This window comes from Ambystoma mexicanum, chromosome 1q (assembly GCF_040938575.1).
Source record: "Ambystoma mexicanum isolate Mex_15411 chromosome 1q, UKY_AmexF1_1, whole genome shotgun sequence".
NCBI lineage: Eukaryota > Metazoa > Chordata > Amphibia > Caudata > Ambystomatidae > Ambystoma > Ambystoma mexicanum.
Genome location: NC_090922.1, coordinates 1,070,850,091 through 1,070,922,179, shown reverse-complemented (window position 1 = coordinate 1,070,922,179; position 72,089 = coordinate 1,070,850,091).

Below are 72,089 nucleotides of genomic sequence, written 5' to 3'. Positions count from 1 at the left end.
TGCACCCCTCAAAATACACGTACCCCGCTCGCGCAAGGCCTATTGCGTGTGATTCTCCGTGCGCACCCCTCGGAATACACATACCCCGCTAGCCCAAGCCCTATCGCGTGTGATACCTCACGCACACCCCCGAAATACACGTACCCCGCTAGCCCAAGCCCTATTGCATGTGATACTTCACGCGCACCCCAGAAATACAAGTACCCCACTCCCCAAGGCCTATCATGTGTGATTCTCCCTGCGCACCCCTCGGAATACACGTACCCCTCTCCCCAAGACCTATTGCATGTGGTTCTCCCCGCGCACCCCTCGAAATACACGTACCCCGCTAGCCCAAGCCCTTTCGTGTGTGAAACTTATCGCGCACCCCCCAAATGCACTGTCCCGGCCCTGTGGACTGGTGCAGGGTTAGCGCAGCCCTTTGCGCTGCATTGGGATTTCAATGCCTTATCCTTGCACAAGGGGCGTTCTTGGGGGCATAACTGGCGCTGCGGGATGTTCTCTGCGCCAGCACTCAAAATGGCTTGGATATTGCATGAATATGCAGTGCGCCAGAATGCTGTTTAGCGCACACGGCTGGTGCACGCCGATGCACGCCAGCTTTCTGTGCTTCTTGCGTGCGCTGCCTCTGCGCTGAAATCTATGAATTACCCTGTAAATCTTTTAAGGGTATGGAAATGCCTTGTTCTTTACAAAGTGTACTATGCATAGGAGAGAGGTTTGTAAGCGACAGGGCAAAGTACTAGATGGGGAAACATTTTGTACGTGTTAATGAAAAGCACGATGTCGAAAAATCGGGAGACCCTCAGAAGGAAATGTCAGCACTACAATAGGGAGCGCTTACTATTCTCATACGATCACATTGCAAGTAGCATTACTGTAGGCCGTACAGAGTACAGAACTCCGATATTTTTACATACAAAATTGAGGTCTGCCCTAAATAGGCATGCTTGCAACGTATGTACAGGTTATGCGGAAGACAGTAAGCAGTCGTGCGATTTGTGAATGACAAATCGGAAATCTTGCACTTTAAAGGGGGAGCATTGTTATGTGTTCCCTATGGACATTTAGCGGCATTATTTTGTCTAATTTAAATCATAAGGCTTCCACATGTTCTCTGATTAAAATATACATACCTGTACTCTATACTGATGCATCAGGACATGTATGGAGCTGTACGTAGAAATTCCCAATTCTTGCACAGTAGCTTGTGAAGTAGGTGCTTTGCAATGGTATGTGACTTGCTTTCAGAATCATCGACATTAATTTTGAAGTGCGCAATGTTGATGACGGAGTTAAAATTAGCGATGTTCTATGTGATTGGCGACCGCTGTAGAAAGGGTGGAAGGACTGGGTAAGAGTTACGTGCCGCACGAAGGCAACGCTTGTCCGCTGGTAGGGCGTGTCACATACGGGTTTCTACAGCAAATCCTGCATGGAAAGGTGACTGTAGGCATCAGCCAAACAGATGTTCACATTACTCTTTTGTGTGGAAAGACGGTGCGCACACTGAAGATGGCAGAGTTGGAGAGGGTCAGGGTTTTGATGCTTGGAGACCTTTTTGTGCAAGGCTTACAACACTATGCCGAGAATAGGCATGTGGCACACCATTTTGATGTGCGAGGAGTGGAGGTGGTGTGGAGCGCTGACACTGATGCCAATTCTGCGGCATTTCTGCAAGTTTGTAGAGACATGTGTAGAATGACCACTCCTCATGTGGTAATTTTGCAATACGGCGCTTGCCATTTGGGATACCTGACTCCACGTACTTTGTTGGCAGATTTGGCACAGTTGGTTGAAGCACTCATGGCCATCTTCCCAACAGCGAAAGTAATTTTTTCTGCTTTACTCCCGAGAGTACAATGGAACAACACTTCTGTTTTCTGTCCAGATCAAAGCATCGGGAGGTGTACCATCAATCGCGGCATGCGTGCATTCATGCTACGAGTTGGTATGTTTTGTTGCAGCCACAAAAACATTGCCCCAACCAATGCGCATTACTTTGAAGGAGATGGTGTTGCGCTATCTTCTTTGGGAAATACGATGTTCTTTTGGAACGTAAGGCTTGCTTTAGAGAAGGTTCTGTAATGTTTGCAAGAGTAAAGCAAGGACAAAAAATACAAAAAAATACATAAAATATCAGATGTCTGTACGGTATCTGACCAAAAATTCAAAAAAACGGCTCTTTTCAGAGCCTACCTTAAAGGGGAAAAAGTGGAATAGTACTTTAATGTACCGTCGTCACGCTCTGATCCTGTACATCTACACGAACATGGCGGTAGTTAGCAGCCAGCACATATCACCACCGGGGATTCAAGGGTGGAGCCGCATGTAAATGAGAATGAGCGGCGCTAGGGATTGGTCCATAAAGTTCAGTAGGTGTGTTCTGACTGACGTACTTTAATAAGACCATATTCTCCCTCACAGGAGACCACACAGCCATGGCTTTCCATGCTCGAAAACAGATTATATGGATTTTGGGAGACTCATGGATACATTGGTTGAAGGTGCATGCAGAAAGCTGCAGTTTATCTACAATTCTCAGATTTCCACATGCGGAAGTGCACTGGCATGGTGTGCGTGGCATGAGATGGCTGGATTTGGTACCTCTTTGTGTTACGTTACTGACAAAGTGTCCTCCAGTTATAATGATCATTCATTGTGGTGGAAACAATTTAGCCCATGTAACTGGAATTTCTTTGCAATTTGCAATGAAGGAAGGACTCGCAAAGCTCATGGACATGTTTCCAAATTGTTAAATACTTTTTTCCCGTATTGCCCAAAGACAAATATGGCTGAGTTCTTCTGCGTTTGGTCCACAAGTGGAGAAAGTGAGACGCAATGTGAATAAGGCTGTGTGTGCATTTTTAAGAGATGTTGGCATGTCCTCTTTCCACAATGAAAACATTTTGTTTCGCAGCACTTTCATTTTCCGCAGAGATGGAGTCCACCTCACATATGCTGGCAATCAGATTTTTCTTTGCAATGTACAAAATGCATTGCGCCCTCTTTTGCAATCACACTAACCTATCTGACAATCCGTTTTTCCCAATCCACTGTTTTTGACCCACACACACGACCGAAAGGCTCTTTTCAGAGCCGCCACTTACTCTAAACGTACACTTTATTGCGTTTGCTCCGCATGCACCCTCCCTTTTTTCCTGTATGGCTGTCCGCAAACTTTTTCAGAACTCGGCAGGGGTCTACGGCCGTCACTTCATAGTTCTATTGTTATACTGAGAAAGGCAGCTCTGAAAAGAGCATTTTCTGTAATTTATGTTGTTTTTACGTTCATTGCTTAACAGCACACGACACACTAGGAGAAGAGGCGAAAGGAGGGTAAGGAAGGGACACCAGCCACAGGGATAAAAAAGGGCAACTAAACAGAGAAAGATTTAGGGTGAGCTTTATTTAGGTAAGGAGCAGATCTTCTGGTGCTCGGTGACTGCAGCCTCCAAAGCACTTCGAAAACTTCCCCCCCTGCAGAGTACTGCGTCACAATACGTGCACACTACTGTCACCTTGGAAAGGTAAGGGTCAACAGCATTGCGAATGGCTTGTGAGGCAGCTGGAGGAAGGCGCTCCCCCACAGGAGTGTCTCTTGTGGTGGGAGGATTGGATACCGAGGGTGCTGTGGAGGAACTAAAACGACTACGCTCTTCACATGGCACCACCTTGTGAATATCCGCAGTGTGGAAAGAAGTGAGATGTCGTTTCATGGTTGTCGTACCAAAACTGTACGCTCCAAATCTCAAGCGACTCAACACCACCTCGCACTGGTTACACTTCACCAGGTTCGCACGTGCTTTTGGTACATTCCCATAAACGGAAAACAACCGCCACACCCATGACTCCCGCCGAGTGCTCCTAGTGCGGAGCTCCTCCACTTCATTCTCTTCCTCCTCTTCTTCCTCGATCTCTACATCCTCACCCATATATTTCTCTGCAGGCCCTTGGTGAGGTGGTGGTGGTGGAGGGTTTGGGGGTGGGGCAGAGGCTAATAACCCAACAGCAGCCATGGAAGCCACACCGATTAGTTTCCTTTTGGTCACTACATCAGTAAAGGCAACGCACCTCAATCTGCTATAGGTAGAAGGACAATGAAGATGCGCTCGGGGGTGTGGCCTTTTATAGGGGTGCAGGGGTGTGCCTTGTGACCATCTTCATCCCTACAAAGCGGTACACACATTTTACACAGCACGTCCTGAGGTGGCCTATTGTTTGGGATGTGTGAAATTACATTTTTACACTCTACAATAATTTGCCTTGTGTCTACAAGGTCATTTGTATTGTTGCAGAAGCACACCAACTGCGGAAATTAGTCCCCACGCTCAGCGTAGGTGCGGTCACATGATAACGTCCTCAACACATCCGCCCCAGTAATGAAAGTCCACTGCACGGCAAATGCAAGGAATCAAACGTGGGCATGCGCACAAGTGTCCAACGGACAGTGTTCGGGTTCTCAAACTACTTCAAAGTGCGACACAAGTGAGACAGACAGTCAGGAACAGGCGTGATGTTCGCAATACTTATGTTTCTACTGTGCATGTGCATGCATACTATGTTCACTGTATGGACAGTTCCTGTGTCCTTAGGACAACTCCATTTTGTTTGCCTACGAACTTGCCGGCCACCGTGCCTGTTCTATGGACGGCACCTTTTTGGCTGCGCCCGATACGGACCGCTATACTGTCCTTCACACACTCCCATTTTCCTCATTTACACCCATTCCGGACATCTGGTTTGTTCTACTAACATGTATTATCTTGTTTCCAAGCGGTACGCCAAGTTAGTATATACTTTGGACACCCCTTTCTGTTTATGTACGCACAATTTCAACAGATGGTGCAGTCACACATCACATCCGTTTTACTTGAAATTACACAGCACCCACATTCCATTTCTTGCGGATAGGTCGAACAGGCGCGCTGTTCGTGAACATTTTACGTCTTTTTAAAAAAGAATTCTACACACAAACTTCTTCTCTGCAACTACTGTACAAAAACATTTCAAACACACACACACACACACATCAATCAAAAGAAATAGCAGGGGATGCAGACACTGAAACAAATATGGGGGAATTAGGATTCAACACGGCTGGTTATGAGTAGAAGATTTGTGAGGGGAAGAAGGGATGGATATTTCATCAAAACGTCTATTTTCCTGTTCAAGGTTTTGGGGATGGTTCACTAGGGAATGGAGAAGCAGGGCATGTGCAGGTGGGGCAATGATAACAAACCTTTCCTCTCACACAGTCCTCCACAAACTCCCGTAAACAGTGAGAATTGGCGTTCAATATGTCCATTTTCTCCTCTATCCTCTTTATCCTGTCTTCTTCTGTCTCGTTTGTTGCCCTTTTGTCTTTTTTTTCATGGTCTGTTCAACAAAACAAAATACATAAATTGAATGCCTCTAAAATACTAGTCACTATTTTGCATATGCAGAGCAATGTGTACCATTATTGTCACTGTATTCAGACATTTCCCCATGCAGGAAATACTCCTCCAGCCACTCCAAAGTACTCAAAACAACAAAAAGAAATTATTGTTTATGCACCACATACCAAAAAAAACCTCACACATATAAAAAAATGATCTGCACTCATTCTTTTGCTGTAATCTCTCTTCGTCCTACTGCGTTCGTCCACTGTTGTTCCAGGCTGCCGAGTTTCTGTGAAGTGATTACGCTGGAGGCATCCTTTTTATTTTTATGGTACCATCCACTTCATTCATCCTGTCCAACCCCGTCCGCTAACAGCCCTCAGTCCGTACCTTTCCAATATCAATAGGGAGGGGGTTCTGTAAGTTCCATGTTTAATGTATGTCAAGTACGTAGATTATACTACATATCTCTCAAAATCACATGAATACAGTCTATATTCTGCTCACCAACCTCATTGCCACATTTTCATGCTTACCTTCCACCTTCCAAAAACCTACACAATTCCCTACAAAAAAAACTTTGTTAAGGGGACGTTATGGTTAAGTTGCCCTCCCAGAAACCAGTGAAATTCACTACAAAAAAAACTTTGTTGAGGGGAGTTTATGGTTAAGTTGCCCTAAGAAAAACCTGTACACTTCACTAAAAAAAACGTTCCACCTCCCCTTTATGCTTCAAATTAAAACCGAAATCCCCTGAAATTCGCCAGTTATGGTAAACTAAGCCCCCAACCTTGCCACCACCCCTGTGCACTGCTAACACTAACACCCAGACCATGAAGGATGTCATCTCAAATGTCAATGCTGACATCAATGACGACATCACTAATTTAGCCCCTTTCTTTTCCTTCCCTGCCATACATATATATGTACAATCAGTAAAAAAAAACACTAAAGAAATGTTATACTTCACAGTGCAACCAAACATCACTGCACATTCCCCCATTATAGTAAGCTAAACAACCATAACTCGCACCATCTACGTGCATTGCTAAGACTAACACCCAGGACATCAAAGATGAGATCACAAATATCATTGATGACAAAAGTGGTTTCGTTTCAGAAATTTCATCTTTATCTTCTCTTACGTTTTAGCAACACTCCTTCAAGAGAAGTCTTTCATCACAATCTCTGTCTGTCAAGGTCAAAACACAATACAACCTTATAGTCCGCTTCGTGAGCCTCTCCGGGGCCCGAGAAAAAAATGGAAGCAGCTGACCTTCACTGTGAACGAGCATAAATTCTTACTTTGCAACATTTTGTGTAAAGCCATCTGTAGAAGTTGTGGAAGCAGCTGACCTTCACTGCGAACGAGCATAAATTCTTACTTTGAAACATTCTGTGTAAAGCCATCTGTAGAAGTTGGTTTTTGCACGCCATGTTTGTATATTGTTTGCGTGATATTAAAAAAACTTTGTTAAAGGGACGTTATGGTTAAGTTGCGCTATTAAAAATCTATGAAATTCAGTGAAAAAACTTTGTTAAAGGGACGTTATGGCTCAAAGTAAAACCGAAAAACTCCTGAAATTCGCCAGTTATGGTAACATAAGTAACCATAACTCGCGCCACCCTGCACTGCTAACACTAACACCCAGGACATCAAAGATGACATCAGAAATGTCATTGATGACATAACTGATGACATCACATGGCTGGCTCTCCCTTTTTATCCTTTACTGGCATATCGAAGCCACATAGTTTTCTTCAGTAACAGTCAGGAAGTAAAAATTGAAAAGGTACTATATTTGTAGACTTAGGGTCCTGTCACATCATATGAAACATGTACATAGCGGATGATACAGGCTTGAAAGAGAGCAATCCGTTCTGTGCATGAAGATAATCATTATGGTTATCAGCACTTTCTCATAGTTTTATTTTTATTACTCTACCTTCCCTCTATATGCTCATATTTGTATACATTATACTCACTCTCTATAGAGTGAATGGGAAAAAAATGTTGCTCGCGCATACAGCCCAAACCGCTGGACGGATTTCCACCAAATTTGGACCAGGAGCAGCGGCTTGGTCCCGAAAGCGTGCTTTTGCAAATTTGGTGAAAATCCGTCCAGTAGTTTTTTAAAAAATGACCAAAAAGTAGGTCAAAAAAAATTAGTGATATCTGTGTTCAGTTTGCGGATACACTTCCCTGTTCGCTCAGCGGAAAGTGTCCTGATTGGCCAATCGTCTTGGTGATGTTCGCGGACATGCAAAGTGTTCGCTGATTGCACGGCGTGGAGCGTGAAGCACGTCAGATTTTTCGGTAGCGCCCGCCATATTGGATTCGCGGACGTCCCCGGACAGCGCGGTGAAACTTTGTTCAAAATGTGTATTTTGTAGAGTGTGTTGGTGTGTAGAAGTGTTTGGGGAGGGTGGGAGTGTATGAGATAGGATGAAAGTTGTGTTTTTTATGTGTTAGACGTTCTTTTTGTGTTCGATTTGTTTGCGGCCATCACGGGTGTTCTGATATGTTCTAAATAAACTGACTAGGGGGTGTTCTAAGGAGTCAATATGTGTCCGTTTTGTTCGCAAGCAAAGTGAAACTGTTCTAAGAACACTCGCGGTGTCCGGGGAGTGTTCGTAGGTGGTGTCCTGAGGACGCTGTCCGTATTGTTCTCTGTCAAGTTGAATGTGTTCTAAGAACACGCGCGGTGTCCTGAAATGTTTGCAAATAAACAAAATGGGGGTGTTCTGAAGACGTTTTTGAGAACACTCCCGGTGTCCTGAAATGTTTGTAGGGGTTGTTCTGAGGACGCTGTCAGTATTGTTCTCTGTCAAGTTGAATGTGTTCTAAGAACACTCGCGGTGTCCTGAAATGTTCGCAAATAAACAAAATGGGGCTGTTCTGAAGACGCTTCTAAGAACACTCGCGGTGTCCGGGGAGTGTTCGTAGGGGGTGTCCTGAGGATGCTGTCCGTATTGTTCTCTGTCAAGTTGAATGTGTCCTAAGAACACTTGCGGTGTACTGAAATGTTCGCAAAATAAACAAGATGGTGGTGTTCTGAAGAGGCTTTTCAGAACACTCGCGGTGTCCGGGGAGTGTTCGTAGGGGGTGTCCTGAGGACGCTGTTCGTATTGTTCTCTGTCAAGTTGAATGTGTCCTAAGAACACTCGCGGTGTCCTGAAATGTTCGCAAATAAACAAAATGGGGGTGTTCTGAAGACGTTTCTAAGAACACTTGCGGTGTCCGGGGAGTGTTCGTAGGGGGTGTCCTGAGGACGCTGTCCGTATTGTTCTTTGTCAAGTTGAATGTGTCCTAAGAACACTCGCGGTGTCCTGAAATAATCGCAAATAAACAAGATGGTGGTGTTCTGAAGACGCTTCTAAGAACACTCCCGGTGTCCGGGGAGTGTTCGTAGGGGGTGTCCTGAGGACGCTGTCCGTATTGTTCTTTGTCAAGTTGAATGTGTCCTAAGAACACTCGCAGTGTCCTGAAATGTTCGCAAATAAACAAGATGGTGGTGTTCTGAAGACGCTTCTAAGAACACTCCCGGTGTCCTGGAATGTTCGTAGGGGTTGTCCTTAGGACGCTGTCTGTATTGTTCGTTGTTAAGTTGAAAGTGTTGTAAGAACTATCGCGTTGTTCTGAAATGTTCGTAGGGGGTGTCCTGAAAACGGTGTCCGTATTGTTCGCTGGCAAGTTCAAAGTGTTCTAAGAACACTCACATTGTTCGCGGACATTAAAAGTTTCCCATAGATCATAGTTGAAATGTTTGACTCTATGGATGTGATATGCTGCAGTGGTTGTTGCCAGGGCATAGAGTCTTGGGTGCATGGCCATTTGGCCATGCACCCAAGATTGTATGCCCTGGCAACAACCACCGCAGCATATCACATTCATATTTGCTTATAACTTTGGGTGAAAAACAAATGTATAAGGAACAAAGGTATTAGATACTATGGATGTGATATGCTGCTATGGTTGTCCTTTTTATTGTATACATACTGTTTGGTCTAGAAATGGGAGTCCATGTTTTTCTTCTTCATTTCTGTGATAAAAGAAAATAGCATGTTAGTATTAGTATTTTGTAATGACTTATTACATTGTATAAGCAATATACTTTTATTTTTTTTCGACCCTCATATTTAGTAGAGTACAAATCAGAGTACTGTGCAATTTGCTCAGTTTCTGCATTTGTTGCTAAAATCATTGGGTCTGTGGGAGGAAAAAAAATCCATGTTGGATTAAAAAAAAAACCTTTTTCTGTTATGCTACAGTTCATTTGTTTGTTTGTTTTCAGTGTTCACTTGTTGTTTCTGGCTAATGCTTTATACTTTGCTTTGTTGTATTTTTTTTGGAGCAGTAACAGATTCTTCATTTGTTTTGATATTATAAAATTTTGGAGCAGTTAGATACCAATTGGCATATTCTAACTGTCTATTTTTTTAATATATTTTAGTGGTTTTGATTTACCTATCTGGATATTGTTAAATTTTGGGACAGTTAGATACCAATTGGCGTATTCTAACTGTGTATTTTTTGGCCTAATTTAGTGGTATTCATTTATCTGATTAGTTGTTGTAGAATCTTTGAGCTGTTAGAAAGCTTTTGGAGTATTCTAACAGTTTATATTATTTTAACACAAATTTATAATTTTGGGACAGTTAGATACCAATTGGCGTATTCTAACTGTGTATTTTTTGGTCTAATTTAGTGGTATTCATTTATCTGATTAGTTGTTGTAGAATCTTTGAGCAGTTAGATAGCTTTTGGAGTATTCTAACAGTTTATATTTTTGTAACACAAATTTACTTAAAGGTTTAAATACAGTTTATTTATCAAATTTTGGTTTTAAGAACATCAAATAAGCGTTTGTAAGATTTGCTGGTAATCTCTGCTTTAGAGTAATGGTACTATCATTACATTCAAACCATCAACATTTCTTTTTTATGTATGCAGTGTAGTGCCCTGAATTGGTTGTGGCTCCTGCGTGGTAGATTATACCTATTGTTGTGAAGGTTTTCTTACCAAGTGATATTTGACCATGTGTGAATCCAGTCAGCTTGCAGTTGTTTTTGGTACCATCTGCATTGTAACGTAGAAGCATTAGTATTACGTATTTACTATGTGTTTGTATTACTAACGTGGAGCGATTATCTGAATTGCAGGTAGAGCATAATCTACCATGGTTTGCATTTTGTACAAGTTGCTGAAATGGAATGGATTCACAATTTGGTATTGATATATATATATATGAAGCGTTCATTGGGGATTTCTTCTTGTGTCACATTGTTGCAGAGAGTGCATGTATGTTTCCACATGTATGAAATCTGAAAGATTTCATTTATAGGTATGTTTTTGTTTTCCAGTACTTGTAGTAAGTACATTAGAAATTCTTGTGGATCTTCCTGTGAGTTTATAGTGAATTTCACCATTCCAGCACAGTAGTCCAATTGTCGTCTTATTCCAAAAACACTATATGTGTTGTCAGGATTGTTTGCTGCATTTCTGTGAAGTACTAACATTTGCAAACACAATGGGTCTGTACTGTGTGAGTAAATGTTGTCAACAATTGGTGGTAATTGAAATAGAATATTGATTGCTACATTTGCATAGCAACTTACACCAACTATATTTGAGAATTTAAATGGTCCAGGTAGTTCTGTATCTAACTGCTTTTTTTGGAGTTTGTCTTACTTCTTTAAAGAAGTACCTGGTTTACTTTCTCTAATTGATTCTTTTTTGTTTGTGGTACTTGATGAAATATTAGTTTCTTTTACTCTCTTTGGAGGATTTGCAGTGACGTCCTGTTGCATTTCTGTTTGATTTAGTTTTCTTTTACAACGTTTTAGTTTTTGTGGAACAGAATATGTGTTTAGATGGGGAGTGTATAGTGAGCGAAGTCTATTATATTCTAAAATGCAAGGAATATCAGCGTTTACTTTACTTGCATCAAAGTTGATTAGAAATAGAGCGTCAAGTGTACGTAAGCGTGATAGTGCTACGTAGCTCATGCCTTCTTTAAAGACTGTGTTACCAATATCTATCATTGCTTTGTCTAGGGTAAGACCTTGTGATTTATGAATTGTGATTGCGTTTGCAAGAGTTAGAGAAAATTGTTCTCTGCGTACATACATATCTTTGAAGAGAAGGAATCTAGCTGTTGAGCGTCCTATCCGTTTTACTTCTGAAAGTTTGTCAAAGAGTATATTGACAAACTGAATTTTCTTGTCACGTGGGTATGTTTGAAAGCTAACAACTGTACCCAGTGCTCCATTAACTAGTCCTTGGTCCACGTCAAGGTTACGTTTAAGCATTACTCTGCAATTTAAGGATAATTTTAACATCTTTTCTAAGCCTGCTGTGTTTGAGATTGATTTTTCTAAATTATTTAGTCTTGTTGTGGCTTGGTCACACATGGTTAGTGTCATACCATGTACATCTAGTTTGTCTGTGGCGCGAATTTCCATTATTGGTTGCATTTCTTTACTCAGCATGATTTCATTGAATTTGAAACAGCTTGCAAGAGTTGGCATTAAGGCCATACAATTGACATTTTTGTGGGCTAATTGTTCCATAACATCTGTAGCACATGCATTATCGCCATAAAGTGCATTAATGTGCCGGGTTTTCAATGTTGCTTCTGCTTCTTTAGAAAGTATACCAACTCTCAAACTTTTTAAAATGTTGGCATAAGTTAGATCTGCAGATTGGCGCATGTTTTCTGTTAATTCTCTGTATTGGAAATGTTGCCAAAGGTTGACATTTCCAATGCTGCCAACAGTTTTACGGCAGAGTTTGTGCCCTAATGTTTTAAAAATAGGTTCACCTTTTACTGGTGTTAATTGAAGCAGATCTCCAAAAACAATAATGTGTTTTCCTGCAAAGAGCTCTTCATAGTCTGTTTTGAGTACTTCTTGTAATCTGAGGTGAATCAAAGCTAACATCAGGTTGGAGACCATGCTCACTTCATCTATTAGTAGCATTTTCATTTGTTTCAATACTCTGCGTAATTCCATTGCAGCTTTTGCAGAAAGTTTGTAATAGTCTAATTTGTTCTGGTGTTCTACTGGTAATAGTAGTAATCGGTGTAATGTAACACCACCTATGTTGTAGGCAGCTAAACCTGTGGGGGCAGTGACAACAGCTGACAGTTTGTTGTTTGTCAATTGTTGAAGGAACTTACTAATGATTTTGATTAGGAATGTTTTGCCAGAACCAGCTTCACCACTGACGTACAGTAGTATAGGTTTATAATTATGGCAGGAACATTCTTTATTTTCATGTTTTACACCATGTGCAATTTGTTTTGTTACTTCTTGAAAAATGCTACTTTGCTCATTGTTTAGTTTTGATTGTAGTATAGTTAAGTCTTCCTTATCTTCATACTGACACATGGTGTTTTCTACTTCTATCATAGCTAATTCTGCCTCATTTGTTATTAGTGGTTCTCCCAGTGGTTCTTGGCTTCCTGTTACAGAAGGTTGACTACTGTCAGGAGTATCCTTATCTAGTTGGGCTTGGAGTTCTTCTTCATGTTGCTGTTCATTGTGCAACATTGTTTTGTACTGTGTAAAGTTTACATCAGTTATAGTGCTTTCATTTGCTTTGAAAGCATCCTCATATGAGTCATAGTTATCTAGTAAATGTTCTTCTTTTCTCCATGGTTTGAAGAGTTGTAGCAGGGACATGTAATATACTTATTTATGTTGAGGAGTCTTCAATGACAATTTGATATGATTAATTAAATTTGGTTTAGTGAGTTTAACTAAGCTACCTTCACAGTCTGTCACTCTATATTTACCTTTTTTTTCATCGGGTTTCATGTTATTTTTGTATGTGTAGTTTTGGGCTATTTGGTATAGACACATGTTTTCCAAAGTATTACTTCTGTTTGGGTAGTATGTGTCCAATAAATTGTTTTTTAAAATGTCTTGGCTGTTGGGATCATGTTTGGCTATTGTTTCTATATCTTCATATGATTTTAGAACTCTTTTTCTAGATTTAGCTGGACCAAGACTTAGCCATACTATATTTTCAGATTTACCATACAATGAAGTACCAGTTAAACGATCAGCTGCTTCATAAGATCCACATTCTCGATGGGTGAGCATTTTTATGCCCAAGCTGTATAATTTCTGAGATACTGTTTTATCTGATGACAGGTCATTCCAGAGGTCTTGGAGCTCTGTCTTTTCTGCTTTAGTTAAGTATGCTGTGACATATCGTGCAACTGCAGTAGAATTGTCTGCAATGTACTGCACATCTATGTTTGCATTCCATAAGTGGGCAATGATTGCATTATAATCATTGATATATTTTTCTTTTTTATGTAATATGTATTTTTAGGTGACTTTCCTTTAACAGTATGTCTAACTGAAGACATGAGGTTGTTTACTTGACCTGTATTTGTAACTGGTCTAGGGAAACCAAATCAGCATTTGGTGTAGTATTTGCCTTTGTTTTTGTATTTGCGACGGCAATATTTTCCACATTTGTGTCTTTGAAATTGTAAAATTTGTGCACGAAGATCACTATTTGTGGCTTCTGATGGAATTTCACAAGTGACATATTTTTCAATAAGCTGTAAAACAGTGGCATCACTGTCTTGACCAAATTTAGGAGCATCTTTAATCCATAAAAGCATGTGGATATGTGGTGCTCCTCTGGCTTGGTATTCTTTTCTCCAAAAGAAGTGTTGCACTTCTCCAAGGGGAGGAACAGTTTTATTACAAATAAAATGTAGCATAGCAATGAAGCGATGGTGAAAATATCTTGAAACATTAACAGGATCCAAAGAACAAAGTTCTCCAGGTGTTAGAATATCTATGTTTGTTTTGTTTTTATTTGATATGCGTAGGAAATCATGTAAATCTTCCCATGCATATTCTGCACAACTTAATGTAACAAACCAAGTGGGTGGGCCAAGGTTTCTGATCATACAACGTACATCTCCATGACGTCGAAACCAGTACTCTTTAGTACCACGCATATTTGCTAATAGATTTGTAATATTTGATTGTAAAACCTCATCCTTTTGTTGCACTTTCTCTAATAATTGTGTAGCTGTCATATTTTGAAAGTGTGATCCTGATTTTAATATGTGTGCAACTCCGTAACATAAAGTTGCTAGTTCACTTTCAAAGAGTAGGTGGAATATGTATTCCACATTTTGTCTAAATCTGGGATCTTCAGAATACATCCGTAATGAGCGGTATTCTGAAGCTGATATTTGAATAGGTCTATCATCATACCTTCCTCCTTTGCCAGTAGGAAAGATTAGAGGAAAAGCACGTGCTTCTATACTTTTTTCCCTTATACTGATTGGCGATCCTTTTGTTTGACGCATTTGGTAAGTTTCCAGTACATCTTGTACAGTGTCATTACAGTGCAAAGGTTGAATTGTATAATGGTCTAAAGTATTTGATATTGTAGCAGGATCTAGTAGCTCAAATTGACCAGCTTCTTGTGTTTCTTGAATTATTTCAGTTGTATCTTTCAAGTTTTCTTCAATATTAATTTCTTTGTAATATTCATTATTCTCTTTAAGATATTGGAAGGCTTGTCTAACTTTATATAAATCTACCAGCTGTTGCCATATTTTTTTGTCTTTTATAGGTACTCCATTTACTAATATAATTAAAGATTGCTGCATTGGATGTTGCACTCCTAGAGTATGCACATTTTCTTTTAGATTTAATGGTAAATAAACTACTTTTCCACGAATGCCTTTTACCAATTCAGAGGGAGGTAATTTTGCTGTTTTTGGTTGAAGGCGTATTATTGCTTGAAATGGGTGTACTGTTTGAATTATGATGCTCTCATATAAATTAAGTTGTTGTAGAGGTTTTGGTACTGGGTATAATTCCAAATTATTTGTGATAGAACGTGAAGGAGTTTGGTTGTTGTCAAGTTTTGTAGTGCAATAACTGCAAAGTATTAAGGGCTCAGTTATTTCATATTTGTTTTCTGCTAGAAGGTAGAGAGCTAATTCAAACCATTTAGAATGTTCATTGTCTTCTATTTTGTATGATAGGTCCACAGTTTTTGTGTTACTTTTATAAAAAATTCTACGGCAACATACACATACATGGTTTGGTACTTCAGCTGATGTACTTTTAAATTTTAGTATTTCTTTTTTGTATGTGTTTAGCAAAAGGTTGCCATGTGTAGAATTGTTGCTTAATTGGTTTAAAGCTATTTCATTCTGTAAATGGCTTTCACTTCCAAAATATTTTTTCTGGATATAGTGAATTTCTTCAAGTAGGTCTTTTGCTGTACCATGTAGAAGGATGTTATTTAACTTTGCTAGTGCTAAAGCAGGACTTTTAGCATAGTACAGTTTATAGACTAGATTTCTTATAGTTGAATGATGTGTTGATATCCTTTTGATATCATGGAAAGTGGTTTTACAAGTAGGTCCTGTAATGCAGGCCAATGAATGTCCTTGTAGTCCTGTGTACTTGCGCACTGGACAGGTATCTATATTTTGCAGTAATTTAATTTTGATTTTGTCTTTGCTTTTTACATATTTATTGAGGAATTGGTGTAAAGATTTGAAACATTGTTTGGGAATGTTACACATTGACGTGCATGGCCATTTGTACACTAGACCTTCTGATTCAGTTGAATGGAGGGGTAATTCTAAGTTTTCAGGGCATATTTTTGTAAGGAGTACTTCTTGTTCCATTATGGTATTATTCACTTTTTCATAACCTCGACCACTGCTATTTATGGCAATTGGATTTGTTTGCTTTTGTTTGTACGCTTCTTCATTAAAATATGGTTCTGTGCTCGTAGTGTGATTCCATTCACCTCCGCAGATACTTAAGAAGTTCTTTCTGTTGACATTTTCGCTTATTGAGAAGTCTTTTTTGTAATTTAGTTATTAGTTTTGTTAGTGGTTTCATTTTGTTTAACAGTAAAATAAATACATTTCTTTTGAGAAGAATTGCACTGTCCATCAATACTTATAAGTTTAATTTCCTACGATAGGTTTTAAGCTTTGAACATGATTTCTCTCCTGTTTTTATAAGATTTTGAAGGACTTTGTGACGGTATATTTTGGCTAAAATACTTTTCTTGGTATGCTTACTTTGCACTATATTAAAATTTGAAGAAGTAGTTTTATCTGTACTGATAGCTGATTTTCTGTTAATTGTTTTTTGGTTTGTTTTACATTTTGATAGAGGAAGCGAAGTTGTTGTACTTGAAACTTCTTGTGTTTCACTAAATGATTGTATTAGCTGTTTTGTTTCAACTTTTTTTACAAACTCTGCTAGAGATGGATGCTTATGTTGGACACCTTTATTTTCATTTGCTCTAATTTTGCGTTGCTTTCTACGGAGTTGTCTTTTGGTAGGCATTCTTCAGGGTATGTTGAAAAAAATAAAGAAGATATGGGTTGGGGTGTTCTGGAATGTATGTGTGCTGTGTGCATGAGTGTTTGAGTAAGATGATAAAGATGTATGTAATGGTGTGTGATTGTGCATTGGGAACTAAAACTAGTAGGGATAGGTATTCTTGAATTTATGTGTCACTAAACTGGGGTAAAGATGAAAAAAAAAGTAAGCTAGTGGTGTGGAAAAGTACAAATAGTAAATCTAATGTATATAATTAAAACAGTTGTTTGTTCTATAATATGAAAATTGTAGTGGTTCAGTTGGCTAATTTGTGTGTCCAAAAATAGAAATTTGTGGGCCATTCTGGTTGTAAATCGCTGTTTACGACATGGACATTTTTGGACAAAATGGTACAAAATCTCTATTTTAAGAAACCAAAATAGCTGGTATTAATGTTATAGTATATTTGATTAATAATATAAATATTATGGTGATATTTTACTTACTTTTTTTTTTAAATTAACAGGTAACTTCTTAGTTTTTCTTTCTTCTTCGAATTCGGCTGCTTCTTTTCAGGAAACTGGTCTTCACTGCAACTGTAAAAGCTTCAAATTAGTAAATTTGTTTGTATATAGCACGGTTTTTAATTTAGATATTGATTTTTTAAATTGGAATCCTCAGTGCCTTCTGTAAAACCATTAAACTAATTTATTTACATAAGATACATTGCATCAGTTCAGTACATATGATATGTTCTTAATGAACAAATTGTATTGAATGACTAACTGTAGCAAAAATAAAATATCTTTACTATGTCTTGTGAAATTTATAATATATTAGTGAATAACACTATTTCTGTAAGTAAACTGTTCTAGGTAATGGCGCCTCAATGTCATGTCTAATTTAAAGTAATTAAGTAAATAAATAAATAAAAACAAAAAATATGAAATTGTATAAGTATTTTTATAAAGGTTTAAACATAGATTGTGTTTGCATGCAATTTTGTTTGAATATATGTAGTCTATATATTTCATTTAAAAAAATGTTAGTTTAACATGATTTGAGTGTGTGTGTATAAAGAAAGTAAAAAGTATAAAGGTGTATAAGTGATAGTTGATTTTAGGAAATTGAAAAAAGTACAGTAAATTCATTTTACAGATTTTACAAGGTAAAAGTCTGTTTGAAAATGTGTTCATCTACCATAGCTCTCAACTCACACGCTTTTGGCGGGTGTCACACGCCTTGTAAAGGGCAGACTCACCCGCCAAGCCTCCTGCACGCCCATTCATTCCAATGGGCGTCTCACCCGCCAAAAACAAAATCGGGTGATTTCACCCGCCTGTAAAACAAAAATGGTTGAGAGCTATGTCATCTACTATACAGAAAATATGCATACCTGAAGTTTGTGTTCATGCATATGGATATGCATGGAGCTGCAAGTAGAAATCTTGAAGACTTGTACAGTATTTGTGGTAGATGCTGCTTGCCAATGATATGACACTTGTACTCAGAGAGATTCAGAGTACATTTGCAGTGCTGATCTATGATGATGCAGTTAGATGTAGAGGTCTTGAATGTGATTGGTGCATGGTCATGTGATTTTTGAGGTACATCCAATGAGGGAATGGCAGAGAGAGTGTAGTGGAAATGGTAGAAGGGCTGTTCATGTTACGATATGTCCGCGGACATGGCGGTAGTTCCCGGACATCGGGAGTTACATCCGGGGATTTTTGGGTTCAGAAGTCATGCAAATGAGAATAAGCACTGAAAGGGATTGGTCAGGAAAGTTTGGTGGGTGTGTTGTGCCAGGAGAGATTTTCTGAGATACTCTTTTTGCTGAGAGAACAAAAGATAGCTATGGCTGTGTGTTTCAGAAAACAGATTGTTTGGATTTTAGGAGATTCGTGGATACATTGGTTGAAGGTGCATGCAGAAAGCTGTGGAGTAGCTGTAGATCTTGGATTCCCACATGTGGAAGTACACTGGTATGGAGTACGTGGAATGAAGTGGTTGGATTTGCTACCTCTCTGTGCTACTTTGGAGACAGAGCAACATCCAGACATAATTGTAATTCATTGTGGAGGGAACAGTTTAGGGCATGTGACTGGAATTTTTTTGCAATTTGCTATGAAAGAAGGACTGAGGAAGGTTATGGACATGTTTCCTAATTCTCAAGTGATATTTTCACAGATTGCGCAGAGACAAATGTGGCTTCGTTCTTCTTCATTTGGCCCACAAATGGAAAAAGCAAGGCGCAATGTTAATAAGGCTGTTTGTGGCTTTCTACCACAGGGATAAGAAAGGGCGAGGTGAGAGAGGAAGATGTATAGTGGGTTTTATTTAGGTAGTGAGCAGGTCTTCTCGTGCTCTGAGACGATAGTCTCAAAAGCACTCCGAAGTCGCTCCACCCTGCAGAGTACTGTGTCACAGTACATACATACAACTGTGACCCTCGAAAGGTAAGGGTCATCAGCATTCTGTATGGCCTGTGAGGCAGCTTGAGAAAGACGCTGTCCCACAGAGGTGGTCCTTGTGGTGACAGGATCAGAAACAGAGGATGAAGTAGAGGAAATCAACCTGCTACGTTCTTCGCAAGGTACAACCCTGCGAATAGCCCCAGAGTGAAATGACCTCAGGTGTCGCTTCATAGTAGTGATCCCAAAGCTGTAGTTACCGTGCTTCCCGCGACTGAGTATCATTTTGCACTCATTGCAGATAACATGGTTCGCACGAGCCTTACGACCATTCCCATGAATGGTAAATAACCGCCACACCCAAGACTCACGCCTAGTGCGGGTAGTAGGGATTTCCTCTACCTCATTCTCATCATCCTATTCTTCCTCCTCCGCATCCTCAGTCCTGTTCCCCTCTTCAGGCCCTTGGGGAGGTGGTGGTGGTGGAGGGGGTGGTGGTGGTGCTGAAGCAGCAGGTGGCAGCAAAAATCACTTTGTTCTGAAGAATAGCCAGAAACACAATGGGAATAAGCTCTTGGGCGTGGTCTTTTATAGAGGTGCTTGTGCGCGGTCCGTAGACATGCGCACTGTGCGCAGACAGATCGAACACAAAAAATGGATCGGAAAGTTTCAAAAGGTATATAGAAACTCAAGATTGCTATGTGGGACTTGTGGCATGGTGAGATTTTATTGAAAAATATTATGGATTAACTGAAAATGTACTTTTAAATTGTTCGGGGACACGAACAGTGTCCGCATTTCAGGACACACGATGAGCGTGGGCGCGGTCATATGATCTGTTTGCGAACTAGTCTGCGAAGGAAGCGCCTGTCCGCAGGACACCAAGTGCACAGAGATTGGTTAGCGCATGCGCATTGATGTCCTACGGACACTGTTAGGGTTCTGAAGTAATTAAAAGTGCGTCACACGTGAAACGAATATTTCAGGACACCGCGTGTGTTAGAACAGTTTAAACTTGGTAGCGAACAGTAAGGACAGATATAGTGTTCTTCAGGACACGTGTAATTTAGTTTATGTACGAACATTTCAGGACACCAATTGTGTTCTTAGAACACTTTCAATTGGGTAGCGAACACTACGAACAGTTGTGCTGTTGTTCAGGACACATCATTTTGTTTATTTACGAACATTTCAGGACACCAATTGTGTTCTTAGGACAGTTTTAAGTTGATAGCGAACATTACGGACAGATATAGTGTTCTTTAGAACACTTTAATTTTTGTTTCTTTACGAACATTTCAGGACACTACGAGTGTTCTTAGAACATTTTGAACTTGCATGAGAACATTACGGACAGATGTAGTGTCCTCAGGACAGTTACATTTTCGTTTCTTTACGAACATTTCCGAACAACCGCGGTGTCCGTGGACACCTAAATTGGTTTTATTACAAGGAACTGAAAGTAATTACAACACAATATAAAAAAGTAACTTTATTTAAGATATATAAACAATTTATGACTGAGAAGGTGGGGCAGAAACGGAAACAAAAACAGGAGAATTAGGGTTTTCAATATTAGTGGGATCAGGTGAAGAAGGGATGGAAATCTCATCAAAACGTTGTGGTCCATGGAGAGAGTTTGGGGATAAATGAATGGGATATGGTGAGGGGGGACAAGTACAGGTGGGACAATGGTATGTTGTTGGTGGTTTTAGGTGATCTTCCAAAAAGTTCTTTAAATCCATAAAATTTGCCATAAGTTGGTCCATTTTGTGGGTAATGTGTTCAAGAGTGTTATCCACCACTTCTTTTTCTTTGGAAGTTGCAATTTTTGTAGGGTCTGTAAAAAAAATGTATATGTTGAATGTATACAAATAATATTAATCAATTGGTTTATACAGTAAAGTGTGTACCATTAGGTGGACTATCTTCTAACATTTCGTCTCGTGGGAAATGGTCCTCTAGCCAGTCCAGAGTACTACACATTTCTGTGAGAAAACAAAGAAGTAATGTGTTTTTTTTTTCTAATATAGAAAGTTTATAAATATATGAGTAAAAAGAAGTGCACTTACTATGTCTGGTGAGATATGTAATCAGTAGTGTATACGTCTGGTCTTGCTGTTGGTTGTGGAGCGTCTGTGAGGTAATTATGGTGGAAGCCACTTTATCTTCTTTTGGTATATTCCATTTTAAAACATATTGTATTTACATGAATGGTTAGTGTGTTACATATATGGGTAACATTTTTTTAAGTATTACTACATATACTTTGTATGTGTGCTGCTTTGTGAATTTGTTAAATGTTCCTATGTTATGATATAACTATTACACATCATACCTCCCCAGAGTTTTTAGGTGGTGGTACTGTTCTCCGAACATGTCCGCGAACATTAAATAATTTCGCGGACATCAAGTTCATAAGAAGAGATCTAGTCAGTTCCATATGACATGTATATAAAGTCAAAGTCATTATTGTTAAGTTGTGCTACTAAAAAACTATGAAATTCAGTGAAAAAAACGTTGTTAAAGGGACGTTATGGTTAAGTTGCGCTACTGAAAACCTATGAAATTCAGTGAAAAAACTTTGTTAAATGGACGTTATGGTTAAGTTGCGCTACTAAAAACCTATGAAATTCAGTGAAAAAAACGTTGTTAAAGGGACGTTATGGTTAAGTTGCGCTACTAAAAACCTATGAAATTCAGTGAAAAAACTTTGTTAAAGGGACGTTATGGTTCCAAGTAAAACCGAAAAACCCTTGAAATTCGCCAGTTATGGTAAGCTAGGCAACCATAACTCGCGCCACCACCGTGCACTGCTAAGACTAACACCCAGGACATCAAAGATGACATCACAAATGTCATTGATGACATCACTGATGACATCACATGTCTGGCTCACTATTTTTTCTTTTGCTGACATATCTAGGCCACATGGTTTTCTTCAGTAACAGTCAGAAACTAAGAATTTTATTTTATTTGTAGACATGTCCTTCTAGTAGGTTCTTACAGTAATTCCCTTAGAGTACAGTCACATCATATGAAACATATACATATGGGAAAACACAAGCTTGAAAGACAGCAATCCTTTTTGTGCATAAAGATAATCACTAGACTTATGAGCACTTTCTGATAGTTCTGTTGTTTTTTTTTATGGCTCTACTTTCCCTGTATATGGTCATATTTGTATACATTGTACTCACACTACTTTCCTTAGGGTCCAATCACATCAAGTGATACATATACATAGGGTAAATAGCAGCTTTGAAACAGAGCAATCATTTATTTGCATGAAACTAATCAGTTAAGTTATGAATTGTTTCTGCTACTACTTGTGCTTTTTTGCTAACTTTACTTTCCCTGTAAATACCCATATTGGTATGTGTTCTTGTCTCTTTGTGTTTTGTCTATAGTAATGCAATTATGTAATACATGGGTTTTATTAGCTACTTATTACATATTTCACAGAACACAAAAATCTATTAAGAAAACAATTATCATTTCATTATTCAACATATTAACATTACGAATATCATACCTTCATCTTCTACACTGCACAAAATGTTATGTTTCTGTATGAGTAGCTTAGTATACTAGATAGAACCCCATAATAGGATGCTATTTATATCAATGCATAGTTCAATGCACTTGTTAGGGTATATTTCTTGCAATGATTCTTGACACTTTTTTCGCAACATAATAAGAATCCCTTCTACACATACTTCATGAGAAGTACATACACATGTGATGTCATCAGTGATGTCATCAATGACATTTGTGATGTCATCTTTGATGTCCTGGGTGTTAGTCTTAGCAGTGCACGGTGGTGGCGCAAGTTATGATTGTTTAGCTTACCATAACTGGCGAATTTCAAGGGTTTTTCGGTTTTACTTGGAACCATAACGTCCCTTTAACAAAGTTTTTACACTGAATTTCATAGGTTTTTAGTAGCGCAACTTAACCATAACGTCCCTTTAACAAAGTATTTTTCACTGAATATATATATCTATATATATAAATTCCCTCTCACACTAGTCAAACCATCAGTACCATGTCAGTGGGAACAAACGAAATCGCAACATTCCCAGTTAGTTGCCTATGTATATATACATATATATATATATATATATATATATATATATATATATATATATATATATATATATATATATATATATATATATATTACATGGCCACGGTAGTGGCCATGTAGTTATGGTTAAGTTGCTGTTTCCATAGGAAGAGCACTTTTTGGGTGGCTTATAACTTCGCTCTCCCTGGACGGATCCTCACCAAACTTCGCAAAAAAAGTATTTGGGTCACTCTGAATTCTTTTGCAAAGGTTGGTGAGGATTTGTCCAGGGGGGGCAAAGTTATAGGGGGGGTTCCAAAACTTTTTTTTTCCCCATAGACTGAATGGGAAAAAAAAATTGCTCGCGCCTACAGCCCAAACCGCTGGACGGATTTCCACCAAATTTGGACCAGGAGCAGCGGCTTGGTCCCGAAAGCGTGCTTTTGCAAATTTGGTGAAAAGTCGTCCAGTAGTTTTTTTTTAAAATGACCAAAAAGTAGGTAAAAAAAAATTAGTGATATCTGTGTTCGCTTTGCGGACGGACTTCCCTGTTCGCTCCGCGGACAGCACCCCGATTGGCCCATGGCCTTGCGTCATGTCCGCGGACATGCGACGTGTTCGCTGATTGGATGGCGAGGGGCGTGGAGCGCGTCAGATTTTCTGTGGCGCCCGCCATCTTGTATTCGCAGTCGACCGCGTACAGCGCAGTGAAACGTGGATAAAAAATTGTATTTAGTGCCGTGTGTTGGTGTGTAAGAGTGTTTGGGGAGGGTGGGGGAGTATGAGATAGGTTCAATGTTTTGTTTTTTTATGTGCTAGACGTTTTTGTTGCGTTCGATTTGTCTGCGGAGAACACGGCTGTTCTGACATTTTGTAAATAAACTAAATGGTGGGGTGTTTAGAGGACGGAGTATGTGTCATTTTTGTTCGCAAAGAAAAGGTCAAAATGAGCTATGAACACTCGCGGTGTACTTAATTGTTCGTAAATACACAAACTGGGGGTGTCCTCAGGACGTTGTCCGTATTGTAATCTGTCTAGTTGAATGTGTTCTAAGAACACTCGCAGTGTCCCGAAATGGTTGCAATTACACAAAATGGGGGTGTTCTGAGAACGTTGTTTGTATTGTTCGTTGTCAGGTTGAAAGTGTTTTAAGAGCACTCCTTTTGTCCGCTAATAGTACAATTTCCTAGGGGCGTCAACCGACTTTTTGTCCACTAAAGAAACGATAAATCCGGCTGGTGTGCGCCGACATTATGTGATAATCCTATGACTGGCGCTATTGACCTGGCTGACTTGCTTTTGCGACACTAAATCATATCTCCCGCCCCTAAGCCTGATATTATCAAAGCATTCATATTCCCCGCCTCTCTCCATGACGTTACAGGGTGTGTAATCAAACGCGCCCAGTCGTCTCCAGTACTACGTGACTTTACACAGAACCCGGAAGACAACACACATTATGTCACAACACAGTGCGCCACATTTCAGAATATGAAATTGTGATTTAAAAGCAAACAGCAAGATTGTAAATGTTGTAAAGTACATTTATTTGACATCAAATGTTTAGAGAATATTCAGCAATTTGAATTTGTCTTTGTTGTCGATCCGCAAAAGTTCATGTTGAGACACGCGATGTTCCTTTGCGGTACAGAGAGTGTTAGATCAGCTTACAACTCAGTGCGCCACAATTCGGAATATGAAACTGTGGTTTAAAAGTAAACAGCAGGATTGTACATTTGGTAAAGTACATTTATTTCACATGAAATGTTTAGTGAATATTCATCGATTTGCTATTGTCTCTGCTGTCGATCAGCAAAAGTGTATTTGGAGCCAGGCGTTGTTGCTTTGCGGTAGATAGGCTGTTGGTTTATGATAAAAGCAGTAAATGGTCGCTCTGATAATCGGAAGGTTGCTCCAACAACGAGCCATTAGACCACCCTATTGGTTGGTATGTTGTTTGTAGCCGCTAGTACTGCGTAAGGGCATATTGGTCCTTGGCGATTGTCCCATAAAATGGTGAGGGTCATGAAGTTGCATATTTGGACCTGCACCTGACAGTTGAAGACCCCATCCGCTGGAGTCTGTAAATCGTGACATAGGCAAAATGGAGCCACATACCTGTTTTAAAAAACATAAATTAGTTTCACCAGCCGATCTTCATTAAAAATCATCATTTTATTTATTAGGGCTTGAAAATCTTTGCTATCGAAGATAGTGCAACAGAGTATGTTAATAATAAAATAATAATATTTTCCCATTCATATAGCACTAAGAACCGTGAGGTATCTAAGCAGTGCTTATTATTAACCACGGTGTGTGGTGCTCATTTATCGACCACGGAAGTATGAAAGGCTGAGTTTGGCCTTGCCGGGATTCAAACTTGCGTTAGCAAGCTGTGCACGGATGTCAAAGCGAGCGCTGTACTCGCTGTGCCACTTGACAGGCTACAGTGAAGTGGCACAGCAAGTAGAGCGCTTGACCGCCTATAGCCCTGTTAAATTATTTCTATTAACCCACCCTGTGTCGTCTGCCTTTTTCAGAGCCCTCTAAACGACAGGGGATCAATTCGGCGGTGATAGTGCGCGGTAGAAAACATTATGCCACTTTCAACAAACAAGTTCAACTTGAGCGGTCTTTAATGCTATTGTAATTATATTTGGTATAAAGTAATCTAAAGGGTTACTTACAGTACAATTACAATTTCCATTGTCTACGAGTGGTGCAGTCCCAAAATACGACTCCGCGTGTGCCAACGATCTTTCGCATAGTGATATAATATATAAAAGTGGTTTCGTTTCAGAAATGTTATCTTTATCTTCTCTTACGTTTTAGCAACACTCCTTCAAGAGAAGTCTTTCATCATAATCTCTGTCTGTCAAGGTCAAAACACAATACAACCTTATAGTCCGCTTCGTGAGCCTCTCCGGGGCCTGAGAAAAAAATGGAAGCAGCTGACATTCACTGTGAACGAGCATAAATTCTTACTTTGCAACATTCTGTGTAAAGCCATCTGTAGAAGTTGTGGAAGCAGCTGACCTTCACTGTGAACGAGCATAAATTCTTACTTTGCAACATTCTGTGTAAAGCCATCTGTAGAAGTTGGTTTTTGCACACCATGTTTGTATATTGTTTGCGTGATATTAAAAAAAGTTTGTTTAAAGGACGTTATGGTTCTAAGTACAGCCGAAAGACCCCTGAAAATCGCAAGTTATGGTAAGCTTTGAAAAATAACTAGCGCCACCACCGTGCACTGCTAAGACTAACACCCAGGACATCAAAGATGACATTGCAAATGTCATTGATGAAATCACTGATGACATCACGTGTGTATGTACTTTTCATGGAATTTGTGTACTAGGGATTTTTATTATAATGTTGCGAAAAAAGTGTCAAGGATATTGCAATAAATATCATACCGTTATTAGTGCTTTGAACGATGCATTGATATAAATAGCATTGTATTATGGGATTCTATCTAGTATACTAAGCTACTAATGGAGAAACATAGCATTATGTGCAGAGTACAAGATGAAAGTATAATATGTGTATTGTTAATATGTTGAATAATGAAATAATAATTGTCCTGAAATGTTCGAAAAATCACAAAATGGGGTTGTTCTGAGGACGTTTTTCGTATTGTGTGATTGCTTAGCTGTATGCAATGAGGGAATGGCACAGAGAGTAAAGTGGACGCCGCCCGCGGACAACGTGGCTGTTCGTGGACAGGGCGTGCTACATCCGGGTTTTTCCAGGAAATCCAACATGGAAAGAAGACTGTACGGATCAGCCAATCAGATGTCGAGGTTGTGGATTTGTGTTGAAAGAGACTGTGTGTGGTGAAGATGGCAGAAGTGGAGAAAGTCAGGATGTTGGTGCTCGGAGATATGTTTGTGCATGGTTTACAGCAGTACGCTGAATGCAGGCACGTTGCAAAGAACTTTGATGTGAAAGGAGTGGAGGTGGTGTGGAGCAGTGTGACTGATTTCAATGTACAGGGAATTGTACAAGTTTGTGAGGATATGGCCACGATGAACAGTCCGCATGTGGTAGTTTTGCAGTATGGTGCTTTCCATTTGGGCAACGTCAGTGCCCCTACTTTGTTGGCTGATTTGGAACGCTTGGTTCAAGCAGTAATAAAGATCCTTCCAAATGCAAAAGTAATTTTTCTGGATTACTACCTAGGGCAATATGGGACAATAGTTCAGTTTTTTGTCCTCAGCAAAATATTGCTAGGTGTGTCATCAACCGAGGCATGTGTGCATTCATGCTTAGAGCTGGTATGTTCTTCTGTAACAATGAGAATATTGATGCCAGTAATGCTGTTAATTTTAAAGAAGATGGCATTTCTTTATCTTTTACGGGAAATGCCTTTCTATTTTGGAATGTAAGGGTTGCTTTGGAGAAGGTTATGTGAAGATTTTAGGAGTAAAGTAAGAAAAAAAACATGGAAAAAAAATACAAAATAACAGGTGTCTGTCAAGCATCTGTAAAAAAAAAAAAAAGGCTTCAAAGGGGAAATGGGGCACACTATTTAAATTTACATTCACCACGCTCAGATTTTCGATGTGTCAGCGGACATGGCGGTAGTCTGCGGACATGAAAATCACTACGAGGGGGTTAGTATGTTCTATGTTACATGTATATGAAGTCAGGGATATTATGGTTAAGTTGTGCACTAAAAACCTATGAAATTCAGTGAAAAAACTTTGTTAAAGGGACGTTATGGTTAAGTTGCGCTACTAAAAACCTATGAAATTCAGTGAAAAAACTTTGTTAAAGGGACGTTATGGCTCAAAGTAAAACCGAAAAACCCCTGAAATTCGGCAGTTATGGTAACATAAGCAACCATAACTCGCGCCACCGTGCACTGCTAACACTAACACCCAGGACATCAAAGATGACATCACAAATGTCATTGATGACATCACTGATGACATCACATGGCTGGCTCTCCCTTTTTATCCTTTACTGACATATCGAAGCCACATAGTTTTCTTCAGTAACAGTCAGGAAGTAAAAATTGAAAAGGTACTATATTTGTAGACTTAGGGTCCAGTCACATCATATGAAACATATACATAGCGGAAGATACAGGCTTGAAAGAGAGCAATCCTTTCTGTGCATGAAGATAATCATTATGGTTATCAGCACTTTCTCATAGTTTTATTTTTATTACTCTACCTTCCTTCTATATGCTCATATTTGTATACATTATACTCACTCTCCATAGAGTGAATGGGAAAAAAATTTTGCTCGCGCCTACAGCCCAAACCGCTGGACGGATTTCCACCAAATTTGGACCAGGAGCAGCGGCTTGGTCCCGAAAGCGTGCTTTTGCAAATTTGGTGAAAATCCGTCCAGTAGTTTTTTAAAAAATGACCAAAAAGTAGGTCAAAAAAAATTAGTGATATCTGTGTTCGGTTTGCAGACACCCTTCCCTGTTCGCTCCGCGGAAAGTGTCCTGATTGGCCAATCGTCTTGCGTGATGTTCGCGGACATGCAAAGTGTTCGCTGATTGGACGGCGTGGAGCGTGAAGCGCGTCAGATTTTTCGGTAGCGCCCGCCATCTTGGATTTGCGGACGTCCCCGGACAGCGCGTGTATTTTGTAGAGTGTGTTGGTGTGTAGGAGTGTTTGGGGAGGGTGGGAGTGTATGAGATAGGATGAAAGTTGTGTTTTTTATGTGTTAGACGTTCTTTTTGTGTTCGATTTGTTTGCGGCCATCACGGGTGTTCTGAAATGTTCTAAGTAAACTGACTAGGGGGTGTTCTAAGGAGTCAATATGTGTCCGTTTTGTTCGCAAGCAAAGTGAAACTGTTCTAAGAACACTCGCGGTGTCCGGGGAGTGTTCGTAGGGGGTGTCCTGAGGACATTGTCCGTATTGTTCTCTGTCAAGTTGAATGTGTTCTAAGAACACGCGCGGTGTCCTGAAATGTTCGCAAATAAACAAAATGGGGGTGTTCTGAAGATGTTTTTGAGAACACTCCCGGTGTCCTGAAATTTTTGTAGGGGGTGTTCTGAGGACGCTGTCCGTATTGTTCTCTGTCAAGTTGAATGTGTTCTAAGAACACTCGCGGTGTCCTGAAATGTTCGCAAATAAACAAAATGGGGGTGTTCTGAAGACGCTTCTAAGAACACTCGCGGTGTCCGGGGAGTGTTCGTAGGGGGTGTCCTGAGGACGCTGTTCGTATTGTTCTCTGTCAAGTTGAATGTGTCCTAAGAACACTCGCGGTGTCCTGAAATGTTCGCAAATAAACAAAATGGGGGTGTTCTGAAGACGTTTCTAAAAACACTCGCGGTGTCCGGGGAGTGTTCGTAGGGGGTGTCCTGAGGACGCTGTCCGTATTGTTCTCTGTCAAGTTGAATGTGTCCTAAGAACACTCGCGGTGTACTGAAATGTTGGCAAATGAACAAGATGGTGGTGTTCTGAAGATGCTTCTAAGAACACTCGCAGTGTCCGGGGAGTGTTCGTAGGGGGTGTCCTGAGGACGCTGTCCGTATTGTTCTTTGTCAAGTTGAATGTGTCGTAAGAACACTCGCGGTGTCCTGAAATGTTCGCAAATAAACAAGATGGTGGTGTTCTGAAGACGCTTCTAAGAACACTCCTGGTGTCCGGGGAGTGTTCGTAGGGGGTGTCCTGAGGACGCTGTCTGTATTGTTCTTTGTCAAGTTGAATGTGTCCTAAGAACACTCGCAGTGTCCTGAAATGTTCGCAAATAAACAAGATGGTGGTGTTCTGAAGACGCTTCTAAGAACACTCCCGGTGTCCTGGAATGTTCGTAGGGGGTGTCCTTAGGACGCTGTCCGTATTGTTTGTTGTTAAATTGAAAGTGTTCTAAGAACTATTGCGTTGTTCTGAAATGTTCGTAGGGGGTGTCCTGAAAACGGTGTCCGTATTGTTCGCTGGCAAGTTCAAAGTGTTCTAAGAACACTCACATTGTTCGCGGACATTAAAAGTTTCCCATAGATCATAGTTGAAATGTTTGACTCTATGGATGTGATATGCTGCGGTGGTTGTTGCCAGGGCATAGAGTCTTGGGTGCATGGCCATTTGGCCATGCACCCAACACTCTATGCCCTGGCAACAACCACCGCAGCATATCACATTCATATTTGCTTATAACTTTGGGTGAAAAACAAATGTATAAGGAACAAAGGTATTAGATACTATGGATGTGATATGCTGCTATGGTTGTCCTTATTATTGTATACTTACTGTTTGGTCTAGTAATGGAAGTCCATATTTTTCTTCTTCATTTCTGTGATAAAAGAAAATAGCATGTTAGTATTAGTTTTTTGTAATGACTTATTACATTGTATAAGCAATATACTTTTATTTTTTTTTCGACCCTCATATTTAGTAGAGTACAAATCAGAGTACTGTGCAATTTGCTCAGTTTCTGTATTTGTTGCTAAAATCATTGGGTCTGTGGGAGAAAAAAAAATCCATGTTGGATTAAAAAAAAAAAATCCTTTTTCTGTTATGCTACAGTTTATTTGTTTGTTTGTTTTCAGTGTTCACTGGCTAATGCTTTATACTTTGCTTTGTTGTATTTTTTTTGGAGCAGTAACAGATTCTTCATTTGTTTTGATATTATAAAATTTTGGAGCAGTTAGATACCAATTGGCGTATTCTAACTGTCTATTTTTTTAATATATTTTAGTGGTTTTGATTTATCTATTTGGATATTGTTAAATTTTGGGACAGTTAGATACCAATTGGTGTATTCTAACTGTGTATTTTTTGGCCTAATTTCGTGGTATTCATTTATCTGATTAGTTGTTGTAGAATCTTTGAGCTGTTAGATAGCTTTTGGAGTATTCTAACAGTTTATATTATTTTAACACAAATGTATAATTTTGGGACAGTTAGATACCAATTGGCGAATTCTAACTGTGTATTTTTTGGTCTAATTTAGTGGTATTCATTTATCTGATTAGTTGTTGTAGAATCTTTGAGCAGTTAGATAGCTTTTGGAGTATTCTAACAGTTTATATTTTTTTTAACACAAATTTAGTTAAAGGTTTAAATACAGTTTATTTATCAAATTTTGGTTTTAAGAACATTAAATAAGCGTTTGTAAGATTCGCTGGTAATCTCTGCTTTAGAGTAATGGTACTATCATTACATTCAAACCATCCACATTTCTTTTTTATATATGCCGTGTAGTGCCCTGAATTGGTTGTGCCTCCTGCGTTGTAGATTATACCTATTGTTGTGAAGGTTTTCTTACCAAGTGATATTTGACCATGTCTGAATCCAGTCAGCTTGCAGTTGTTTTTGGTACCATCTGCATTGTAACGTAGAAGCATTAGTATTACGTGTTTACTATGTGTTTGTATTACTAACGTGGAGCGATTATCTGAATTGCAGGTAGAGCATAACCTACCATGGTTTGCATTTTGTACAAGTTGCTGAAATGGAATGGATTCACAATTTGGTATTGATATATATATGAAGCGTTCATTGGGGATTTCTTCTTGTGTCACATTGTTGCAGAGAGTGCATGTATGTTTCCACACGTATGAAATCTGAAAGATTTCATTTATAGGTATGTTTTTGTTTTCCAGTACTTGTAGTAAGTACATTAGAAATTCCTGTGGATCTTCCTGTGAGTTTATAGTGAATTTTACCATTCCAGCACAGTAGTCCAATTGTCGTCTTATTCCAAAAACACTATATGTGTTGTCAGGATTGTTTGCTGCATTTCTGTGAAGTACTAACATTTGCAAACACAATGGGTTTGTACTGTGTAAGTAAATGTTGTCAACAATTGGTGGTAATTGAAATAGAATATTCATTGCTACATTTGCATAGCAACTTACACCAACTATATTTGAGAATTTAAATGGTTCAGGTAGTTCTGTATCTAACTGATTTTTTTGGAGTATGTCTTCCTTCTTTAAAGAAGTATCTGGTTTACTTTCTCTAATTGATTCTTTTTTGTTTGTGGTACTTGATGAAGTATTATTTTCTTTTACTCTCTTTGGAGGATTTGCAGTGACGTCCTGTTGCATTTCTGTTTGATTTAGTTTTCTTTTACAACGTTTTAGTTTTTGTGGAACAGAATATGTGTTTAGATGGGGAGTGTATAGTGAGCAAAGTCTATTATATTCTAAAATGCAAGGAATATCAGCGTTTACTTTACTTGCATCAGAGTTGATTAGAAATAGACCGTCAAGTGTACGTAAGCGTGATAGTGCTACGTAGCTCATGCCTTCTTTAAAGACTGTTACCAATATCTATCATTGCTTTGTCTAGGGTAAGACCTTGTGATTTATGAATCGTGACGGCGTATGCAAGAGTTAGAGAAAATTGTTCTCTGCGTACATACATATCTTTGAAGAGAAGGAATCTAGCTGTTGAGCGTCCTATCCGTTTAACTTCTGAAAGTTTGTCAAAGAGTATATTGACAAACTGAATTTTGTTGTCACGTGGGTATGTTTGAAAGCCAACAACTGTACCCAGTGCTCCATTAACTAGTCCTTGGTCCACGTCAAGGTTACGTTTAAGCATTACTATGCAATTTAAGGATAATTTTAACATCTTTTCTAAGCCTGCTGTGTTTGAGATTGATTTTTCTAAATTATTTAGTCTTGTTGTGGCTTGGTCACACATGGGTAGTGTCATACCATGTACATCTAGTTTGTCTGTGGCGCTAATTTCCATTATTGGGTGCATTTCTTTACTTAACATTATTTCATTGAATTTGAGACAGCTTGCAAGAGTTGGCATTAAGGCCATAAAATTGACATTTTTGTGGGCTAATTGTTCCATAACATCTGTAGCACATGCATTATCGCCATGAAGTGCATTAATGTGCCGGGTTTTCAATGTTGCTTCTGCTTCTTTAGAAAGTATACCAACTCTCAAACTTTTTAAAATGTTGGCATAAGGTAGATCTGCAGATTGGCGCATGTTTTCTGTTAATTCTCTGTATTGGAAATGTTGCCAAAGGTTGACATTTCCAATGCTGCCAACAGTTTTACGGCAGAGTTTGTGCCCTAATGTTTTAAAAATAGGTTCACCTTTTACTGGTGTTAATTGAAGCAGATCTCCAAAAACAATAATGTGTTTTCCTGCAAAGAGCTCTTCATAGTCTGTTTTGAGTACTTCTTGTAATCTGTGGTGAATCAAAGCTAACATCAGGTTGGGGACCATGCTCACTTCATCTATGAGTAGCATTTTCATTTGTTTCAATACTCTGCGTAATTCCATTGCAGCTTCTGCAGAAAGTTTGTAATAGTCTAATTTGTTCTCGTGTTCTACTGGTAATAGTAGTAATCGGTGTAATGTAACACCGTTATGTTGTAGGCAGCTAAACCTGTGGGGGCAGTGACAACAGCTGACAGTTTGTTGTTTGTCAATTGTTGAAGGAACTTACTAATGATTTTGATTAGGAATGTTTTGCCAGAACCAGCTTCACCACTGACGTACAGTAGTATAGGTTTATAATTATGGCAGGAACATTCTTTATTTTCATGTTTTACACCATGTGAAATATGTTTTGTTACTTCTTGAAAAATACTACTTTGCTCATTGTTTAGTTTTGATTGTAGTATAGTTACGTCTTCCTTATCTTCATACTGACACATGGTGTTTTCTACTTCTATCATAGCTAATTCTGCCTCATTTGTTATTAGTGGTTCTCCCAGTGGTTCTTGGCTTCCTGTTACAGAAGGTTGACTACTGTCAGGAGTATCCTTATCTAGTTGGGCTTGGAGTTGTTCTTCATGTTGCTGTTCATTGTGCAACATTGTTTTGTACTGTGTAAAGTTTACATCAGTTATAGTGCTTTCATTTGCTTTGAAAGAATCCTCATATGAGTCATAGTTATCTAGTAATTGTTCTTCTTTTCTCCATGGTTTGAAGAGTTGTAGAAGGGACATGTAATATACTTCTTTATGTTGAGGAGTCTTCAATGACAATTTGATATGATTAATTAAATTTGGTTTAGTGAGTTTAACTAAGCTGCCTTCACAGTCTGTCACTCTATATTTACCTTTTTTTTCATCAGGTTTCATATTATTTTTGTATGTGTAGTTTTGGGCTATTTGGTATAGACACATGTTTTCCAAAGTATTACTTCTGTTTGGGTAGTTGTAGTGATACACGAAATTGCAACCTTGCCAATCAGGGCTTTAGATGACAGCATTAGCCGCTGAAAGCCAATAGTGTATTCAAAGTATGTGCTAAAAATGCTGACAGTAGTCTGTTGTAGCACTTCCATTATGCAGTAGTGAGCTACAAGGAATATGACAGGCAGGGAGGGCCCCCAGCTATGTAGCTAATAGGTTTTTGGAGTGTTTGGAACATCATGGCACCTATATAGCGCTTAGATAGCCAGTCTTAAGCGCTATAAACACTAAGCTATGAGTGCATGCCTTTTAGAGCTTGCAGATGGGGTTAATACATCCCTGCTTCCCTTAGAATATTCAGCCTCACTAACGTTAGCCCTGGCTCCAAGCTAATCTTCCTTTTCTCTGGGAAGGTACTGATAAGACATTCCTCAGCCAGCGCAGATGGGAACAAGGGAGGGGGTAGGAGCGAGCAGGGAGCATCTCAGAGAGAGCTGGGTTTTTTCCATGAGCCAGTTGCACAGGGAAAGTTCTGGAACTGTGCGTCATGGTGACTGACAGCAAGAAGTTATAAAATATCCATGCACACATGGATCAGGGGGAGATCGCCTGTGGACTTGATTCGTGCAGAAACAGGTGCCCGGCATTGGCTCATACGGTGTCCTTCAGCATTGTCCTCTGAGCGGGGCTTGTTTACAGCTAGCTTATGAGGGCCCAAGGTCTCCCCAGTGCTGATTAAAGGGACGTAAGACTGTGTTTCTCTATGTTTCTCTATATTTCTCTATGTTTCTCTATGTTTATCTAAGTTCCATGTTTCACTATATTTTGCATTGCTCTAAGTGTTATGCTTTGTAATATTCTGTAACTTGAATCCCAAATGTATATGAAATTCACTGCTTAGAATAAATATGCTAAAGCTTTGAGGGTGTCATTTGTCACTAGCATGAGATCACTGCTCAGCACAATAGAACCTGTATTTTGGGCTGAATTGGGTATTTTTGCTCTCAAAGGGCTGGCCCCGAGGAAGATTTTGCCCAATATCAAGACATTTGGTGGCAGCTTTGTGGGATTGTGAAGAGCAGTGCCATGCTGACATGACAAATGGTGTGAGAGAACACAGTGTAGAGTGGGGAGCAGGCTGTCGCATTTCCTTGATGGTCTCACTGCAGCTCTGAGACTTCAAAAGGCAGCAATGTTGTGTCGGCTTGCCGTGGCCGATAGCTTGTGTGGTTAAGACTCCCTTCAGTAAATCAGTCGTGACTGACTTATTGCATGGGATTGGTGCCAGGGAGTACAAGGCAATAAACGAGCGGGAAATGGCTTTGTTTAAAGCACTCCGATGAATGGTTAAGAAAGATGTATGCTCAATTAGAAAAAGAATTTTATCATGTGGTTTCCCAGTTTAAAGTTGTAATTTGGAATGCATAATGAGACGGAGTTCTCATCTCTATTCTGTCATGAGGGCAGGAAAAATAATTGCAAGAATTTGACATGCAAATTGTGAATAGTGATTTAACCATTGACTCAGCCCCAGTGTGCTAGCGAGTGGGGGCTGTAATGTTCGGAGGCGAAGGTTCGTTTTTTTTTTTATATATGTTTTTGAAGGGTTGGCATTCCTGAATAATGAGGAAGGGGAATGAGCCATGCTTAGGAGAATGAGTAACATCTGTGCTGAGAGCCTAAAGAGTTTTTTCTTTCTTTTGGCAACTGTAAAATTCCATGTGCTAATGGGGGCAAATTCTGTTTAAAGGAAACACACTAAAATGGTTATATTGCATTTTAGGCTGTGCCATGCTTATATTGGGTGAGAGACTCACTTAAAAGGAAAGTGAGTGAATGTTATTTGGATTTTCGATTTTTGTGTACTGATTTGAAATTGCAGAATCAGTTTGCAATGGTTGGGGGGAAAAACAATTTATATTTTTCTAAATTGCCCCTGGAGTATTTTTGACTGTCCCCATGCTATGCCATGGATTTGTGCTGCTGCCTTATAAAAGTGATGTATGCTTTGGAAATAGTGACCTGTTGACTGTGATACATGGGGAAAAATGTTGTTGACACATTAAACAGCCCACAAGCAATAGAGTGTGGGTTGTTCTTGCAGAAAAAAAAAACGTGCAGGGAGCTGCACTAAATATGGCATTTTTATTTTTTAAATGCACTGAACTGAGTGGTTATAGTTTGGCAATGGTACAACAGAATGAAACATCTGTGTGTGATAAGATAGCACAAAGATTTAATGGGTTGTGAGTTCTCTTGAAAGATCGCACATTACAAGAAAAAAAAAGACGCTTTGACATTTTGCAAAATTACATGGAGTAGAAAAATGACAAGAAAAGTGCCGCTTTTGAAAACAAGAGTCTTGCTGTGTGTGCAGAGCTTGTGCCTTGAAGCTGTCTTGGGCGAGGTGCAGGAAGGCAAACAAAAGCAGAAACAGTACAAGAAAGAGTTAATCTGGATGAATTGTCTGAAACGAGTGAAGCCGCCACAGTATAAGAGTTATAGGCAAAAGAGATAAGCTGCGTGCTAATGGCGCTGCCAGGTGCACACGAAAGATAAACATGCCTGCATTCCTGAGGAAGGGGGAGCAAAAACAGAGAGCTGTTCAAAAAGTAAAGAATTTGCCCAGTAAACTGTGGTACGGAGCAAAGGCTTCATGCAGGATGGCAGACGGGCACATCACATCTGAACATTTACCTATGCATCTGTGAATGGGCCAAGAAAAGACAGCTGCCCATTCCAACAGACATTACTGTGCAAACCGCATTCCCATGTGATGTGATGTGAAGTGAAGTAAAGCGCTATTGCTGTGCAAGCTGCATTCCAATGCTCCATGTGATGTGAACTGAAGTAAAGCGCTGTGCACTGGAGAAGAAACCTCTAGGCGCTTTGAGAAGAGAAAATACACATCTGGCAAACTGCAAGCTACATTGCCAGGGGATGGAGTAACTGACAAAGACATTATGGCATTCCAGATGGAAGCAAAACTGACAAAAGTGCTTAGCCGTTTTGCAAGAGACAACATGCAGAGCGGGGCTTTGAAGTACAACATGAACACTGCACATTAGCCATGATCCAGAAGCCACACGGCTTAGTGCAAGAATGAATGATTTGTTGAAGCAACAAAAGAAACTGGCTTAGACTATCACACTCAAAGGGGTGGTTCAAAAACAGCAAACGCCCTTTGAAAAAATGACAAGTGAAAAAACCAGAGGCTTGAAAAGACACTGCTAAGAAAAGAAAGATAAATAAACAAAGCTGCTCGTACAACTGCAAGCGGTATTGGACTTAAAGACTTTACCTTTGAAAAATGGAGTGATGCCAGCAGGGCAACCTAAACCAAGATCATGGGACACTGGAAGCAAGTTGGCGCCTGGCATTGGTGATCGCTTTGGTGAAAAAAGAAAAGCATTGTGCGACCTGGGTACTTACTATATGGCTTTGTAAAAGCACAGATCAGTCTGAGGTACCATTGACCAGCTATGATTGCATTGCACAAATGAGTTTGTGATTAGGCAGTTACACCCCGTATGGTTGAGTGTAAATAAGCCCCCAGAAACATGCAGAAAGGTGATAAATAATTGCAGTAGCAATGACAAAGTGTGTAGTTACCTGATGAGACTTTTTGAAGATGGGGGTGGTATTATGGGAAGGGGTGGATAACGCTGATATTGAAGTTTTGATGAAATCCTAACATTTCTGTTTGTATTTTGCCTAGGCAAAGCACGACAAGACATTTCATAATATCAAAAATTAATATGCAGTTTGTGGGTGACACTGATCAAAGAAGGGTCAGACGCATTCTCAGAGAAAGCGAGCCACTGCGACATGCTATTTCAACTTTAACGTGCCCTGCACCGCACTCAATGCTGTAACCTGCGAATAGTGTCCAACAGAGTAATAACTTTTGCTGAACTGGCACGATGCAGACTTGGCTAATTATCAAGTATTTGATGCTACACATTTAAATGACATGTTTTGCCCTTTCTTGTTTAAAGGACTATGGACAATGAATTGTGGACTATAACATCAGGCACCACATACAGCTGTGTGACACAGCAATTGAATGCTAACACATTGAAAAATGGTTTTTAAATGCACTGTTGAGATGAATCTGAAAAAACCAAATGGTTTTACTCTTCCAACTGAATGGCTTTAACCAGAGATGTTTTGTTTTTTTTGAATATTCTACATTGCACGTAGGCAGGAGAATGATTTATGAACTGTTGGGGCAGCAGAATTATGCAAGCAGGAGCGTAATTTATTTTGAGATAAGATGAGTGCGCACATCAAAGTCACCTGTGCGTAGGTTAAGATTCTTAATTGAAGTAATGCTGCCAAGTGTATGAGCTATAATTTGAAATGGTAATCTTTGAAACACTGGATACTTTTACAGCCAGCTTAAGGCAGGTAAATGAAACCATGACTGACTTGATGTTTGATTTTATGACACAGAGTGTGACACGGTTTTTTGTTAAACCAACCAGTTTCATGTTTTTTGTGGGGACAGCTGTCTCCAGCACACTAATGCAAAGAGTCACCTTTTGATTGTACACATTTGGAATAATTCTTTGGAAAAGCGCTACAAATGAGTATCCACATGGAATTGCTAGTGTACTGGCCTGGCACATTGTCAGGCATCTTTTGTCACTGAATGGATACCATTTGTTTAATTTGTCTAATGTGATGTTTTTCTGACCAAGAACTGCAGCGAGTGTTCTCGCCAAGATCTTATGAACTATAACTTGACTAAATGAATTTTTTCCATGGTGTGATGAAACAGCCACTGCCGGATAGTAGTATGGTGTTTGTGGCTAAAGTTAATATTGTATATGGTAGATATCCCACTTGAAGAAGGGTATTCTCCAAGTCACAGAAGGTAGACACTGTGAACCTGTTAGATTTTCCAGTAGTAAGACAACATGTAAATTGTAGACTGGTAATGCACACCTTCATTATTACAGTGCTACACTTAGACATAGATTTATCATGAGGCAATGTTTCCTTAGTACTACCAAGCTGCTACAAATGGAGTCCATTTCTATGGCCCATCACTAGAGTGCGCGTAGCTAGGGAGCTAGATTCATTAATTGCAGGTGCTTTATATGCTTGTGACATAGAAACTGTGCACAATAAGCTAGCCACTATGGGTTCTGATGCCAGCTCTGCTATAGAACTTCTGGCCTAGTGGGGCCCATTGATATGCCCAGCACTGCTACAAGTATTGACAGCCAATTGAAGATGACAGAATTTTAGACATGTAGACATTTTTGTCTGCCATAGGGCAGGTCAACAAGACTGCTAAATACACACAATGCATTGTATGGCAAACATTGTTAAATCAGCAGGTGTTGGCTTTTTACTGGGTGGGGGCAACCATCCTCCACACACTGGCACGCAGAGCTACAGTTACCAGCATACATATGGATTGAATTGCTTGCTTTTTGATTGCATGAATAACACATGCCATGCTTTGATGTAAATTAGTAGAATTGTTTTTATTTAGACAACCTGGTGCCCATGGGTTCACCTTGTTCACGAAATTAGATGGTTTCTGGTTGGGTTCCACCTACCTGGGGGAAGTGTCTAGTCACACAGCCCATAGTCACGCTTGAATGCCCTGGGATCAGGGGGAGGGTAGGCCCTTAGGGTGAAAGGCTGCCAGGTTTTAGAATTGGTAACCATACATAAATGCAATAGTGCATTGTAGATTAGACTACACTGGATTGCCTTGACATTTTAACTGCATGCTGCTTTTTAACTGACAATCAGTTATACAAAATTGATTTAGGTATTTTTGTGTAGGCCAGGTTTTGGCTAGAGTAAATGTCCATGTTCACTTTGTGTAGGTATTTTTGTGTAGGCCAGGTTTTGGCTAGAGTAAATGTCCATGTTCACTTTGTGTAGGTATTTTTGTGTAGGCCAGGTTTTGGCAAGGGTATATGTCACTGTTCACTTTGTGTACATTTTTGTTTAGGTAGTGTTTTACCTTGCATGCCACGCTAACTAACCGCTATAAGATAGTTTGCTTAAACCTCTTGCAAAGCCCCAAGGTCTTTATCGCTGCACTAAATACTATATTGATAGGTATTAGTCAGCATTTTGTCGCACACACGTTGAATAGGGGTGGAATGTAGTGATACACGAAATTGCAACCTTGCCAATCAGGGCTTTAGATGACAGCATTAGCCGCTGAAAGCCAATAGTGTATTCAAAGTATGTGCTAAAAATGCTGACAGTAGTCTGTTGTAGCACTTCCATTATGCAGTAGTGAGCTACAAGGAATATGACAGGCAGGGAGGGCCCCCAGCTATGTAGCTAATAGGTTTTTGGAGTGTTTGGAACATCATGGCACCTATATAGCGCTTAGATAGCCAGTCTTAAGCGCTATAAACACTAAGCTATGAGTGCATGCCTTTTAGAGCTTGCAGATGGGGTTAATACATCCCTGCTTCCCTTAGAATATTCAGCCTCACTAACGTTAGCCCTGGCTCCAAGCTAATCTTCCTTTTCTCTGGGAAGGTACTGATAAGACATTCCTCAGCCAGCGCAGATGGGAACAAGGGAGGGGGTAGGAGCGAGCAGGGAGCATCTCAGAGAGAGCTGGGTTTTTTCCATGAGCCAGTTGCACAGGGAAAGTTCTGGAACTGTGCGTCATGGTGACTGACAGCAAGAAGTTATAAAATATCCATGCACACATGGATCAGGGGGAGATCGCCTGTGGACTTGATTCGTGCAGAAACAGGTGCCCGGCATTGGCTCATACGGTGTCCTTCAGCATTGTCCTCTGAGCGGGGCTTGTTTACAGCTAGCTTATGAGGGCCCAAGGTCTCCCCAGTGCTGATTAAAGGGACGTAAGACTGTGTTTCTCTATGTTTCTCTATATTTCTCTATGTTTCTCTATGTTTATCTAAGTTCCATGTTTCACTATATTTTGCATTGCTCTAAGTGTTATGCTTTGTAATATTCTGTAACTTGAATCCCAAATGTATATGAAATTCACTGCTTAGAATAAATATGCTAAAGCTTTGAGGGTGTCATTTGTCACTAGCATGAGATCACTGCTCAGCACAATAGAACCTGTATTTTGGGCTGAATTGGGTATTTTTGCTCTCAAAGGGCTGGCCCCGAGGAAGATTTTGCCCAATATCAAGACAGTAGTATGTGTCCAATAAATTGTTTTTTAAAATGTCTTGGCTGTTGGGATCATGTTTGGCTATTGTTTCTATATCTTCATATGATTTTAGAACTCTTTTTCTAGATTTAGCTGGACCAAGACTTAGCCATACTATATTTTCAGATTTACCATACAATGAAGTACCAGTTAAACGATCAGATGCTTCATAAGATCCACATTCTCTATGGGTGAGCATTTTTATGCCCAAGCTGTATAATTTCTGAGATACTGTTTTATCTGATGACAGGTCATTCCAGAGGTCTTGGAGCTCTGTCTTTTCTGCTTTAGTTCAGTATGCTGTGACATATCGTGCAACTGCAGTAGAATTGTCTGCAATGTACTGCACATCCATGTTTGCATTCCATAAGTGGGCAATGATTGCATTATAATCATTGATATATTTTTCTTCTTCTTTTCTTTTTATGTAATATGTATTTTTAGGTGACTTACCTTTAACACTATGTCTAACTGAAGACATGAGGTTGTTTACTTGTCCTGTATTTGTAACTGGTCTAGGGAAACCAAATCAGCATTTGGTGTAGTATTTGCCTTTGTTTTTGTATTTGCGACGACAATATTTTCCACATTTGTGTCTTTGAAATTGTAAAATTTGTGCACGAAGATCACTATTTGTGGCTTCTGATGGAATTTCACAAGTGACATATTTTTCAATAAACTGTAAAACAGTCGCATCACTGTCTTGACCAAATTTAGGAGCATCTTTAATCCATAAAAGCATGTGGATATGTGGTGCTCCTCTGGCTTGGTATTCTTTTCTCCAAAAGAAGTGTTGCATTTCTCCAAGGGGAGGAACAGTTTTATTACAAATAAAATGTAGCATAGCAATGAAGCGATGGTGAAAATATCTTGAAACATTAACAGGATCCAAAGAACAAAGTTCTCCAGGTGTTAGAATATCTATGTTTGTTTTGCTTTTATTTGATATGCGTAGGAAATCATGTAAATCTTCCCATGCATATTCTGCACAACTTAATGTAACAAACCAAGTGGGTGGGCCAAGGCTTCTGATCATACAACGTACATCTCCATGACGTCAAAACCAGTAGTCTTTAGTACCACGCATATTTGCTAATAGATTTGTAATATTTGATTGTAAAACGTCATCCTTTTGTTGCACTTTCTCTAATAATTGTGTAGCTGTCATATTTTGAAAGTGTGATCCTGATTTTAATATGTGTGCAACTCCGTAACATAAAGTTGCTAGTTCACTTTCAAAGAGTAGGTGGAATATGTATTCCACATTTTGTCTAAATCTGGGATCTTCAGAGTACATCCGTATTGAGCGGTATTCTGAAGCTGATATTTGAATAGGTCTATCATCATACCTTCCTCCTTTGCCAGTAGGAAAGAGTAGAGGAAAAGCACGTGCTTCTATACTTTTTTCCCATATACTGATTGGCGATCCTTTTGTTTGACGCATTTGGTAAGTTTCCAGTACATCTTGTACGGTGTCATTACAGTGCAAAGGATGAATTGTATAATGGTCTAAAGTATTTGATATTGTAGCAGGATCTAGTAGCTCAAATTGACCAGCTTCTTGTGTTTCTTGAATTATTTCAGTTGTATCTTTCAAGTTTTCTTCAATATTAATTTCTTTGTAATATTCATTATTCTCTTTAAGATATTGGAAGGCTTGTCTAACTTTATATAAAACTACCAGCTGTTGCCATATTTTTTTGTCCTTTGTAGGTACTCCATTTACTAATATAATTAAAGATTGCTGCATTGGACGTTGCACTCCTAGAGTATGCACATTTTCTTTTAGATTTAATGGTAAATAAACTACTTTTCTACGAATGCCTTTTACCAATTCAGAGGGAGGTAATTTTGCTGTTTTTGATTGAAGGCGTATTATTGCTTGAAATGGGTGTACTGTTTGAATTATGATGCTCTCATATACATTAAGTTGTTCTAGAGGTTTTGGTACTGGGTATAATTCCAAATTATTTGTGATAGAACGTGAAGGAGTTTGGTTGTTGTCAAGTTTTGTAGTGCAATAACTGCAAAGTATTAAGGGCTCAGTTATTTCATATTTGTTTTCTGCTACAAGGTAGAGAGCTAATTCAAACCATTTAGAATCTTCATTGTCTTCTATTTTGTATGATAGGTCCACAGTTTTTGTGTTACTTTTATAAAAAAATTCTACGGCAACATACACATACATGGTTTGGTACTTCAGCTGATGTACTTTTAAATTTTAGTATTTCTTTTTTGTATGTGTTTAGCAAAAGGTTGCCATGTGTAGAATTGTTGCTTAATTGGTTTAAAGCTATTTCATTCTGTAAATGGCTTTCACTTCCAAAATATTTTTTCTGGATATAGTGAATTTCTTCAAGTAGGTCTTTTGCTGTACCATGTAGAAGGATGTTATTTAACTTTGCTAGTGCTAAAGCAGGACTTTTAGCATAGTACAGTTTATAGACTAGATTTCTTATAGTTGAATGATGTGTTGATATCCTTTTGATATAATGGAAAGTGGTTTTACAAATAGGTCCTTTAATGCAGGCCAATGAATGTCCTTGTAGTCCTGTGTACTTGCGCACTGGACAGGTATCTATATTTTGCAGTAATTTAATTTTGATTTTGTCTTTGCTTTTTACATATTTATTGAGGAATTGTCGTAAAGATTTGAAACATTGTTTGGGAATGTTACACATTGACGTGCATGGCCATTTGTACACTAGACATTCTGATTCAGTTGAATGGAGGGGTAATTCTAAGTTTTCAGGGCATATTTTTGTAAGGAGTACTTCTTGTTCCATTATGGTATTATTCACTTTTTCATAACCTCGACCACTGCTATTTATGGCAATTGTATTTGTTTGCTTTTGTTTGTACGCTTCTTCATTAAAATATGGTTCTGTGCTCGTAGTGTGATTCCATTCACCTCCGCATATACTTAAGAAGTTCTTTCTGTTGACATTTCGCTTATTGAGAAGTCTTTTTTGTAATTTAGTTATTAGTTTTGTTAGTGGTTTCATTTTGTTTAACAGTAAAATAAATGCATTTCTTTTGAGAAGAATTGCACTGTCCATCAATGCTTCTAAGATTAATTTCCTACGATAGGTTTTAAGCTTTGAACCTGATTTCTCTCCTGTTTTTATAAGATTTTAAAGGACTTTGTGACGGTATATTTTGGCTAAAATACTTTTCTTGGTATGCTTACTTTGCACTATATTAAAATTTGAAGAAGTAGTTTTATCTGTACTGATAGCTGATTTTCTGTTAATTGTTTTTTGGTTTGATTTACATTCGATAGAGGAAGCGAAGTTGTTGTACTTGAAACTTCTTGTGTTTCACTAAATGATTGTATTAGCTGTTTTGTTTCAACTTTTTTTTACAAATTCTGCTAGAGATGGATGCTTATGTTGGACACCTTTATTTTCATTTGCTCTACTTTTGCGTTGCTTTCTACGGACTTGACTTTCGGTAGGCATTCTTTAGGGTCTGTTGAAAAAATAAAGAAGATATGGGTTGGGGTGTTCTGGAATGTATGTGTGCTGTGTGCATGAGTGTTTGAGTAAGATGATAAAGATGTATGTAATGGTGTGTGATTGTGCATTGGGAACTAAAACTAGTAGGGATAGGTATTCTTGAATTTATGTGTTACTAAACGGGGGTTCAGATGACAAAAAAAAAGTAAGCTAGTGGTGTGGAAAAGTACAAATAGTAAATCTAATGTATACAATTAAAACAGTTGTTTGTTCTATAATATGAAAATTGTAGTGGTTCAGTTGGCTAATTTGTGTGTCCAAAAATAGAAATGTGTGGGCCATTCTGGCTGTAAATCGCTGTTTAAGACATGGAAATTTTTGGACAAAATGGTACAAAATCTCTATTTTTAGAAACCAAAATAGCACGTATTAATGTTATAGTATATTTCGTTAATAATACAAATATTATGGTGAAATTTTACTTACTTTTTTTAAAAATTAACAGGTAACTTCTTAGTTTTTCTTTCTTCTTCGAATTTGTCTGCTTCTTTTCAGGAAACTGGTCTTCACTGCAATTGTAAAAGCTTCAAATTAGTAACTTTGTTTGTATATAGCAGTGTTTTTAATTTAGATATTGATTTTTTTAATTGAAATCCTCAGTGCCTTCTGTAAAACCATTAAACTAATGTATTTACATAAGATACATTGCATCAGTTCAGTACATATGATATGTTCTTAATGAACAAATTGTATTGAATGACTAACTGTAGCAAAAAAAAAATATCTTTACTATGTCTTGTGAAATTTATAATATATTAGTGAATACCACTATTTCTGTAAGTAAACTGTTCTAGGTAATAGTGCCTCAATGTCATGTCTAATTTAAAGTAATTAAGTAAATAAATAAATAAAAACAAAAAATATGAAATTGTATAAGTATTTTTATAAAGGTTTAAACATAGATTGTGTTTGCATGCAATTTTGTTTGAATATATGTAGTCTATATATTTCATTTAAAAAATGTTAGTTTAACATGATTTGAGTGTGTGTGTATAAAGAAAGTAAAAAGTATAAAGGTTTATAAGTGATAGTTGATTTTAGGAAATTGAAAAAAGTACAGTAAATTCATTTTACAGATTTTACAAGGTAAAAGTCTGTTTGAAAATGTGTTCATCTACTATACAGAAAATATGCATACCTGAAGTTTGTGTTCATGCATATGGATATGCATGGAGCTGCAAGTAGAAATCTTGAAGACTTGTACAGTATTTCTGGCAGATGCTGCTTGCCAATGATATGACACTTGTACTCAGAGAGATTCAGAGTACATTTGCAGTGCTGATCTATGATGATGCAGTTAGATGTAGAGGTCTTGAATGTGATTGGTGCATGGTCATGTGATTTTTGAGGTACATCCAATGAGGGAATGGCAGAGAGAGTGTAGTGGAAATGGTAGAAGGGCTGTTCATGTTACGATATGTCCGCGGACATGGCGGTAGTTCGCGGACATCGGGAGTTACATCCGGGGATTTTTGGGTTCAGAAGTCATGCAAATGAGAATAAGCACTGAAAGGGATTGGTCAGGAAAGTTTGGTGGGTGTGTTGTGCCAGGAGAGATTTTCTCAGATACTCTTTTTGCTGAGAGAACAAAAGATAGCTATCGCTGTGTGTTTCAGAAAACAGATTGTTTGGATTTTAGGAGATTCGTGGATACATTGGTTGAAGGTGCATGCAGAAAGCTGTGGAGTAGCTGTAGATCTTGGATTCCCACATGTGGAAGTACACTGGCATGGAGTACGTGGAATGAAGTGGTTGGACTTGCTACCTCTCTGTGCTACTTTGGAGACAGAGCAGCATCCAGACATAATTGTAATTCATTGTGGAGGGAACAGTTTAGGACATGTGACTGGATTTTTTTTGCAATTTGCTATGAAAGAAGGATTTAGGAAGGTTATGGACATGTTTCCTAATTCTCAAGTGATATTTTCACGGATTGCACAGAGACAAATGTGGCTTCGTTCTTCTTCATTTGGTCCACAAATGGAAAAAGCAAGGCGCAATGTTAATAAGGCTGTTTGTGGCTTTCTAAGAGATTTTGGCATGTCTTCTTTTCACAATGAAAATATTATGTTTTGTAGTACATACATTTTTCGCAGAGATGGAGTCCATCTTACTTATGCTGGCAATCAGATTTTTCTGAGAAATGTACAAAATGCATTGTGACCTTTTTTGGAATTACAACAACAATTTTGAAGTAGATGTTAAGCATTTACAATTTTTGACTTACAAACACCACCCAAAGGCTCTTTTCAGAGCCACCACTTCTTTCCAGAGAAAATTACAATGTTTGTGATGGAGTAGCAACCCAATTTTTTTAATGTTCGCGAACTGTCCGCGGACTTCTAAAAAATACAAAGAGCCCTGCTTCATTTATTTTCACTTCTATTTTTTAACTGGGAAAGGCGGCTCTGAAAAGAGCCTTATTTTTTTTTGATTTTTGTAATTTTGTATTTTTTTTGGTTTTTCAGACACGGCACACTAGGAGAGGAGGGTAAAAGGGGGGACACCAACCACAGGGATAAGAAAGGGCGAGCTGAGAGAGGAAGATGTAGAGTGGGTTTTATTTGGGTAGTGAGCAGGTCTTCTCGTGCTCTGAGACGATAGTCTCAAAAGCACTCCGAAGTCGCTCCCCCCTGCAGAGTACTGTGTCACAGTACATACATACAACTGTGACCCTCGAAAGGTAAAAGGTGTACTGTAGTGGAACCTTATCTACTCAGATCCCCGTCAAATGAACATAGAAAGCAATTTATGAGATTGAGGTTCAACTTACATAAGACACGAGAATTGGAAGCTAAATGCAAAATGATAACAAATGAGAGAAATGTATGCCGGTTCTGTAAGATTAATGATATATCAGAAACCTTACGACATCTGCTCACAGAATGTGTAGCTCTTAAACAAAGACAGGAGCTGTATTTTAAACCACTGCTGTATGAACATACACAAATTACATCAGAGTCCCTTTGGTGGCTAATTTACTGTGGGAGCACAACTACTTTAAGGCTTGCTACTATTGCTTACTTAAATGATTTAAAATTAGATGATAAGTAATCATGAAGCAAGATAAATTGAGGGAGAAAATCATGAATGAAGAGAATAATGAGGAAATAACCAGATAGGTATACCCTGGTAAAAATGATGTTTACCAAGAACTTGATTAAAAAATGATATTGTCCACATAACTGAAATACTAAGTACATATATACCATCAGATGCTAAATCTGCAGAGATGGGCACGAACCACCCCTCTGAATTTTGGAACCGAAGGGATATTGTAAAGAATTAAATTGTATAGGCAGCCTGAAGTAATTTTATTGATCTATAAAATGAAGTATTGAGCTAAAGGGACATGAAGTGACTTTGACCTTTCCCCTCTTTCTTTCTTTGATTAATTGCGTGCTTAAGTGTAACTATTTTAATCGTTTTAAAATCTAAAGATTATGCTATCTCTGCTTCTCTTATTCTATTCTGTAAAATCCTTTTAGCAGTATCTGCAATGGTTGTAGCGGTTACAATATCTGATTAGATGATCCTTTGTAATGTATGGTGATATTCAATTTAATTTTTATTGAATGTATGGTTGCTCATGTGTATCTTTTTATACTTTTTTACAGTTTTTTTCTCTCTGTCTAGAAATATGGAAATGTAGAATTGAGAATGTTAAAATATTGTAAAGCTGATTTAGTTCAGTTATAACAATAAAAAAAAAAAAAAAAAAGGTAAGGGTCATCAGCATTCTGTATGGCCTGTGAGGCAGCTTGAGAAAGACGCTGTCCCACAGAGGTGGTCCTTGTGGTGACAGGATCAGAAACAGAGGATGAAGTAGAGGAAATCAACCTGCTACGTTCTTCGCAAGGTACAACCCTGCGAATTGCCCCAGAGTGAAATGACCTCAGGTGCCGCTTCATAGTAGTGGTCCCAAAGCTGTAGTTACCGTGCTTCCCGCAACTGAGTATCATTTTGCACTCATTGCAGGTAACATGGTTCGCACAAGCCTTAGGACCATTCCCATGAATGGCAAATAACCGCCACACCCAAGACTCACGCCTAGTGCGGGTAGTAGGGATTTCCTCTACCTCATTCTCATCATCCTCTTCTTCCTCCTCCGCATCCTCAGTCCTGTTCCCCTCTTCAGGCCCTTGGGGAGGTGGTGGTGGTGGAGGGGGTGGTGGTGGTGCTGAAGCAGGTGCAGCACCAAGTGGCAGTTCAGTAGCCAAGGATGCCATCTCGATGATGGTGTAGTCTGCAGGTGGCAGCAAAAATCACTGTGTTCTGAAGAATAGCCAGAAACACAATGGGAATAAGCTCTTGGGCGTGGTCTTTTATAGGGGTGCTTGTGCGCGGTCCGTGGACATGCGCACTGTGCGCGGACAGATCGAACACAAAAAAAGGATCGGAAAGTTTCAAAAGGTATACAGAAACTCAAGATTGCTATGTGGGACTTGTGGCATGGTGAGATTTTATTGAAAAATATTATGGATTAACTGAAAATGTACTTTTAAATTGTTCAGGGACACGAACAGTGTCCGCATTTCAGGACACACGATGAGCGTTGGTGCGGTCATATGATCTGTTTGCGAACTAGTCTGCGAAGGAAGCGCCTGTCCGCAGGACACCAAGTGCACGGAGATTGGTTAGCGCATGCGCATTGATGTCCTACGGACACTGTTCGGGTTCTGAAGTAATTAAAAGTGCGTCACACGTGAAACGAACATTTCAGGACACTGCGTGTGTCCTTAGAACAGTTTAAACTTGGTAGCGAACAGTAAGGACAGATATAGTGTTCTTCAGGACACGTGTAATTTAGTTTATGTACGAACATTTCAGGACACCAATTGTGTTCTTAGAACAGTTTCAATTGGGTAGCGAACACTACGAACAGTTGTACTGTTGTTCGGGATACATCATTTTTGTTTATTTACGAACATTTCAGGACACCAATTGTGTTCTTAGGAAAGTTTTTAAGTTGATAGCGAACATTACAGACAGATATAGTGTTCTTTAGAACACTTTAATTTTTGTTTCTTTACGAACATTTCAGGACACCATGTGTGTTCTTAGAACAGTTTCAACTTGCTAGCGAACAGTACGAACAGGTGTGGTGTTCTTCAGGACACCTCCATTTTCGTTTATGTACGAACATTTCAGAACACTCGCACTGTCCGCGGACACTTTTATTGTTTTTAAAAAAAAAACGGAAACTATTCACACTACAATATAAAAATGTTACTTTATTTAACATATATTAATAATTTATGACAAAGAAGGTGAGTGTCATGATGCCTGCCCCCAGAGCACCGGGACAGGCCCAGCACCCCCGGAAGCAGGCATCATGCCCTCGTAAAAAACCCAGCGGCCCCTAATAGGGGCTCTTTGGATTTTGTCCTGACGCCTTTGGGGCCAGGCTCATTTTGGACATCAGTCCTGGCGCCAAAGGCACCAGGCTCATAAAAGAAGGTGTTTGGTGCACTTACCTGACGCAGACCATGCTGCATAAAGCCTCAAGCCAAATGAGGCTTAGGAGGGACTACTTTATTAAAGGAACTATTTTACTTGGGTGGGGACCGTGGAAGAATACTTACCTGGAACTTCTTCCAACGCTATTTAAACCACGCCCGGACTGCCACACGTGCTTCGCGTTGTTCTGCATCTAGCAGCTGGACGCTCACCGTGTCTGCTCCTGCATCCTGACTTCTGCCACGCCCGCCAGCATCCTGGAACACCTGCAAAGGGAGAAGAGAAGAGAATAGGAGACAGAAGAGCCCTTACCTGCTAAATCCGCATTCAGGAGACATTTCGCCGACGATCCTGAAAAGGAAGACATTCATTTTAAAAGCACATCGCATCGATCGCTGCAGCACCGCATTCCACTCACCTTTACTAGGCGCCTCATGTTCATCAGCGACCATCTGGATCCGCAACCACATTTCAGCGCCTAGGGAGAAAAAGACAAGAACAAAGGTGAGCTAGGGAAGAGAATAAGAAAACCGTAATCAGTCATCTTAAGATTTACCTGTTGGGTCTTTCCCACTTCATTTCGGGTCGGTGCCGTATCCTGGCATTTCCGGACCCCGGCCCCTAAGGGGAAAAAAGACATCAGCGTTAGGGAGCGAATGCTAAGACATTACCTGAAAGCTCATTAAAGACTTACCTGATATCTACTGGAACTGCACATTTCACTTCGGGTCGGTGCCAAATCTCCGGCATTTCCGGACCCCGGCTCCTATGGGGAAAAAAGACACAAGCATTAGTGCATTAATGCAAGGACACTAAAGGAACCTCTCATCAAACAAACTCACCTGAAGTTCTACAATCCATGATCCAGTGAAGTAACTGGATCACAACGCGCCCCTGCATCAGAAGCAGGATGGAGAGTTCATCCTTTCAAACCATAAGGTGAGCCTTAGCAGGGAACTTTCGGAGGTGGTCAAAGAAGAGCGAAGGGGGAGGTGGGAGTAAGCACACTACTCGGCAAAGAGTTAATCCCCTTTCTCCATCTGCAGAAGGATCTTCCTACGGGCCAGACAAGCCAGAGTTGGGGGTCGAGTACAGTTGGTGTTCCGAGTCCTGCGCATCACGCTAGAAGAGGTCGCAGCTATCCAGACCAGACCCGCGCCTCCGTGGGAGCCAGGAGAGCATTACAGAACGCGAAGCCTTCCTACAAATTCCCACCCAGGCGCTATGGAGACTTCTGAGACGGATCAGTTGGCCCAACTACTGGGGGCGTTACGGGCCGAGGTACATGCCGCTCGTCAAGAGACTAACGCTTTTAGGAGGGAAGTGATTGTTTCAAAGGAACTAACTGATGACCTGGCTAGGCAACTCTTACAAGGTCAAGCTGGACAAACTCCTTTACCCGGTTCCGGTGGAAACCCTGCTCCAGCGTTTCCAAGTAACCCTGTGCAGATTAATCTACCTGGAAACATGCCGCTGGCCCCGCCTGAACGTTTCGCTGGGGACCCCAAACGATTCGCCGTATTCATAAATCAATGTCGTTTACACTTCCTATGCAGACCTGGGGCCTTCCCTAATGACCAGACCAAGGTAGCCTTTGTACTGTCATATCTCAGCGGCTGTGTTGCCGATTGGTCAGTTCCACTAGTTACTCAAGATGACCCAGTTCTTCGTGATTTTCAAAGATTTCAAGCAAGCATGGAAAGGTTATTTGCTCGACACTCTCAGGGGCAGGCTCTGGATGACGAACTTCTATCCCTGCGACAGGGCAACCAAGACCTCTTATCATACATTGCAACCTTTAATAGACTAATTGTGGAAACTGGGTGGCCTGAGGATAAAAGGATCACGTTATTTTATCGAGGTTTACGCGGAGAACTTAAAGATGTCCTGACCCAAGTCGTAAATCCACCCCAAGAATGCACTGAATATATAGACTTGGTGGTTCAACTGGATCACAGGCTTCAAAACAGAAAAGCAGACCGGTCCAAGTTTGAGACCCGGGTGTTGGTCAAGACCCACGCTAACCCCAAGGGTGCTGATGTCTCTGAGCCTATGCAAATTGGAGGGGCTAAAGGACCTTTAACTCAAAAGGAACGTGAAAGGAGGCGGCAGTTAAAATTATGTCTTTATTGTGGGAACTCTGGACATTTTCTACGAGATTGCCCAGCAAAACCGCCCAAGAAGGTGGTAGGCGCCGCTGATAAAAACCATGAAGTCTCTGTTTCGGGAAACGACTCTGCCCGACAAGTGTAGGGGTCCGCTTGCCGAGCTTGAAAACTAACTCTCAGACCTCGCATTTCATTGTGCCAATGGTTCTCGTAGATCCGGAACAGCCTAAGCGGTTGCATGCAATAAAGGCATACATCGATAGTGGGGCTATAGGAAACTATGTGGATCGTGAATTGGTCTCTAGGATTAACCTCCCTCTGCGTCCTAAAACCAGCAAAGATGTCATCACCACACGATGAAACTGAAACTGCCTCTGGACTGGTAACACATTCCACTACTGAGGTGACTCTAATTGGTCCGGACGGCCTTCGGGAGGCAGTTGTGTTTGATGTAATCAAGGCTCCACAATTTCAGGTTATTCTTGGAATTCCTTAGTTAGAGACACATAATCCTCGAATTGATTGGCGAGTTAAGAGAATAACCTTCCCGGATTGTGCACACACCTGCTACCCAGAAAATCTGAAGATTAGTCTAGCATCTGTAACCTCTGCCTCCATGCAACTACCTCCGGAATACCAAGACTTTCAGGACGTCTTCCAAAAGGAACAGGCCAACACGTTACCTCCCCACAGATCGTACGATTGCCAAATCGATCTGGTGCCCGGTGCACAACCCCCTTGTAGCAGGATTTATGCCCTTACTGAACCTGAGAACCTGCATTTGAGACAATATTTGGATCAATACCTAGCCAATGGTTTTATTCGCCCGTCAAAGTCCCCAGCATCCTCGGCTTTGTTCTTCGTGCCCAAAAAAGAAGGCGACCTTAGAACTTGTATCGACTACCGCGCATTGAACCAAATAACAGTTAAAAACCGTTACCCTCTGCCTCTGATCCCTGAACTCCTTGACCAGGTGAAGGACGCTTGCGTATACACCAAGTTAGATCTCCGGGGGGCTTATCATCTGGTGCGAGTAAAGGAAGGCGACGAATGGAAAACCGCCTTCCGTACAAAATACGGATTATTCGAATACCAAGTGATGCCTTTCGGGTTGTGCAACGCGCCTGCTGCCTTCCAATTCTTCATGAACGATGTCCTTCGGGAACTCATCGATGTTTGTGTTGTCGTATATATCGATGACATTCTTGTGTACTCCTCTTCAGAAACTGATCACAGAAAGCATGTCCGGGCCGTCCTTGAGAAATTGCGTCAGCACAAACTGTTTGCTAAGCTGGAAAAGTGTGTTTTCCATACCACCGAGGTTGAGTTTCTCGGATTCATCCTGACACCTAATGGGGTCCGAATGGACTCACGGAAAGTGGAGGCCATCCTCAAATGGCCATCTCCTAGTTCGGTGAAAGGGGTCCAAAGCATGCTTGGTTTTGCCAATTTTTATCGCAGATTTATTCCGGAATTTTCACGTGTAGTACAACCCATCACTGCACTCTTGCGGAAAAATAAACGTTTCGAATGGACCAAGGAAGCTGAACAGGCCTTTCAGGAATTGAAAGCTAAATTCACGTCTGCACCTATTTTGAAGCACCCGCGTCCCGATCTCCCATACATAGTCAAAACTGACGCATCCAGTTTAGCCATGGGAGCTGTCCTGTCTCAGAGAGACCCTGAAACCAACCAACTGCATCCTGTAGCATTCTGGTCCAGAAAGTTCTCACCGCCTGAGGTAAATTATGCAATTACCGATAAGGAATTATTAGCCATTAAGTCCGCCTTTAAGGCTTGGCGGCATTATATTCTTGGCGCCAGGCACACCATTACCGTGATCACTGATCACCGAAACTTGCAATACTTAAAGAGTGCCAAGGCTCAATCGTCACGAAAGCTCCAATGGGCTTTGTTCTTTGCTGAGTTCGATTTTGTAATCACTTACCGTCCCGGCTGTAAGAATGGCAAAGCAGATGCACTATCTCGATTAGGAATGGGAGAAATAGACACTAATTCAGAACCTGTGCCGATCATTCCCGAACAAAGAATTTTGGGATTGACCTCCTTACAAACCTTTGAAGACATTCAAACACGAGTAAAACAACTCCTGGACTCTACTGCCTTGCAGGATTGGATCCAAAGAGGATCTTACTTTTCGGTCAACAATGGCCTACCTTACTTCCAAGGACGCTTATTTCTGCCAGAAAAGGAATTACAAGAACTGATTATTTCCCGTCATCATGATGCCCTGATGGAAGGACATCCTGGCATTGCCAAAACTGAGGAAAAAATTAAACGACAATTCTGGTGGCCTACCTGGCGAAAGGATATTAAATCTTTTGTGATGTCCTGTGGAGTTTGCGCCCAAAACAAAGGCCAAAAGACAAGACCCGCCGGTCTTCTTCAGCCTTTAGACATTCCACCAGCGCCTTGGCACACCTTGTCACTAGATTTTATCACGGACCTGCCCCCTTGTAATGGATACAATACCATTCTGGTTGTTGTTTTCAAAAATGGCTCATTTTATTCCGTTGAGAGGATTACCTTCAGCTTCTGTCCTTGCCAAGGAATTCCTCGAAAATATTATCCGTTTGCATGGATTCCCGTCCATATTAGTCTCCGACCGGGGAAGCCAGTTTTGTCAACTGGCACAAATTGACGTAAGACTCTCAACCAGCCACCACCCACAGACCGATGGTCAGACGGAGAGAACGAACCAGACCCTTGAACAATACCTACGGTGTATGTTGCACCAATCGGAGGGTAATTGGAAGGATTTGTTATGGGTGGCCGAATATGCATACAATAACTCGGTGCACTCTGGAACTGGACAAAGCCCCTTTTACACCCTATATGGACATCACCCTCGTACTTCAGACCTGGACTCTCCTCTGAGCCTCGAAATTCCCGCAGTGGACCATTTGCATTCCACTATAACTCAAGCCTTCAAGAATGCAACTGCCCATTTGAAACAAGCGAAAGAGAAATACAAGAAAAATGCAGATCAGCATCGTAGGGAGGCGCCTTCATACCAAATAGGAGATCAAGTATGGTTGGCTACAAAACATTTATCGCTCAAGGGACCTCGAACTTTTAATCCAAGGTATTTAGGCCCTTATTCGATCAAAGCTATCATTAATCCAGTGGCAGTCAAGCTCGAGCTGCCAACCAACATGCGGATTCATCCCGTTTTTCATGTGTCACTTTTGAAACCAGTGCAACCAGGAACCAGATTAGTAAAGCCTCCAGAACCAATTCAGATAGATGGGGAACCTGAATTCGAGGTAAAAGACATGTTGGATTCTAAAATCTCAAAATCAAAACTTTTCTATCTAATTGATTGGAAAGGGTATGGGCCTCAGTAAAGGTCTTGGGAACCCAGCGACCACGTACATGCACCTCGGCTGGTAAAAAGGTTCCATCGGAATTTCCCAAATAAACCGAAACCTCCAGAAGGAACGACCTTGGGAGGGGCCTTGGGGGGGAGTGCTGTCATGATGCCTGCCCCCAGAGCACCGGGACAGGCCCAGCACCCCCGGAAGCAGGCATAATGCCCTCGGGAAAAAACCCAGCGGCCCCTAATAGGGGCTCTTTGGACTTTGTCCTGGCGTCCTTGGCGCCAGGCTCATATTGGACATCAGTCCTGGCGCCAAAGGCGCCAGGCTCATAAAAGAAGGTGTTTGGTGCACTTACCTGACGCAGACCATGCTGCATAAAGCCTCAAGCCAAATGAGGCTTAGGAGGGACTACTTTATTAAAGGAACTATTTTACTTGGGTGGGGACCGTGGAAGAATACTTACCTGGAACTTCTTCCAAGGCTATTTAAACCACGCCCGGACTGCCACACGTGCTTCGCGTTGTTCTGCATCTAGCAGCTGGATGCTCACCGTGTCTGCTCCTGCATCCTGACTTCTGCCACGCCCGCCAGCATCCTGGAACACCTGCAAAGGGAGAAGAGAAGAGAATAGGAGACAGAAGAGCCCTTACCTGCTAAATCCGCATTCAGGAGACATTTCGCCGACGATCCTGAAAAGGAAGACATTCATTTTAAAAGCACATCGCATCGATCGCTGCAGCGCCGCATTCCACTCACCTTTACTAGGTGCCTCATGTTCATCAGCGACCATCTGGATCCGCAACCACATTTCGCGCCTAGGGAGAAAAAGACAAGAACAAAGGTGAGCTAGGGAAGAGAATAAGAAAACCGTAATCAGTCATCTTAAGACTTACCTGTTGGGTCTTTCCCACTTCATTTCGGGTCGGTGCCGCATCCTGGCATTTCCGGACCCCGGCCCCTAAGGGGAAAAAAGACATCAGCGTTAGTGAGCGAATGCTAAGACATTACCTGAACACTCATTAAAGACTTACCTGATATCTACTGGAACTGCACATTTCACTTCGGGTCGGTGCCATATCTCCGGCATTTCCGGACCCCGGCTCCTATGGGGAAAAAAGACACAAGCATTAGTGCATTAATGCAAGGACACTAAAGGAACCTCTCATCAAACAAACTCACCTGAAGTTCTACAATCCATGATCCAGTGAAGTAACTGGATCACAACGCGTCCCTGCATCAGAAGCAGGATGGAGAGTTCATCCTTTCAAACCATAAGGTGAGCCTTAGCAGGGAATTTTCGGAGGTGGTCAAAGAAGAGCGAATTTCATAGGTTTTTAGTAGCGCAACTTAACCATAATGTCCCTTTAACAAAGTTTTTTTCACTGAATTTCATAGGTTTTTAGTAGCGCAACTTAACCATAATGTCCCTTTAACAAAGTTTTTTTCACTGAATATATATATATATATATATATTCAGTAAAAAAAACTTTGTTAAAGGGACGTTATGGTTAAGTTGCGCTACTAAAAACCTATGAAATTCAGTGAAAAAAACGTTGCTAAAGGGACGTTATGGTTCCAAGTAAAACCAAAAAAAACCTGAAATTCGCCAGTTATGGTAAGCTAAGCAACCATAACTCGCGCCACTACCGTGTACTGCTAAGACTAACACCCAGGACATCAAAGATGACACCACAAATGTCATTGATGACATCACTGATAGCTTACCATAACTGGCGAATTTCAGGGGTTTTTCGGTTTTACTTGGAACCATAACGTCCCTTTAACAACGTTTTTTTCACTAAATTTCATAGGTTTTTAGTAGCGCAAATTAACCATAACGTCCCTTTAACAAAGCTTTTTACTGAATTTCATAGGTTTTTAATAGCGCAACTTAACCATAACATTCCTGTAACAAAGTTGTTTCACTGAATACAGATATATAGATAATGTAAATTTGATAAATGTTTACTAGGATGCCCTTAGTTTATACACATATAACAAAGAGCATACGGAACCCCTACCTGCGCTAGTGGGTCTGATATCCGCGTACCATGCACCTGCTCGCAGACAGACTCGGAAAACATCAACACTATCCAAAAACTCAGGTGGTATCTTACATTGTTATATCATCAAAAAAAACACTAAACCTATTAAAAAAGCAGCACATAAATAAATTACATTGAAAAATAAATAAGAAGTGAAACTGTGTATGTAAGACACTAACAGTCCAATTGCATAGCATATGCAACATAGTGGAATATACCAAAAACAATAAATATGCCTCCAATAGAATTACCTCACAGAAATAGCACAGCAAAAATCAATAGGACACCTACGCAGCAGTAACAGAAAAACTTAGCAAGAAACTAATGAGTACACTACATTTATTGTATATATTTATAAACTTTCTCTATTAGGTACACTAAAACTAATATTTAATTTTTTTACACAGAAATGTCCAGTACTTTGGAATGGCTGGAAGAAAATGTTCCTTGGGATGAAATGAGTGAAGACAGTGATACTAATGGTAGACACTACACTTCCCTATATAAGCCAATTAATAACTATTACTTTATGTGTACTTAACACATTTTTTTTTAACTGCCCAGACAGACATTAAAAATAATATACCAAGAGAGACGTTAGAAAATCCTCTGCAGCACATGGAGCTAAAAATGGATATGTTAATAAAAAATGTAATTCTTTTAAATAACTTTGTGGAAGACCATATACAAGAATACATTAAATATCACTGTCCCACATGTACCTGTTCACCCTCTCCATGTCCCAGCCAACTATCCCCAAAACCTCCCCAGAAATAAAAACATTATGATGAGACTTCAATCCCTTCCTTCCCTACCATCCATCATGTCCAAACTCCTAATTCGCCTGTATTTATTTAAGTTTCTGGTTCCCCCTCTCTTTCATAATTTGTATACTTGTTTACAATAATACAATATTAAGTGTGCTGTTAGTACATTCCTCTGTGTCTTATTTGTTTTTTAAAGGCAGTTAGGCAGTCCGCGGACAGCGCGGCTGTCCAGGATGTCCTCAATTAACCAAAATGGGGGTGTCCTAAGGACACTATACCTGTTCGTATTGTTGCCAATCAAAATGGAGATGTCCTTTGGACACACAAGATGTCTGCCTGTCCACAATTAACCAAAATGGGGGTGTCCTAAGGACACTATACCTGTTTGCACTGTCCTCAATCAAGATGGAAGTGTCCTTAGGACACACCAGATGTCTGCCTGTCCGTAATTAACCAAAATGGGGGTGTCCTATGGACATTATACCTGTTTGAATTGTCATAGTCAAAACGGGGGTGTCCGCAGAACAATAAAAACGTCTGTAGCCATGCAAAATAAAGTGTCCTACAAACATTCCCCTTATTCACATTGTCTGTGGACCTGAAGCAATATGTCCGTAGAACACATAGGCCGTCCGCCTGTCCGCAAAGTTGTGATGCACATTTATTTTGTTCAGGGACCTGAACACTTTCTGTAGAACACCCGCGTGCATGCATAGCACACCCTTGCCCCTACGAACATCGTGCCTGTCTGCAACTGACCACCGCACGTGTGTCAAACTTTTTATTTGTTGGGGCACTGGAACAATATCCGTAGAACACCCGCACGCATGCGTAGACCCAACCCCACGCATTTGATGTCCTATGGACAGCCGTCCCATTCGCCAACGTGTCCTTGATGTCATCATGTGACCGCACCCGTGCTAAGCGTAACGAACACTGTCCGGGCCCCCGGACAGCTAAAAGGTGTTTTTTTCAGACATCCCAGATATTTTCCTGGGAAAGTTCACCCTTGCACATGTCCCACACTATGTCCCTGGCTATCTGCAAACTTTTTGGGATTTCTTTAGCCCTTTCTTGGTGTTCGAAATGTTCGAGGACAGTGCGGGTGTCCGCGTAGCATGTCCCAGCACCCCTATAAAAGGCCACATCCCAGAGCTGCTCCTTATTCTGTTTTTGGGCTTCCAGGACAGAGACTGCTCCTTGTTGCATTGGATTGCTCTTGCTCTTTGAAACAGCTGTCCTGATGGCATCCATGGCTGCTGCTGGTGCTACTGCTGTCTCAGCAGCACCCCTACCCCCCCACCACCAACACCTCCCTGAGGGCCTGCAGAGGTGAACAGGCATCAGAATACAGAGGAGAGTGATGAAGAGGATGAAGAGGATGAGGTAGTGGAAGTCCCTACTACTAGTTCTCACTGTGAATCTTGAGTGTGGAAGTTATTTACCACTCTTGATGGAGTACCAAAAGCACGTGCACACAAGGTGACCTGCAATCAGTGTAAGATGGTGCTGAGTTGTGGGAAACCTGGTTTGTACAGCTATGGTACTACCTCAATGAAGCAACACCTAAAATAATTCCACGTTGGGGCTATTCGTAAGGTTGACCTTGGGATAAACGTAGAAGGTTGACTTCCCCTGCAGCATTCTCTGTTTCCACTCCTGCCACCACAAGAGACACTCCTGTGGGGCCGCACATCCCTCCAGCTGCCTCGCAGGCCATACATGATGCTGTTGATCCTTACCTTTCGAGGGTCACACTATTGTGCATGTACTGCGACACAGTACTCTGCAGGGGGGAGAACCTTTGAAGTGCTTTCGAGACTGTGGTCAAGGAGCATGAGAAGAACTGCTACCTACCTGAATAAGGCCCACCCTACATCTTCCTCTCTCCGCCTGCCCTTTCTTATCGCTGTGGTTGGTGTCCCTTCCTTACCCTCCTTTCCCTTCCTTTCCTTGTGTGTCGTGTTTACAAAAAAAAAATATAAAACAAAAAGTTAAAAAAAGGCTCTTTTCTGAGATGCCTTTCACAGTTCAAAAAGAGAAGTGTCAATGAAAAGTGCAAGGCCCTTTGCATTCTTAGAAGTCCGGGGACATCTAAAATCTGTGCAGTGCTGCCCTGTCACAACCATTGCACTTTTCTATGGGAGGAAGTGGTGGCTCTGAAAAGAGCCTTTTTGTGGTGTTTTTTTGTATTTTGTAAACTTCAAATGGTCAACACCTACTGCAATATGGATTGCTGTAATTCCAAAAAAGATCATGATGCATTTTGTATATTTCACAGAAAAATCTGATTGCTGGCAGGAGTAAGATGTACTCCATCGCTGCAAAAATTGTTTGTACTACGAAACATAATGTTTTCATTCTGAAAAGAGGACATACCAACATCTCTCAAAAAGGCACAGACAGCCTTGTTAACATTGTGCCTTGCTTTCTCCATTTGTGGACCAAATGAAGAAGAACGCAGCCACATTTGTCTCTGCGCAATACGGGAAGAAATTACTCTGGAGTTTGGATACATGTCCATGACTTTACCAAGTCCTTCTTTCATTGGAAACTGCAAAGAGATTTTAGAAACATGTCCTAAACTGTTCCCTCCACAATGAATAATAATAATGTCTGGATGACACTGTGTCAACAAAGTAGCACAAAGAGGTACCAAATTCAGCCACTTCATTCCATGCACTCCATGCCAGTGCACTTCTACATGAGGGAATCCAAGATGTTCAGCCACCCCGCAGCGATCTGCATGCACCTCCAACGAATTTATCCACAAATCTCCCATAAACCAGACAATCTGCTTTCTGAAACACACAGCCATAGCTATCTCCTCTCCACTCAGGAAAAAGACTTTCTGACAAACTCTCTGCTCACACATCCCACCCAGTAAACCCTATTGACCATTCCCTTGCTGTGCTACATCTCATTTGCACCCCCCTCAACCTCAAATATCTCTGTGTGTAATACGCACTGTCCGCGGACAACTGCAGTACCGCGGACAAATCGTAAAATCTGAGCATGGGGAATTAAAATTGAAATAGTGAGCCCCATTTCCCCTTTGAGGTTTGCTCTGAAAAGAGCCATTGTTTAGTTTATTTTTGCAGATGCTTCAGAAACACCTTTTATTTTGTATTTTTGTGGGGGGGTTCCTTATTTTCCTCCACAAATCTTCACATTAGCTTCTCGAAAGCAACCCTTATGTTCCAAAACAGCATGGCATTTACCACAAAAGATAAAGACATGCACTCTTCTTTAAAGTATTCAAGATTACCAGAGTCAATTGTTACAAAAGAACATGCCAGCTCTAAGCATAAAAGCAAACATGCCTCGGTTGATTAAACACCTAGCAATATTTTGCTGAGGACAGAAAACAGAACTATTTCCCATATTGCCCTAGGTACCAAACCAGAAACATTACCTTGGCATTTGGAAGTAGTTTCATTACTGCCTGAACCAAGTTTTCTAGATCTTTTAACAAAGTAGGGGCACTGACATAACCCAAATGCAAAGCACCACAGTGCAGGACAACCACATGTGGACTGTTAACCCTAGCCATATATTGGCAAACTTCTACAAATTGAAACCAGATACAGTGCTCCACACCACATCCACTCCTTTTACATCAAAATTCTTTCCCACATTCCTACATTTTACATACTACGCCAAACCATTCACAAACATCTTCACTACTCACAGCCTCTCTCAATACGAAGCAGAACCTCAACACCTGATTGGCTCATCCTGAAAATACACTCCCATTTCATGCTCGGAAGCCCCGGATGTGCCAAGTCCTGTCTGCAAACAGCTGCTCTATCCACGGAGCACGTAAGTAACACTGGGGCAGCCCTTCTCCACTTTCCACTTCACTCTCTGCACCATTCCCTCATTGGCTACTGTTAAGCAGTCATACAACCATCCACCAATCACATGCAAGACCTCTACATATAACTCCATCATCACAATTCAGCATTTTAGACGTACTGTTGATCACTCTGAGTACAATTGCGCTGTGACTGCAAAGCACCTACAGCAACTACTAGTAAACTCTCCAACATTTCTACTTTCAGATTCATGCACATCCACATGCAAGCACACAAAGTACGGGTATGAATATTTTTTGCACAGTACATCATACATGTCAACATTCCAACCCACCTGGAAGGGACATTTCCTCTGGAAAATTGGGAGACAACATTTGTGTCATAAGAATGCAATGGGCAAAGATGTATTTTCGACGGAAGAACGTGAAAAATAACAATATTTTTCACAGAAAAATGGGGAGTCTACCGCTGAAATCAGGAGAATTGGCATGTATGGTACATGTACATCTATTGTATAAATGCAAATACACAATTAGAGTAGGTGCACAATCTGGAAAAGCCACATCTAATGTTATGGGGCGGCTACATCTTTGCATATCTGTATACCCGATGTACTCACCGTAACATGAGGCACGGCTATTCCATATTTTGCACCTACTCTAATTTTGTCTTTGTAAATCTGTATACCTATTGTAGCCCCGTACCATGAGGAGCAGCTTTTCCAGATTGTGCACCTACTGTAATTTTGTCTTTGCATATCAATATACCTGAGGTAGCCACCGCAACAAGAGGCGTGGCTTTGTCTGATTATGCTTTTCAAGATCCACCTACATGTTGCAAACCTTATGCTGGTCTTGCACTTTGAAGAATGTCGCTTTGCACTTTCTGTAACTAGCACCTAGATGCCCAAGGGTTTTGTGCACTGCTATGAAGCTGAACATGAATAGCTAAAGGTAGCATTTAAAAAAAAATCTTCTGAGTCCCAACCAGATTGGCATTCAGTGGAGCCAGACCAGGTGTTCAAATGCATGAATGTCAATGAATGGGCAGGTAGGTCCACGCAGTATTTAATGCAGACCCAGCTATTTTCAAAGGATACTTGGCAACTTTTGGACAGATTTAAAACCAAACCACAGATTGATTTGCCGTACTTTTAAAGCAGGCTTTTGGGACCAGACACCCTCCCTTCATGACATTTTGACACAAATCCATCTAGCTGCACGGGATCTAGATGATAGCAACCATCTCCGTTTCAAAAAACGAATTGGGAAACATATGTTTGGGGTCCCTTCTATAACTTAACCACAGTTTAACATAACTTCACAAACATTTTCCAAAAATATTTAGTCAGGTCTATTTTTTCGTAAAAGGTTTGATGTGGTTTCATGGAGCAGTGATAAATTCTAAGCATCGGGAAACAATGGTCTTCCAACGGCGAGTCCAAATTAACCATAAACACAGACTCACTGTCACTGAACATGTAAGGCATAAATATATATGTATATGTGTGGGTGTTTAGATCCATATATGTATGCACCCACACAACCATACAATACATCCTACAATTAAAACCCTGCATGAAGCACAGCTTTGCCACTCGAGAGAAATTGCTTTTTTCTTGTCGTCTTCAAATGGTGTCTATTTAATCTCCTGCGGTGAGGGAAATTATGTTCAAAATCTCTGTGATCCAGTGTCCATGGTAAGTTATGCATGTAGCGACAAGCACATGCCATAAGGTCTTGAGATGGTGTCCGCAATGTGTTACTGCTGACTGTTGATCAAGAAAGGCTCGAAGGAAAACATGATTTTCAGGTGTGAAAAACTGTCAACTTTCTCAAATAATGGCGAGGGTTTTTCCACTAGACTGCGCAGCCTGTTCAACCTAGGAGAACAAGTCTCCAGTTTTCATCATGACTGAAAATTTAGTTCACACATTCGTGATGCTCTCTTTATTAAGTGCTAGTGCTACGCAACAAAAAATAAGAAAAATAAGAATAAAACATCCCAGTCACTGTTTTTTGCAAATATTGCAAATGTTTGTCTTACTTTGCACAGCGCGTCTTAGTTTCCATCCTCGGCATGGAAACTGCGTTAAAAAGACAAGTGGCTGCAGTCCGCATCCAGATGGATGAACAATTAGGCAGAGTTGACTTAAGATGCCTGTGCTATCTCTGGCTGATGTTGTGCCCGGAACCCACATTTGGGTTGATGCAGAGCGCTCGTAGACATTTTGCCCATTTCCTAAGCACGAGAATAAAAACAGTTATCAGGATGCTCAGTATGGCCCCCAGCAAGGCATGTACCCACAGGCTCTGGGAGAGCACGCGAGGCTGCCAAGTGATGTGCGACCCAACGAGCTGATAGGAATAACTCAGGCCTCATTTACTTCCACTGTGGCTGCCCACCCGAGGACGTGGCTGCTTGACATGAGGCAAAATAGAGTTTACTATTGCAGATGATATCTTTCTGGCACCATTTTGAAAACGTAGCATGGAATACGGGATGACTCAGGTTCAGCAAATTGTTTTGGTTAATATTTTGTGATATCACATTTCATGTTCTCTTCTATGGATTTTGTTTTAATTACGACTTTTTTTTCGTTAAACATATCAACAATGTTACCCCCCTCATCTTACGATGATGTATTGCTTGTTTACATTTCACAGACTGATTTCTTATTTCGTTTTTTTTCTCTCCTTTGTTTCTTATGTGTAGTGTGCAGTTCTTTAAGTGGAATGAGACATTGGTGGTTGCACTAACAAGGGGCCATGGACTGGGTGGGGCCGAAAGGTAGGGAAACCAGTTTAGGCATTAGCACCTGACCCAAAGAATAGATAACCTTTGGGGGAAGGGAGAGGCGGTGCAGGCCAGGGCCACTTGCCCCAAACAAAATATCACGAGACACTGCAAACGTGCATTTTGTGGCAGGCCGCGTGGTAAAAGATGGTCTTGCTTGTATCCAGTCTGTATATTGCGTATGCGTTTATTGGCCACTAACCAATTCACTCGGAGTCGCATGTGATAGTCCTCAGGTAATGTTGAAAACAGAAGGCTGGTCAATGAAGGTGCTCATTGCAACGAGCCTCATGATGTGTGTATCACGCCACCACAGTGAATAACCCCAGGAGATTTTCTGAAACCAAAATGCACCACACGTTTAAGCCACCTGATGGAGGCAGAATGCTGCACCAGCATATGATGGTCTGGAGAAATCAGCTTGGTGAGGGGTCGGGAGAAGTCGATTCAAGAGCCCTACTCTCAGTCAGGTTCTGCCCCCCCCCCTTAAAGCCCTGTCACTCCCAGCGATGGACTGGCCTAAAGGGAACTCTAGAGATGTCCTGGTAAGCCTCTGCAACCTGGGCCTCTCTTGTGTGGTATTTCCAAATGTCTTCATGGGAAAAGAGCTGGCCTTGTTGAAAAAGTGTAATATGGGGCCACTTTGAGAATTATTTCGAGGGCCTCTTTTAGTTCCCAGTCCACCCCTGGTCACTGCGGCTGAACGCACACAAAAACAGTTCCAGGAGGCATAGGGCAATATTCACTCAGTTCTGTTGCTGACTTTAGCAACACTTCTAAAATGCAGATATTGTGCCTTATTACAAATCCGGTGGTAGCCGTTCCGGTAAAACCGGCAGGCTGCTGTCAGACTTGCACATTTTCCCGGGGCCTGGCTTGTCCGTAACATCGGGGGATTCAAACCCTGCCGGTCCGGAAAGTCAGGTGCCAGAAAAATGGTATTCCCCTTTCCCATAGAGTCGCATAGGACGCTACAGGAATGGGGAACACGGAAGCACTGGCACAGTTAATAACAGTGGCAGCTCTTCATTGTAGGTCTGCTTACTGTGGAGAAACTCCAGCAAGCAGACCCGTAGTGTGCCAGTCCGGTAACCCTGAGGATGAATGAGATAATTTCTTTAAATAATGTTGCCCTTCCTATTTGAAATGATTTGTACAATACTGTGGTTTGTTGCTATCAGGATTTTATCCTGGAATAACGACCCGCTCTTCATTACAACTTTACAAGGATAAGTCTTGCTGCCCTATTTTGGATTAGCTGGAGGGGTCATAGAGTGGAAAAAGGTAAATTCAGGAGAAGGCTATTGCAGTCGTGAAGCCTAGAGAGAACCAGGGCTCAGGTAACATTGAGCTTCTGGGGGAAGTGAGAAAAGGGAGAATTCCTTTGAGAAGGAAGAGTTGGAAGTGGGACTACTTGGAATGCCCTGAGTGTGAGGGAGGGATAGAGAGGAGTCGAAGATTACTCCAAGGTTTCTGTCTTCAGCAGAAGGAGCAGAGGGAGAGCCCATATAGGATGACCAGAGTGAGGGTAAACAGAGGGTGCAGGGGTCCCAATGGGAAGGATCTCAGTCTTGCTGGCATTGAGGCACAGATCGTTACAGGTGCACCAGAACTGGATGGCAGATAGGCAGTCAGGGATTATGGAAGATGAAAAAGGGTCAGCAGGAAGTTTGAAAAAGAGTTGTGTGCCATCTGCGTAGCACTGGAAGTTGGCGGAGAAGGACGAAATGAGGAGTGCCAGCTGAGAGGTTTAAGCCATGGAGGACACCACGGGTGGAGAAGGAAGTAGGTGAGGAGAAGGTGCCCAACATGTCTTTGGATGAATGGCCAGTTAGGAAGGAGGTCAGCCAGTCCAGTGCCCGTGCCAAGATACCAAGATTATCATGGAACCGTTTTATGAGGATCGAATGGTTGACCATGTCAAAGGCGGAGGAGAGATTGAGTAGGATGAGGACACCTGGAGAGTTAGAGTCCAGACATGCAAGCTGTTCTTCATGGGTGTTCAAAAGAGAAGTTTCTGCGCCTCTGGATGCTCAGAATATAAATTGATTGTCGTGGAGACCACCAACAAGTTCAGTGTGTGAGGCAAGTTGTGGGACGAGAGTATCATAATTCTCCCCGCGAATAAAGGTGGACCTCTAGTAGTTATGAACACCACAGATTACTGGGAAGAATGTAATAGGCAACTGAGTGACATAAGAATATACAACATTCTTCCTGAGGACCCTACAAAAAAGATACAAAAAACATTGAATCCTTGGTAGTAATGACAGAAGACAATGAATGGATCACTGACAAAACAAGGCTGTTCATGACTACCAATTACCCTAAAGTACCACACTTCTATCTGTTACCTAAAATCTACAAGGCCTTACAGAAACTGCCTGGCAGCAACAAATGGGATCTTACAACCAATGGGTATTTAGACACTACACATTTTTTTAACAGACTGCATGGGATCGAAATAAACCACCATGATATCTTGGTAACTATGTAGTCCATACACTTCGATACCACATGACCTAGGTCAACAAGCTGTTGTGTGGATATTGCTTAGAGAGTATGAATTTTGATCCTCAAAAGAATGGATTATGATCATGTTGGAATTCATCTCACAAAATGCCTATTCTGAATTCAAAGGTAAATTCTATTTACAAACCAGTGGAACAGTAATGGGAGCCACTATGGCCCCTGCCTATGCCAACAATTGTATGCAAAAATTTGAGAAAGACCATATATTACATCACCCAGTTTGGCACAAGTACATACGATATTGAGGCAGATATATTGATGATACATTCCTCATTTGGAATGATACTGCAGAAACGCTTGCCACCTTCCTTGAATATATGAACATGATGGATGACAGGATTCAATTTACATCTGAAATCTGCAACCCAGGATTACAATTGCTAGATGTACAGATTTTCCCAAAAGCATCAGGATTTGAAACCAACATTTATCATAAACCTACGGACAGGAAGGGGGCGTGGCTACGAGGGCCATGTAGGAGGACGCGATCTGGAGGAGCTCCCGAGATCCTGAAATGATCCTGGCGGAATAGTGCACAACGACGTGCCTACGACTGCTGAAAACACACATGTCGGTGTGTGAATGGTCTGACCGTGCATGGTGAACTTTTGGAAGGCGTGGGAGGAACGGCGGTGGAGTTTTGTGCGAAAAAGATAAGGAGCGCCGGAGACGAGAGACGACACAAAATGGCCGACCAACGACCGGAACAAAGGAAGGAGCAGGCCGCACGATGATCGAGCGATAGAGGCGTACTGTGTGCGCATTTGTAACTTGTGCAGAACACAGGTCCTCTGGGTCATGTCTAGCACAACGGTGAGGCCGAAGGTGAAGCAACCCACCTTGGACGACTTCGCTAAGACGTCCCCTGGTCCGGAAAATCCCAAGAGTAAGGACAAGTCGCTTACAGGCGGCATGACGGTGACGGGTACCAACCAAGAGGTCCTAGCTGCGATTGCGGACTTAAAGGCGGCCTGGGAAGCTAAACTTGAACTGGCCGTAACTGAGCTGAAAACGACATTGGACCTTAAGGTCGGTGAGGTGCAGGAGGAAGTGGATCTACTCCGGCAGGACGTCAGGGCCTTGGCGGAGCGCACGGAGACCCTCGAGAAAGAGGTGAGCCCGAACACCGCGGATTGTGCCTCCCATAAAGCCGAATTGCATGCCCTGGTACAGAGAGTGGGCAACTTGGTGAACAGAGCGGAGGAGGCAGAAGGACGTGCCCAACGAAACTACATTTGCATCGTGGGCCTGCCGGCGGGATCGGAGGGCCACGATCCTACTGAGTTCATTGAGTCTATGCTGCTGCAGGAGATACCCGGAGGAGACTTATCTCAAGGTTTTGCGGTGGAACGAGCGCATAGAGCTCTAACAAGAAGGCCGCCGCCAAGAAACCCGCCTAGGCCTGTAATTGCCAAAATCCTTAATTACGGGGACCGGGAGAGGATACTGGAACACTTCCGCAAGGGAGGAACGATTACACGAGGAGCGGCAAACATCACGGCCTACCCGGACTATACCCTGGCTGTGCAGCATAGCCGCATGAACCTTGGGATGGTAAAGCGGAGATTGAGAGAGGCGGGCCACAAATACATCTTGCTGTATCCGGCAAAATTGAAAGTTTTCCATAAACACAAAACTTTGTTTTTTGAGACTCCGGAGGATGCCATGGGATGGCTCGACGCGCAGGGATGTCCCCAGGAGCCTGACGTTCGGACGGGAAGAGGAGATGGGGGAGACAAGTAGTGCACGAGGATGGTGCCACAAGATGGCGCGGTATAGATCCATGGGACTTGATTATAGTCATTTGCGCGGCCTTCGGGAGAGAAGGTCAGACTGTTGCACAAGATATTATGAGCACTGTTACTATTATTGTATTTAGGGGAGCCTTGCAGAGCGGATCTATTTACCCCACTTAGTACCTTTAGTTAAGTGGCCATTAGGGCGACTTCACCCTACTGAGCTCTGGGCATTGTTTGGTGCTTGCAGGGCTAGATGTGGGGGTGCCTGAGTTCCGAGCAGGGGCGTTGCTAGGGGGGGGCTAAGTGGGCTATAGCCCCTGATCTTTTGGTTGTAGCCCCGGATAGAATCTCAGGAGCTACAGCCAAAAGACTAGCTAGCCCCCAGTCCCGACAGTTCCGACATCAGCTTAGCCCCGGGTCTTTTCCAGACCTAGCAACTCCTCTGGTTCCGAGGATGGAGCTGGGCAGCAGTTGGGGTGTGTGGTGTTGGGGAAGCGATGGGTACAGGGTGGGGAGGGAAGCAGGGAATTTGTGGTGTATATAGTTATGGGGAGTTTGAGTTTGTACAAGAAGCTACAAGTAAAAGTTAGAGGGCTGTATCTGTATCGCGTGAGCAAGTGGGATTCGCCACACGGAAGGGGGGAGGACACTCATGAGCTATGGGGGACGTTAAGATCGTAACGTGGAATGTCAGGGGACTCAAGAGTTACTTAAAGAGGAACAAAGTCATGATGTATTTGAAAAGACAGAAGATTGATATTGCACTGTTGCAAGAGACGCATCTGACCCGGCAAAAGTTGGAACTGGTGGGGAAGAAGTGGAGAGGTACTGTAGTAGGCTCTCCGTATTCTGCCTACGCTAGGGGGGTGTTGGTCTGGGTGGCACCGCACGTTCCGCTCCAACTTACACAAGAGGTGGTGGATACGGAGGGGAGGTTGGTCATATTGAAGGCACTGGTGGAGAATAGGGAGGTGTGCATTATAAATACGTATGCCCCCAATCAAAATACGGCGGCATATTTTAGGACTCTGTGTACCAATCTGGGTGCGTGTATGGGGGGAGCGGTTATTTGGGGAGGGGATTTTAACTGCATGCTCAACCCCAAGGCAGACAGATCCGATGACAATATTGATAGGCCCACCCCAGCGGCCAGGACATTGCAGACACTGCTCGACGACTTTGGGCTGGCAGATGTTTGGAGGCTGAAACATCCTAATGAAACACAGTACTCGCATTACTCAGCTCAGCAACAACTGCATACGAGACTTGATTATTTTTTTGCCACACCAGATGTGGTGATAGAGACCACCCAAATAGACTACAAAGCGAGGGTCCTGTCGGACCACTCACCTCTGGTTCTGGGCTGGCAGTACTGCCGCCCCAGAGCGCGGATACCGACGTGGCGCCTCCGGGCTGAGGCGCTCAAGGACCTGGTCTTCAGAGAAGATATCAGGGATGAGGTCACACATTATTTCGAAGAAAACACTGGCAGTGTGGATTCAGCGAGCATGCTCTGGGAATCCTTTAAGGTGGTATTGCGGGGTGCTGCTATTGCTAAATCAAAGGGCCTACTGGGTGGGGTCCTAATGGAGTTAGGGGAAGCGGAAGGTGAACTGGAACGGGAAATTAATAGGGCAGGAGGGGATGCAGAACTTGTACTCAAACTGCAGCAGCAGTGTGCAGAGCTTTGGGAAAGGCTCTGCAACCTTAATTATAAGAAGTATGTTGAGAGACAACATGCAGGTGGGGATAAAACCGGCCGTCTTTTGGCATGGTTATATAAGAGCGAAACCCCTAGGCGCCCGATTAGGACGATAACCAGAGAGGATGGGGAGGTAGCGGACACCTAAGAGGGAGTCAATGAGGCATTCTCAGACTACTACAGGGCATTATATGAGGACAAAGGGGCATGGAATTACCTAAGATTAGTGCCGAAGAAAGGGAGGAGCTGGATGCACCGATTACTCTAGAGGAATTGGAGGAGGTGGTGAAGCAGTTGCCCACCTGTAAAAACCCGGGTGCGGGCGTACTCCCTAGCGAGTTTTATAAAGCATATAGAGAGGAGGTACCCCCCCATGCTAGAAATGCTCAATGAGTCTTTTGAGGTGGGCCGGCTGCCGGAATCGCTTAGAGAAGCGATAATTGTACCGCTTCCTAAGCCCAACAAGCCAGGGCACAGCTGCGGCTCCTATAGGCCTTTGTCAATGTTGAACCAGGATGGCAAGATATTGACGGCGGTCCTGGCCAATAGGCTGCGCAGAGTTATTAGTAAACTGATACACCCGGACCAGACAGGTTATGTCCCCAACAGAAATATAACCCACAACCATAGACGACTCCACCGGGTGATTGAAGAGGGGAACAGGAGCAAGGGTGAAATGACGGTTGTGTCCTTAGATGCAGTCAAAGCTTTCGATTCAGTGAGGTGGCCATGGTTGCTGGAGGCCCTGAGGGAATACGGGATGGGGCCGGGCTATGTTAGGTGGGCGAAATTGCTGTACAGTGAAC